This window comes from Pempheris klunzingeri, chromosome 23, assembly GCF_042242105.1.
Source record: "Pempheris klunzingeri isolate RE-2024b chromosome 23, fPemKlu1.hap1, whole genome shotgun sequence".
In the NCBI taxonomy this organism is placed as follows: Eukaryota; Metazoa; Chordata; class Actinopteri; order Acropomatiformes; family Pempheridae; genus Pempheris; species Pempheris klunzingeri.
In genome coordinates, this window is record NC_092034.1 from 1,365,399 (window position 1) to 1,432,231 (window position 66,833).

General features: G+C 43.0%; 6 protein-coding genes, 2 long non-coding RNA genes and 6 other non-coding genes across 15 annotated transcripts in view; 2 read left to right on the forward strand and 12 right to left on the reverse strand.

Moving 5' to 3' along the window:
• The window catches only part of fgb (fibrinogen beta chain), a 4,775-nt gene extending 3,744 nt beyond the window's left edge, over nt 1–1,031 (reverse strand). Inside the window, exons 1-2 of the mRNA XM_070855159.1 lie at nt 954–1,031; nt 293–393 (exon numbers count right to left, since the gene is read on the reverse strand). Of these exons, the coding sequence (XP_070711260.1) occupies nt 293–393; nt 954–1,031 (179 nt within the window). The remainder of the gene's footprint in view (nt 1–292; nt 394–953) is intronic.
• Nucleotides 1,032–10,138: 9,107 nt separating this feature from the next.
• Nucleotides 10,139–18,182, forward strand: tlr2 (toll-like receptor 2). The gene is made up of 12 exons (XM_070854336.1): nt 10,139–10,183; nt 11,518–11,786; nt 12,652–12,808; nt 12,899–13,048; nt 13,587–13,793; nt 14,223–14,345; nt 14,753–14,903; nt 15,253–15,417; nt 15,645–15,824; nt 15,898–16,038; nt 16,119–16,648; nt 17,241–18,182. The coding sequence occupies exons 2-12, from the start codon at nt 11,519–11,521 to the stop codon at nt 17,650–17,652; spliced, it is 2,484 nt and encodes an 827-aa protein (XP_070710437.1). The 5' UTR covers nt 10,139–10,183; nt 11,518; the 3' UTR covers nt 17,653–18,182.
• Nucleotides 18,183–18,477: 295 nt separating this feature from the next.
• On the reverse strand, nt 18,478–25,074 carry LOC139222572 (uncharacterized). The gene is made up of 3 exons (XR_011585932.1): nt 25,012–25,074; nt 24,879–24,979; nt 18,478–18,843 (listed from the first exon to the last, which is right to left on the reverse strand). It is a non-coding gene; the product is annotated as an uncharacterized lncRNA (long non-coding RNA).
• On the reverse strand, nt 19,327–23,209 carry LOC139223141 (serine protease FAM111A-like). Its single transcript, XM_070855107.1, has 4 exons — nt 23,171–23,209; nt 22,187–22,285; nt 21,648–21,722; nt 19,327–21,217 (listed from the first exon to the last, which is right to left on the reverse strand). Exons 1-4 carry the CDS (start codon nt 23,207–23,209, stop codon nt 19,478–19,480), a joined length of 1,953 nt encoding a protein of 650 aa, XP_070711208.1. The 3' UTR covers nt 19,327–19,477.
• Nucleotides 25,075–25,389: 315 nt separating the features above from the next.
• Nucleotides 25,390–29,652, reverse strand: LOC139222550 (serine protease FAM111A-like). Of its 2 annotated transcripts, none has more exons than XM_070854342.1 (5): nt 29,610–29,652; nt 29,087–29,128; nt 28,858–28,926; nt 27,899–27,973; nt 25,390–27,804 (listed from the first exon to the last, which is right to left on the reverse strand). In XM_070854342.1, the coding sequence occupies exons 3-5, from the start codon at nt 28,894–28,896 to the stop codon at nt 26,080–26,082; spliced, it is 1,839 nt and encodes a 612-aa protein (XP_070710443.1). In that variant the 5' UTR covers nt 28,897–28,926; nt 29,087–29,128; nt 29,610–29,652; the 3' UTR covers nt 25,390–26,079. The 2 variants fall into 2 exon arrangements, with proteins under 2 accessions (XP_070710443.1, XP_070710442.1); XM_070854341.1 differs by having other exon boundaries at nt 29,591–29,645.
• Nucleotides 29,653–30,007: 355 nt separating this feature from the next.
• On the reverse strand, nt 30,008–37,002 carry rnf175 (ring finger protein 175). The gene is made up of 9 exons (XM_070854353.1): nt 36,896–37,002; nt 36,525–36,562; nt 36,209–36,350; nt 35,300–35,454; nt 34,566–34,673; nt 33,596–33,716; nt 32,278–32,411; nt 31,579–31,680; nt 30,008–30,924 (listed from the first exon to the last, which is right to left on the reverse strand). Exons 1-9 carry the CDS (start codon nt 36,914–36,916, stop codon nt 30,804–30,806), a joined length of 942 nt encoding a protein of 313 aa, XP_070710454.1. The 5' UTR covers nt 36,917–37,002; the 3' UTR covers nt 30,008–30,803.
• Nucleotides 37,003–37,678: 676 nt separating this feature from the next.
• On the reverse strand, nt 37,679–42,026 carry LOC139222570 (uncharacterized). Its single transcript, XR_011585930.1, has 8 exons — nt 41,951–42,026; nt 41,232–41,295; nt 40,891–40,948; nt 40,113–40,167; nt 39,582–39,634; nt 38,550–38,607; nt 38,257–38,311; nt 37,679–37,773 (listed from the first exon to the last, which is right to left on the reverse strand). It is a non-coding gene; the product is annotated as an uncharacterized lncRNA (long non-coding RNA).
• Nucleotides 37,849–37,941, reverse strand: LOC139223338 (small nucleolar RNA SNORD14). Its single transcript, XR_011585978.1, has one exon. It is a non-coding gene; the product is annotated as a small nucleolar RNA SNORD14 (small nucleolar RNA).
• On the reverse strand, nt 38,388–38,480 carry LOC139223344 (small nucleolar RNA SNORD14). Its single transcript, XR_011585984.1, has one exon. It is a non-coding gene; the product is annotated as a small nucleolar RNA SNORD14 (small nucleolar RNA).
• On the reverse strand, nt 38,680–38,772 carry LOC139223345 (small nucleolar RNA SNORD14). The gene has a single exon (XR_011585985.1). It is a non-coding gene; the product is annotated as a small nucleolar RNA SNORD14 (small nucleolar RNA).
• Nucleotides 39,705–39,797, reverse strand: LOC139223347 (small nucleolar RNA SNORD14). The gene has a single exon (XR_011585986.1). It is a non-coding gene; the product is annotated as a small nucleolar RNA SNORD14 (small nucleolar RNA).
• LOC139223328 (small nucleolar RNA SNORD14) lies at nt 40,244–40,336 on the reverse strand. The gene has a single exon (XR_011585968.1). It is a non-coding gene; the product is annotated as a small nucleolar RNA SNORD14 (small nucleolar RNA).
• On the reverse strand, nt 41,083–41,175 carry LOC139223329 (small nucleolar RNA SNORD14). Its single transcript, XR_011585969.1, has one exon. It is a non-coding gene; the product is annotated as a small nucleolar RNA SNORD14 (small nucleolar RNA).
• Nucleotides 42,027–49,368: 7,342 nt separating the features above from the next.
• On the forward strand, nt 49,369–53,970 carry LOC139222557 (tripartite motif-containing protein 2-like). The gene is made up of 13 exons (XM_070854350.1): nt 49,369–49,503; nt 49,967–50,115; nt 50,521–50,701; nt 50,809–51,068; nt 51,151–51,289; nt 51,375–51,560; nt 51,726–51,921; nt 52,117–52,220; nt 52,330–52,497; nt 52,646–52,814; nt 53,299–53,369; nt 53,587–53,727; nt 53,818–53,970. The coding sequence occupies exons 1-13, from the start codon at nt 49,405–49,407 to the stop codon at nt 53,968–53,970; spliced, it is 2,016 nt and encodes a 671-aa protein (XP_070710451.1). The 5' UTR covers nt 49,369–49,404.
• The last annotated feature ends 12,863 nt before the right edge of the window (nt 53,971–66,833 follow it).

The window sequence follows — 66,833 nt, forward strand, 5'->3', positions numbered from 1 at the left end:
CCCGCTAACACTCTAAACCAACTCTAAATGGTGAGCATGGTAAAGATTATGCCTGCTAAACATCAGCATGGCGGTTTTGTCATCGGGGGCCTTTTGTCTTGCTGACATTAGCATTTAGCTTTAGCTTGAGGCACAGCAGCACAGATCTGCTAGTCTGGAGTCGGTCACACAGTTAGTTTGCAGTGCGGATAGAAACTGAGTGCATTTACTGCACTAGTATTCTTACAATGTAAAAGTCTGTCAGTCATCCTTTCTTTTCATGTCTTTCTCATGCATGTGTCTGTGGATGTACCTGCTGCCGCCACTGATCGGGGGCGGGACATGGCGGTGGCGGGTGTACGTCTCCCTGCCCCTCGTTACTGGACGGTGACCACGAGCATCTACAGCCTGGGCCTGTCGGGGAAACCAGACGTGATGACGGGAATAAACCATGAAATATCAGAATACAATACAATTCACGACGTGAATCAAATATTTTACATACTGTCCCATTTTTTCCTGAAGTGCTCTTCCCGTCCTGTGGAAGGTCAGAGAACACTCATGTAAATATAAGGAACTGTGAAAAGGAACTTTTAAATTACAAAATGAGTGATAATTATAGACTGAAACTAAAATCACTATATGTTCTTGGATGTATATCCAGACCTTTCAAACATGTAATATAATTCCAACAACATAGTTTAGTAAAACAAACAATTCCAGTTAAAGTCAACCATCACTGTGTTGTTTCTGACAGTTATAAGCACCCTTACAAGCTGCTTTCTGATTCTGGGGAGCAAAACAGGTGAATTTTTGATAAATAAAATAGATATTTTGCGTCATTGATCCCTTTAACTCTTGATTTAACTCTTAATAGAAGTTTTTATATATAAAACTGTATCTGACAATTCACTGAAACTATGTAATGTTTCATCTGGATGTTATTTAGAGTGACATGTCCTTCTTCGTCTCACCGTGTCGTAGTCGTCATACTCCATATCATCAGCCCAGGCTGCGTACGCACACAGATACAGCAACAACAGCGTCCTCATTGTCCACCGGCGATAAAGATACTCTCTGCAAATCCTCGTCAGTCTCCCCTCTGTCTCTGTCAGCGTGCCTCCACTGCTTTGTCTGCCTCTGAAATCTGATTTCTAACCAGGTATTTATCCTCTCCTGGTCCGTCCTCCCACACTTTTATCGATCCCCTGAAATTGGTCAACAGCAGCTTGGATGCTCAGTGTGGAGTTTGTCAAGGGACAAAAGGGCAAAGGGGCACATGAGTTTACTGATGAGTCAGGATTTGTTGAACATTTCCAGTTTGTCATCAAGAGAGAAGACAAAGAGTCCAATACTTCTATTAACTAATCACAAAGACACTGAGAAATAAAGTCACGGTTTGAGTTCATGTAGTTTGTATTCACGTTGTTTCACAGGACTTAACGCAGTAGAGCTCATCCTGGCTGCAGGAAGTGACTTCCTAGGAGCATATTCTGAATTTCATATTACTTCTTAGCAGAGATATAACTACAAGTGACGACACTGAGAGGAGAGGGAATGTAGTTTGTTACTAGTAGTCAAGTTTTATATATTTATGTATATATAAAACTGATGATGATTCAGTCGTCGTGCATCAGGCTGAACTTCCTGGTGCTGTGGAGAGAGCTCTGTGTTTCCAACTCGTGGTATTTCTAAAACTATTTATTAGTATTTCTAATATTATTAGTATTTCTAAACTCCTGGAAAAGCAGTTTGGATTCCACCAGGGATCCAGTGATCTACTGGGTCATGTGTTGAGGGGAGGTTTTGAAATCTTAGGTCAATAATGTTATTTACACATTATTATTCACAGGATGATTTTACCTTTGACGGCATCTTCTGGAGCTGTTGAACACTGGGTTTTACTTGATTTATTACGTAAAGGACAGCTGAAGCTTGTTTTGCTTGTTTTGTGAGTCCATCAGTGCCGGGAAACCAGGACAGTTGAGCAACTGATGTTTAAGTCCACAAGTGTGTGTGGTGTTGCCTTTACTCATAAACACAATATTGTACTAATTCCCACACTTTGTGTACATAGCTTAATATTTTTGTGGTTTATCTTAACGTAAAGTGTCAGAACTCTTACCCCAGCCTCTCACAAGGTAAAGGGCTTCAGACACATATATATGAGATAGATGTTGGTGTTCCCACAATCTGAGGGTGAAAAACAAACTGTTATCCCCAAAATGTAGGTGATGCGTGTCCTCACAATGTGAGTATGTCGGTAAATAAACACAATGCCAAGTGTCAATATGAATAAAATAAAGGAAAGGAAATAAGTCCTGTATACTAAACACACAAATTAGTTAAAATAAATGACACATTTAATTAAAATTATTTGAGGGTTATTTTCTACACACGTGTAGAAATTAATAATTTACTTTTGAACATCTTAATGTGTGTTTGGTAGTTTTACTGATAAAAACACGCGTGGTGGATTTTATTAGCTTCCTACAAAAAGACTACACTGACGGGTAGATCTGAACCAAATCACCAGAATCAAACCATATCGAGATAAACTCGTCTTTGCAAACACAGTTGAGCTACAACTAAACTGTCGTATGAAACAAAGTCAAAGATCCAGCACACGTGGCCTCGGAGCTCGTCAGTCACGTCTGAGTCCAGACTTTATTTTGCACAAACAAAAGGAAGAATGTCAGCGCACAGGCCGTAGTTCCACTTCAAGGTATCTGCAAGGCAAAGGACAAACATAAACACTTACAGCAACCGTACTTCCTTTACAGGTCACTGCGCTGAAGCTTTAGCATGGCACGGTACGGCTCTTCTGTTAACGTGGAGGTCAGGTGTGGTACGGACTACATGTTAGTGACGTAGCAATGGATCAGCAATGAAGCCAGTCTGACATAGTGGTCACACATGGCTGTAGATGGGTGGACTGGTGGACGCTCACATAACGTCTCGTTTCACAACCACAGTTTGATGCATTCGGTCTGATAACGTTTAGAAAGTCTGGAAGAACCTCACGATTAAGATGAACTTTATTCAGTTCAAGTTAGCGGAGGGCTAACTGGCGAGCTAATCCAGCCTGAGACGCACATAAGCATGGTTTTATTTTATACCTCCTTGTCATCTTTTTGTATCTAACTGCGTATCTGCTTTTTAAAATACGTCCATGGAACATGAAGCTGCTGGATGGCAGCACATCCTGGGTTAGTTGCCCTTTAATCAGATATTTACACAGAAAGATTTTTTTAATTTTCAATTAAATAAATGCTTTTTTTCCAAACACGGCTGGTTAAAAAAATAAAAAACACCGTAGCCTATCACTGACCGCTACCTTCATCTTCCTCCTGCGCACTAAAACCACTGACGTCGTCTTCTTCAGTGTGTTTTCCATGATGAGGGTGTGTGCATGAAGCAAAAAATAACTGTTCAAAACACAACCAAACTAGCGTCTTCCTTGGCGCATTATCTCTTCCATCTGTCTGTCTCGCTCTGGTGCTTCCTGCTAGAGCGCCCCCTGGAGGCCGTTAGCCCGTAAAAAAGTAGCGGCTTATAGTCCGGAAATTACAGTAATCCCCCAAAACAAAGCCAACAAAGAAGGTGTTTATTAGACTACTAGCTTGTGTTGAAGTACTGAAATAGGTTGAATGTTAAAAGTTGGTACGCATGTGTGTGTGTGTGTGTGTGTGTGTGTGTGTGTGTGTGTGTGTGTGTGTGTAGTTTATTACATCCAAAGTTCATCTTCAGACAGTGCTCAGGTCTGTCCCAGCTCCCAGCGTTGTATTCATTGTGCCAGTCGTCATATTCAAACTTGGAGCCGTCACACCACATCCAGAAGTCTTTCTGTGGACAGAAGGTCACAAACATTCAGGTGTAAAGTTTGGACACCTGTTTTTTATTATTCTCTGTCTGATTTCATTCGCCTCATTCCTGAGATGTTTTTTATAACAACAACAACGACAGACGGTGGCGCTAATGGCTGTGATTTACTCTCAGCAGTCCACCGCTGTGCTGCTTCGGCTTTTCCTGATAACTGTGAGCTGTCGTTTGTCAGCACCTGACCAAACCTCGTCGGGTCACCTGTTTTAGTCGGGGATCAGTTTTCTCTTGTGTTCATAAAACTTAACACTGTGTTTTGTATAAAGTTTATTACCATTGTTACTGTTATTATTAATATCAAAAAATAAGCTCATTCACTCACATTTATACTTTAAAGGTGCACTTCCCAAATAAATGATCCTAAAACTTTTAGTTATAACAATGTAATGATAGAAGAGTTTATTGGTCAGCTGTAAAATATCCTTATTCAATCCACAGTTTGGGCAAAATGTTTTAAAAATGTTTCTGTAATAATACAGATGTCAGGCTCTTGTTTACATTTGAGTTCAGAGGAGATTTGGTGATTTCACTATATTAAAGAGATCCAGTAACAGAACCTAGGAGTGTGGAGTGTTCAGTAAAACAGCAGGTTTCCTTACGTGTATTGCATCGTGCCCCCCGATCCAGGTTTCGGGGAAGTTGTGGGTGCTTCCTCTGGTCAAAGACTGGATGTAGTGACTCTCCTCGTAGCTGTGGATCGACGCCAGGTTGGAGCCTTCAAACAAGCAGTAACGCTGACAAGAGAAGAAGAAGAAGAAGAGTTTGCACACATCATCATCATCACAACATGACTGGAAGTATGAGCTTGCCCTTTGCCCTGTCTTGTGTTCCCCTCCCCGTTCTCTCCTCACCTCGGCTTCCACCCACGTCTTCGGGCTGTCGATGAAGACGAGGCACCGTCTGCCGAAGCGGGACCAGCCGTAGGGGCAGTAGAACTCCATGTCTGCAAAAGATATCATCTGTCACTTCAACGGTCTGTCAGTGTGTTGTGTTCTTCTTCATGGGATCACAGCAGCTCCTGAGATATTTGTAGGAAGATGGCAGGATCCCTGTGGAGCTTCCCCCTGAGGGCGTCAAACTCCAGTTAAAGCTCAGATGTACATATTTTTCTGGTAATTATCCTGGAGTCAACAGAAAGTGTTGGCCAGCACTGTGCAGCCCTGCCACGGGTGTGAAAACTGTATTATTAGAAGAATACATGAAACAAACACACGCTTAGCAGCAACTTACTTTTCGTATCAAAAGTAAAATCATTTACATTCAATCACAAAAGGACGTCAGCATTATATTCATACACTGTTTCCCTTAAAGTTGGAATAATTGTTCAATCCCCCCGATGTTGTTAAAGCCTGAATACAAAGGTTCAGGTTTAAGTTTCACTGTGATCTGTTTGGAAGAGTTTGATCAATCAAGTTGAGAAGATATAAACTTTATTTATCAAGAATAAATCACATTGTCACAATCATTTCATGAGAAGAGGTGAAACACATTTTAGTCCAGCTTTATGGTTTTACAGTGTAGATACATGATTATATGACTGGATCATTGTTTAGTTGTAACTGGAGGAAACTATAAATGCTGTTATGTATCAGATTTTACAAGTTAGAAATGATTTGCCTCTGAAATTAGTAGAAAAGTATCAAAAACTTAAACTTCAAGTTCAGAAGCAGTAACAGCCGACAGTGTGTGAGTGTGTAGGAAGAAGGTGTGAGCCACATCACACCACCACGCTTCACGTTTGCTCCTATGAAGACCAAAACGTGGGCCCTCACCACAGTTAACCGGCACGGCCCCCGGCATCGTCCTCGTGTCCGGTATCTCCACTCCGGTGATGACGTTGACGCACCAGCAGTACCCGGTGGAGCCTGAGCACTGCTGCGGGAGGAAGTTGCCGTAGTCGTCGCACTGTGGGATGAACCCTCCGGTGACGTGGGGGCTTTGCTGCCTGACGTAGTCGCAGAGGCCCGTGTGCCGGGCCACGGTGGAGTTGAGCGGGACGGCCGAGTTCAGGGTCAGGAGGCGGCAGAGCGTGAGGCACACACACAGGGACTTCATGCTGCTGCTGCTGGTCCACACACAGCAGCAAAGACTGTTTCTGAAGAGTTTTACATTAGTAAAAGATCTTAGCATTTCCTCTACAACATCAACAGTGTCAGAGGAAGGATGAAAGTGCCTCAGTGTTTGTGGTCCAGGCATGAACAGGGTCGTTTTTGTTCTATTTCCTGCAAGCGTGCAATTTATAAAACAGCTTAAACTATTTATTACCTCTTTGTTAAGCTTTTCTAGAATGCAAATAGGATTTTTGGTCATCAAGCATAACCCTTTAATATTTTTGGGTTTTAGATCAGTGGAGTCCAGTAGATCACCTCAGCTGCAAAACGGGCTGCAATATCATTCTTGAGGGCAACTTCACCTGCACCTGATCACAGTAGGTCCACTAAAAGAGCTTGTTTGATCCACTGACAGGCTCAGAGTGTTATTCTAAGTGTGTGACAGCATCATGGAAAGGATCCCTACAGAGAGAGACCTGGAAGATCCTTTTGGTTTAACCACAAACAGCACACACACCAGACTACATTCACTAAAACAGGGATTTTAGAGAACAGGACTCAGGAGCTGCTGCTGTGTCAATTAGTTAATTAGTTCAAAGTGTTTTAAAGAGTTAGAGACACACATTCATGAGTTATCCTTAAGAAAGCATCAAGTCTAATTTGTCGAGAAGGTTGAGAGGAGTGAGAGAAGTAACGACGGTGCTGAACTGGACTAGCATGCAAATAAATGTACTCAGTGCTGTTTACTCAACGTAAACATTCTAGAAAACCGTCTATGTGTCTGCAGAGAAAACCTCCATCTGAATAAAGTGATATTTCTTGTAAGAAATGTGAAGTAGACTCACTTGTTCCAGGATCAGCTGGTGTGCTGCCTCTGCTGCCTCCCTGCCTTTTATCCTGCAGATCTCCTGCTTTGTTGTTTCAATTGCCACGACTGCACAGATCAAGTGTTGCTCTAACAATGACCCTTTTCAGCAGACTGTAACACAGCAGACCTGCACACATATTTCCATCTGTACCTTGTTTATTTACTGTATATGAGCTGATGGTCCTCATGTGGCCCCAGTGTCTCCAGACTATTGTGATTACGCTCAGCTTTGGGTTACATCATTTCTTTCATCTGCCTTCCACTTCATTGTTCAGAGCATCTTGTTGTCTCAGCTTCCCAGACTATCTTGTCCACCTTGTAAAGCTGCTGCTATTTAATGACTTGTATTGTGTAAATTTGGGTCGCAGACCATATTTGACCACTTGAGACCGGCTGGATTATCACATACCATATTAGATCATGTGGCACATTCAACATAAGACGTCAAATCCAAAGACTCGCTTTGCTTTTGTGTCTCGTTGTCCAAGAAACTAAAGTGTCGTTACCAGAGAGTAAATGATGCCGCCTCATGTCGAGAAATAGAACTTTAAGGAAGAATTATTATCATTATTATCATTATCAGTACTAGTAGTTTTTATGTTCTTGTGTTTCAGGTCAAAAATAAAACCGAACCTGTGCCCTTGTTGAAACCCAGTCTCCCCTGTGACTTTGTGCTTTGAAAGAAGATTGATAAGAGTTCATGTGTTTGTGAGGAAGGAAGTGTCCGGTGTGAAGCTGTTTGGATGTGGGAGTGTCGGATCACACACCAGTGACCAGCGATGCCACAGCCAACGAGGACGCCCCCCCCCCCCCCCCCCCCCCCGTTCTTGAACATGGTGGAAGAGTGATTATATGTTTAAGTGTCGACATGTAAAACCTGTTGCCGGCTCATGATGACGTAAACAGAAGAGATGTGACGGGTCAAGAGGGTGTGTGGACAAAAGACGACATCAGAGAAAAAGCTGTATTTAAAAAAAAAATGGACGTCAGCATGTGATTCCACACACAGCTCTAGTCTGTGTGTGTGTGTGTGTGTGTGTGTGTGTGTGTGTGTGTGTGTGTTCTCCCAGGAGAAAACCAGTAGGCCCACTACAAACGGGCGCACGCTGCCAGCGGCCACATCCCACGGGGGCCCTGCACCGATCGCATCAGACTTATGACTGGTAACGTGATCGGCTGATCCCAGAGCTGTGAACTAATTATCTGTTTTAATGCTTTTAATTTGCTTTTATGTGTCATTTCAGGTCTGTTTCATATGAAGGGACGCTTGTGACTGACAAATAAAGTTTATTATTCTTACATTGTTCTTCTCATTATTATTATTATATAGATTTAAATGTGTCATCAGTCATTTTCCTGCTATTGAGACCTGAGTACCAGCACCAGTGGGCTGTATGGGAAAGGCTCAATGGCTTTTACAGTTGTCAGGAATGCTAGATAAGATAAGATAAGATAAGATGCACCTTTATTTATCCTCCAAGGGGGAAATTCTCATTACACAACAGCTACATCAGAATCGAAGAAAAAGGAGATAAAAAATTGAGAAGAACTAAAAAAACAAATATACAAAACACAATGCATATGAACACATACATATAGAGGACATAACACAGATTTATTTTTTTATTTTTTTGCACAATACAAGTGTGTAAAATCCCGTTGCATTGTGGTTGAAGTGTTTCTATTGAACCCACAGTTGCAGGTAGGCTGAACACCAGACAGCACAGCCTGAGATACTCTGAGGAGGCCGAAACACAACGAGACCGTGAACAATGAAGTGAAAGTGCCCATTTCAAAATGCTGTAACCCAAAACTCACCACCATCACAATAGTGAGAAGGAATGACCGTATACACACGGGATCATCTGCTGATATACTATACATAACCGAGGGAAAGGTGAAGAAATATCCGTCTCTGCAGCACACAGTGGTGCAGGAAGTGCTCAGACACACTGCTGCACTGTGACTGCTTCACTGATAAACAAGGGCTCAGCTCCACCTGAGCAACGTCTGAGTGGAGTTCAGAGCCACCTGGTGGCACAGCGACACACTGGGAGAGAGCAATTCCACTATTTCAGTATCCCACAAATACTTCAGATCTTCAGATGATCAGAATACTTTTAATGGTGCAAGTTGGCCAAGATGTAAACACATAAGGTCATTATGTCGCCTACTAGTCTACTGTTGCCTCCATGAAAATATTGTGTTGGATCTTAAGTAAAACTAAGTCACATAATTAGACAAACACACTGACTGATGGAGGCAGCAGCAGAGCAGCAGCTCCTGTGTCCTGTTCTCTAAAATCCCTGTTTTAGTGAATGTAGTCTGGTGTGTGTGCTGTTTGTGGTTAAACCAAAAGGATCTTCCAGGTCTCTCTCTGTAGGGATCCTTTCCATGATGCTGGTGCACAAAACAGTTGGGAATGGAGCAGTGGAGCAGCTAATAGCAGCAGCTAATGGGAGCAGGCACCAGACTCCATTGACAAAAACAGTAATTTTACTGTGGATGTCACAGAGAGTTGCTGGTCTACTGCTGCCTCTAACAGTTAGTTTGTTTGTTTTATTGTGAAACTTTGGTGTTTTAAGGAGTTGGTTGATATCAGAATCTACTCTTTAAAACACCAAAGTCACATTAACTACACCAGCAGCTCCTGTGTCCTGTTCTCTAAAATCCCTGTTTTAGTGAATGTAGTCTGGTGTGTGTGCTGTTTGTGGTTAAACCAAAAGGATCTTCCAGGTCTCTCTCTGTAGGGATCCTTTCCATGATGCTGTCACACACTTATATAACGATGTTCTTTGACTGGAACAAAGAATTACATTACAGCCACTGTAGCTTGTAGGCGATCTACTGGACTGTTTCTAGTAACACCTGGTGTATTATTTGCAGAAGATTTGTTTCTGTCTTGTCTTTTTCTCTTCCTCCCAAAGCACAATTTAAAATATGTTTGCAATCTTCATTTGCCTGACGAGTGCTTCTGGTGGGAGCAAAGGGGAAGTGCCGGAGCCAGACAGGCACATGGTCTCCGTCCTGCACATAACAGCTATTACAGTGTTTAATGTAACCGAAACCACATTCAGGATGACACAGCACCTCATGTCTAGTTATACTCAGGACAGGTTTTTGCATTAAAGTAATTTATATTTGCTCAACTGCACAACTTATTACAACCTTTTCTTCAAAAAACACTTCATCCCTTAGTTTACAGTTTGTAGGCACACACTCACACTGGTTTCCTCCCAAATGTAAATTTTCATGCTCACTACCTCTTTTCACACTTGGCTGGAGCTTTCACCCTCAGAGTTTTTACTTCCTCTCCACACAATCATAAAGACACTTATCATCTCATCCTCTTGTCATACGGAGTTTCCCCTTAATATCAGGAATCGGCTCGGCAACAAATCAGGTGAGGCAACACAGATAATAGACAAATAACAGGATTTGAGTTAATTTTAGAAATGCAGTCGTGCCTGAAGTGTGACCGTTATCAGATATCATTTTTCCTTTTTATGACGGCAGCTACGATGCATAGAAAAACAGATAGATAACAGAATAAGGGAAGCTATTACTATTACATAGGGTTATAACAGGGAATTAAAGCAGCTTGGCTTCCCAAAATAAGAATCAGTTAATGTTGCATGACGGAGTTTCCAGCAAAAGGTGAATACGTTTAATCAAATTTACTTAAAGCAGCAGTCAGTTAATGATTCTTGCAGGTTGCTTACTGCTGAAACTGTTTGTTTTTAATTCAATTTCTGTTGTATTTTCTGTCTGTGTCACGACTTAAATTACATCAATATAAATATTTTTTATTGATGGTTGCATGGAATAATTCAGCATTTCATATGTACAGATGACTATAACTTATAATAGTAATTATGTCCTTGTTAAGGTTTGGGAAAATATAAGTTAGCATATCTTGATATTGTCAAAATAAGTGAAATATCTTCTATCTGTCCTCCTGCATGCAACAATATATTGAAGCGTTTGGGAGGTTTTAATCATGAGAAGGTGTGACGCCACCATGACACGTCAACTCTGGAGGCCTTGTAGTCGTCACTTTTACAACATTTGTAAATGTGTAACTGCAGTCAGCAAAGAATCAGGTAACTTAAGAGGATCTAAACCTCATCCGACACCTTTTTCATCCACTGGAGCATCAAATGTGGGCCAGAGTTTATTATCTAGACCAGACCTCACTAAAGGACCAGTCCACCAACGTTTATAAGAAAGTCCCTCCAAATGTTTTTGAGTTGAGTTCGACTTCCTCCCTGCGTCTTCATTTACACTGCTGCCCATAACGTTGGAATAATTGTTCAATACCTCCAATGTTGTTAAAGCCTGAATCCACAGTTTGCAAAGGTTCATTGTGGTTTAAGTTTCACTGTGATGTGTTTGGTAGAGTTTGATCAATAAAGTTGAGAAGATATAAACTTTATTTATCAAGAATAAATCACATTGTCACAATCATTTCATGAGAAGAGGTGAAACACATTTTAGTCCAGCTTTAAGGGCAGCAGTGTATTTACTCACTTTGATAGAGTTGTGTTGTGGGAAAGTTGCCATAAAATTTAGAAGACTTCCTCTTTTATCCACTTCCTCCCTGGGTGTCTTCACTTCCTGTGTCTCTCTGTGGTTCAGACTCCGTCTCTGTCTTTCTCCTTCATTTACTCTCATGAAGAAAGATTCGTACCCTTGATAACCCTTTCCCCCCCCTCCCTGTGTCTTTCCCCCCTGCAGTATGGGACATCTGACCAACCTCGACCTCCCCGTCCTCTTCATCCTCTTTTCCCTGTGCTGGGGTCAGAGCTCAAACCCAGACAGCGAGAGGCCATCCTGCCATCGCTGTGACCAACGGCTCACCTGTAACTGCTCCAATGGCAAATTTAACCGAGTTCCCATAGTAACAGATCGCGCCCTGACTCTTGATCTGTCCTTCAATAACATCTCCGTGGTAACCGAAGATGATCTGACAGGCCACATGCAACTGAGGGCTCTGAGTCTCCAAGGTAATGCTGATGTGACTTCACTGGGTTTGATCATATACTGCATGTGCACAGTGCTACTTCTTCTTCTTCTTCTTCTTCTTCTTCTTCTTCTTCTTCAAGGAGTCACAACTGCAAAACGGGAGGTAGTTCAGACATTAATATTCAGTTTCTCTCTTCAGTCCCTCTGAAAACCTGAAACACATCTACTAATGTGTTGACAGAGAGTCTTCAACACCTAACAAAGTCAGAAAGCTCTCGTGATATTATGGCAATGGCAGATGGAATATGTTATTGAACAATGCCATAAAAATACCATTAGATATAGAAACACAGTATGATGAACATATACTATAAATACGACTAATATAATGAGTAAGGGATATTGATAACTATACGTAATTAACCAGTTAAGTTGTCAATTCATTTTGAAATGTATGTAAAATTGACAAAACAATCCTAAACTTCCATTTAGAAGCCGTTCTGGAGCTTTTTCATTATATTGCCTGATCTTCATTAACAGATTGAGTTTGTCCAGTTGTCTTGGAGTTATAGGTATGATATGTTGCTGTGCCTAAAAAGTCAAGAACTTTGAACTTAAATTTTTTTTTTTTGGCTCTGAAAAAGTTGTTGTGGAGAACTGAGTAATTAAATTACTAAGTAATTAAAAGCACAGAACCAAATCTGGATCTTGTTGTAGGTGCATCACCACCTGATGACCTCAGAGATGGACTAACAGCAGTGATAATGCAAAACCAACAATAAAGACAACAATGAAAATAATGATTAATAATAATCAGTGGTCCGAGGGTTGACCCCTGTGGAACCCCTGATAATTTTTTTGTTGAAATGCAGAATGTTTTTATAAGTAGATATCACTGTCCTCCAGGTAACAGACTAGCTGTAATCCATCCATCAGCGTTTGACTCTCTGTGGAGCCTGGAGGAGCTGGATCTGTCCGACAATCTGCTGACTGCCCTCAGTCACAAATGGTTCAGCAAACTAGGAGCTCTGCAGAACCTCAACCTGCTCAACAACCCGTACAGGTAACGCACTTGGATTATTGTACAAGGACAAGCAGAACCCTCTGCATCGCATGTGATGTTCACGTATCCACATACTCTCGTCTCCTCCAGCTGCCTGGGTTCTCCTCCACTGTTTCAGAGCCTGGTCAGGCTGAGGAGGCTACAGTTTGGAGGTCCTGCTCTGGAGGAGATAAAAAGAGGAGATCTGGCTGGAGTCATGCAGCTGGAGGAGCTCACCGTGCACGCCAACAACCTGACAAGGTTCAAGACAGATGTGTGATGTTTTAGAGTGTGTGTCATTGCAGAACATGAAAGAACATTTGTCGACAATTGCGACACCTAGTGGTAGTAAATCAAACATCGCTGTGGCCGACACGTCAATGCAGCCTAGTCTCACACCAAAGCCTGCCTTACCACCACCGGTCCACTAGAGGATGTCTTTTTCTATACATTTAAAGTACAGGTCGGTATGACAGTCCCAGCAGGGGGCAGGACTGACCACAGCAAAACTCTAATGCAGGGTTGGTTTTTAAAGACAGAGTTTAGAATATAAGCAAGTCATCTTCATTCTGGAGATATACATCGTGTCACAATATACATACAACATGTAGTTGCATTTAAAAAATAAAAAAAGCTCTCTAAAACAGCTGAGAGCGGTGGACTAAACTACATTTGGGAATATTTCAGACAGCAGGTAAGTGGAATTTAGTGAAGATATTGAGTGAAACATTACAACGTGATTGTATTGTATTATTAAAGGTCTCCTTAAACCTGAGCTCCTGTCCTTCTCTCTCTGCAGGTACGAGTCCGGCGCTCTGGCAGACGTCTGGCCATTGGGTCGTGTCACTTTAAGCCTCCACAGGCCATTTTTAAAAGACATAACCTTAGCCTCGGCTGTGCTCGGTGACGTGACATACCCTGAGACGCCGATCGTTGTAGAGGACCTCCATGTGACGGGGAGACGGACTATTCAGCCCTTCACAGCAACAGCCAAGAGGAGAGTCAGGTCTGGATATAACTTCCTTTTCTTTACACGATCGTGTACTTTTAGTGCCATAAACATTTAAAACAAACATCCCAGCTGTAATACTGACTGTTACACAGTGGAACAATATATTTAACACTTACACAACCAACTCTCTCATCACACAGTCCGGTTGGTAATCTTTTCAATCCCTATCATCCAAGAACACTGCAATTTGTTCCTGACTACACACTCACCTTTTAATTACCAGCACTTCTAGTTCTGCAGTCCACGTTGTACGCAAAGCTACTTTCTCTGCTTCAGTGACTAAACTGAAGACTGGACTTAAGAATGAAAGGCATTGCTGGATGTATTTTTACCCAAGGCTGTAAAAGTGTGGGAAAATGTAAGATGCCACATGGTAGAAAAGTCGGTCAACCGGGGGGATTCCTCTGTGACGCCGCTCTTCAGGTACTTGACCTTCCGCAACCTTTCGGTGTCTGATGAGGCCATTGTTGACTTCCTGGTGGTGATGGACGGAGTGCCGCTCATTTCTTTGTCCTTCGACGGCATCACGTTGACAGGAGAAGGCAGGTAGGAAACTAACACACCAGCTCGATCCATGAAACCCCTGAAACATTCTTGCAAGTTTTGCAGACTTTTAAGACCCTTTTAGCAGCTTTATCCCACAAAATGTGCTGAGTGACTTTGTGACTTTCTTGGCAGACCTTGTTATCTATTAATCTATTTATTTATGACACTTCGGCTACACAGTATATAAAACCGTTTTTGAATTGATCATAGATTCATATTGATGTGTCAATAGCAGCATCTTGCTTTTATTAAAAAAAAACAAAAAAAACTTTTGATTGAAAATAGTTGATCAGTTATTGGTATATTTGAAAATGATCGACGAGAGCTGTCTTTGTAAGCCTATAATCAACAGAACCGCTGTTGCTGCATGAATAGTTTGTTGTTTCTCGGTCGGTTTTGGTTGTTAGGTGGGAGCCAGCCAACTGGACTGATCACAAAAGCATCGACAACTTATTCATACAAAACGCTGTGGTGCTGGATGTCTTTAAGTTCACCTCCTTGCTGCAGTTGGGGTTTCTGCTGCAGTACCCCCGGAAGGTGTCCGTCATAAACTCCCAGGTAAAGAAAAGGGTGGTATGTGGCACGTGCGTGTAACATGTGATAACCACTACATCTGCCGACTGCATGTCAAATGTCGTGTCAGATTTCTGGCATCAAATTTAGGGAGATTAAAGTTCAGAATTCAGCAAAATAAGTCAAACATTTAGGCCAAAGAACGCTCTGCAATCTCAAATTATTTTTTTCCCAAAGTCTTGACTTCAGAGTGAAAGTCTGAGTTAAATCTCAGAACTCAATATTTATTTGGAAAGTTAAAGACAAAAGACAAACAAGATTGATTCACAGAAGCATGCTACATTATTTCCCAACTCTCTGAGCTTTATTAGTGAAAGGTGACTTTTGCTCTCAGGCGTACGTCATGCCGTGTCGCACATCCGGCCTGCTGGCGAGCCTGCAGTACCTGGACCTGTCCGACAACCTGCTCACTGACCTGACTCTGGGGGAGACGCTGTGCGACGGAAAAGGCACTCTGAAGGACTTGCGAGTTTTAAACATCAGCGGAAACGCTCTGAAGGTGCCTTCATGAAAGTTGGAACTGGAGCTTTCATGGTTTTTCCATTAATTCATATGAGTTACAGGATTTTTCAGGGAGCAGGAACCCAAGTGATCACATTGTTAGCACACTTAAATTTCCTGGGTAAACCCATCACCACATGTAAAATCAGTGTACTGTCCCTTTAGGTATGAATCCAAGCATACATTTTGACGATGAAATGACCAGTTTGTGTCTCTGCTGTCCAGTCTTTGTCCACATTGAGCCACCTGGTCCTGAAGCTTTCCAAACTGACCCACCTTGACGTCAGCAGGAGTGGATATAGCTCCATGCCCCAAAGCTGCTCCTGGCCGTCAACCCTGCAATACTTTAACATCTCCAGGGCTAAACTTACAACCATCACCCCGTGTCTACCCACAACTCTGGAGGTACTGAGTGTGCACACTGTAGCAGTACTCTTCACTGGCCTGACACGTGATAAACCACTATTCCCTTTTGCAGGTGTTGGATCTGAGCCACAATGATCTCAACAGCTTCTCCCTGGTCCTGCCTGCCCTGAGAGAGCTCCACCTCTCTGGGAACAAGCTTCTGAGGCTGCCTCCTGGATGGTTGTTTCCCAGCCTGCAAACACTGAGAATACAGGTAAGGACCAATTACAATTCCTATTTCCTCCTCCAGTCCTCTTTGGGTTCCCCATGGTGACCCCTCCTTTTCTTCCACAGTCAAACACCTTGAACATGTTCGCCCCTTCTGACCTCAAGTTATACAAACGACTTCAGAGCCTCCAGGCGGGTCAGAACAAATTTGTCTGCTCCTGTGACTTCGTTGCTTTCCTCCAGTCGGGCATTAAAGGAGGCGGAGAAGTGCGTTTAACAGATGGAGACGTGAATCTAACAGATGGAGAGGACAGCTACACCTGCGACTCTCCCTTCTACCACAATGGGAAACCAGTGGGGACAGTCCGCCTCTCCGTTGTCGAGTGCCACCGGGTTTTATTTGTGTCGGTGAGCTGTGGGGTCGTGTTGCTTGTTGCGGTCCTGGTGTGCGTCCTGCTGTGGCGCCTCCATGTGTTCTGGTACCTGAAGATGACATGGGCATGGCTGAAGGCCAAGCGTAGCTCCCGCCGACGGCGGCGAAACAGAGATAATGGGGATTCAGAGGGATTGCTATCCTTTGACGCCTTCGTGTCCTACAGTGAGAGAGATGCTAGCTGGGTGGAAAACTACCTGGTACCTGAGCTGGAGGAGCCAAGGTAACATCCAAATTTTCTACTAACATTAGTACAATTTTAGTGCAGTTGGTCGATTTCAGTGAGATTTGGTAGAAAACTGGGTCACAGGCCAAGGAACAAGAGATTTGTGCCAACATGTGGCACTGCGATTATTTTCATATGTTTCTGTGTCATGAATCATACCTTCTGAACGAGGTATATCAGGTCAAATCCTCAAAAAAAAAAGAAATAAAGTCTGGTACAAGGTTATCAGGATACCCCACACCACTTTTCTAGTATAAGGATTTTTGGAAATTCCAAATGTTTGGCAGGACTTTTTTGTGCCATGTCTTCAACAAATGTCAGCCAGTCGTTCTTATTAGTTATTCACTCTTCTTTTGATATTTTTCATCATCATTTTCTTTATAACTTGAAAAACGTGGCATCACTTCACTGCACTTCAGCAAAATGGTGAATTGGTGACAAGTGAGAATAGTTGAGTATTTTGTGAAATCGCATTCAGCTCAGTTGTACTACTTGGAGAAAAATGACTAAATTAGAAGAATGCTAGGCCATAAATAAAGTTTAAACCTGTGAGGAAACATAACCTGCTCTCTGGTTTGTTCTCCCACAGGGAGAATGATGAAGACTCTGTGAATCCTAGAAGAAACCGGTCTCTGACCCTGTGCCTCCACAAGCGGGACTTCCTTCCCGGACATTGGATTGTGGACAATATCATGAGCGCCATGGAGCGCAGCCGACGCACCGTCTTTGTCCTCTCTGAAAATTTTGTGCAGTCTGACTGGTGCCGCTACGAGCTGGACTTCTCCCACTTCTGGCTTTTCGACGGGAATTCTGGCAGAGATGCGGCGATCTTGATCCTGCTGGAACCGCTGTCCAAGGACGACATTCCCAAACGTTTCTGCAAACTGCGCAAGCTCATGAGCTCCACAACCTACCTGGAGTGGCCTCAGGAAGAGGAGAAGAGCGCTGAGTTCTGGAGGAGCCTCCGCAACGCTTTGAGAGGAGATGAGGAGGATGACTGAGAGGGGAACGACAAAAGGTGATCAAAGGTCAAGAGTAACAGCAGAATTAGAAGAGAAGGAATGGATAAAGATGAGTACGAGGAAGGAGGTAACAAGAGGAAATGAATGAGTTGGAGGACTTCCTCATAAAAGGAGGAGTTGAAGAAGACCGAGGCCAATGAGTAAAAGCTGTACAGATGAGCAGAATATTGTGACTTCACTACTGCGGCTTTGGAAATGATCAGTTCATTGTTTTTGTCAAAATGAATCTGAAGAAGCTGTAAAGGTCTCAGTGTGCTGCGTCTGAACCCCCCCACCCCTCGACACCTTCCTCACACTGCAGTTAGGAGAGGGGTACTTTCTGAAACCATCAACATGACACTTCAGGCAGTGCTGCTTTAGAAATAGAGACTAGTTTATCATCTCCAATTTGTTCATCATAAGTATATATTTGCGTCTTGATGATGCGCATTCATCAGATTATTCTGGTTTCTTCCAACCTTTCAAGGCTTTGATCGACTCAAACAATGTGTTTGAATGATGAATAAACAGCTTTGTATAACGTGCATTCGACTCTTTATTAAAAATCCTAAAAAAGAAAACAGTTATTTGTATTTAAATGAATGCATTTATATACACTACTCACAAAAACTTAGGGATATTCAGCTTTCAGGTGAAATTTCAGGATGAACCACCACCAATACATTTCCTGCTTCAGTTAGAATTGGTATTTAAACAGTCCTCCTCATCCTGCTGTTCACATTCTGACATCATGAGACCAAGACGACACCTAACAGTTGATCAGCAGCACCTCAACACTGGAGGCTTCAAACAGGAAGTCCTCAGACGGAGGTGTTCACTGAGCTTAGAGGGTCACAGAGTGTCATCAGGAGGTTGGAACAGTGATACAGAGACTGGAAGAGTCACAGAAAGGAGAGGAGTGGACGTCCTTTGACCACGTCCCAATTTTACGTTTACCCTCGTTTACCCTCCACTGTTGGTAGATTTTCTTTCAATAAATTGTTTAAGATGAAGAAACTACCAGTGCATGCTGATACTTAAATGTCCTACTTTCATGATATAATATCACTGTAGCATTCACTTTTTACATTTTCCATAAATTTCACCTGAAAGTCGAATATCCCTAACTTTTTGTGAACCCTGTATGTTACCTTAAACCAGGGGGCACCAAAGCCCAAAGCAACATGACACCTGCACTTCAGCGGCTCATCAATCAGTTACACACTTTGTAATAATTATATCAATAACAGATGTTTTCTTACATCGATAATAAGGAATATCACTTGATTCTGGCAACAGTAAACAGACTCAGCACTTACGAAGAGTGACATGTTTCCTGACATGACAAACCAAAATCAGTTCTTAACATTCGTTCGTGACATAAAAGAAGAGTTCAAAAATAAGGATAGGTAAAATTTGAGAGAACAAAACAGAACAAAACAGAATAGAGACTGAAAGTCTAAAATATTAATAAAATAAAATCCACCTCTACCTCCCCGTTCCCCAACAAAACTTAACTACACTAAGACATTACAATTCTCTCCTCATCATCTATTTTATGTCGCTCTTTAACTGTTTTTTCAAATGAAACATTAAATGTAGAAAATGAAATTCACTGGAAAATCACTCAAACTTAACTTAACTAACTTAACAAACTTAACCTGTAATGACGAACAAAGCTCAGTTTGGCGAGTCGGAGGCTCAGTTTCAGTGAATTTTTAAAATCACTTTGGTCATGCAGCCACTGGGAGTATGATGATTTTAGAGAACAACAACTAGTGCAGCCAGATGTGTTTGGACACTTGTCTGAGGAGCTTCTGGATACTTAGTCAGTGTTCATTAACTCAACAGTGTCAGTTACATTTTTGAACACCTTTTTTAGGTCTGAGTTTCCATTTATTTCCTCCTCAACTCTCTTCAACAACTCATCTTCTCCCCACTCCTTCAGCTTAGTCACAAAGTTTTCAAATATATGAAGCAAAGGAATGGCGAACTCTATCACACTCTCGCCAGGCTTTGAAGACCCAAAGAAAAAGCCACCAGTGTGCAAACCAAAAACTTGGCCACGAGCATCAAACACCGGGGAGCCAGAGGAGCCGTGATACATGAACGTGTTGTAGGTCATGATAACATCTGCACAGGGATCATTTTTGATGCTGTGATTGATTGCGCAGAGAGTGAACAGGTGATCCTTGAAGTCACCTAAATTACTGGTGACAGCTTGCTCTCTCTTCTCTTTCTCAATTATACATATAGGATCCATTTTTTTCAAGTTTCCTCCTGGGTGACCAATAATACAGCCTTCACCATTCTGAGGTATTGGTCCAAAGTTCTTCAACAGCCCTTGTGGCACCTTAACATCCTCTGCTTCTATGCTGCCTCTATATCCCTGAGGGTTGAGCTCAAATATGGCATAATCCAGGAAATCCTGACTGCACCAGATGTCACGGTGGTGAGCTAGTTGGAAGTAGTAAGACTTTGTTTGTGGCTCAGGATCTTCATAGTTAAAGATAGCAAACACCTTTATGCCTTCCTTCAGCTTTTCTCCTTCAACACAATCTTTGAACAAGTGAGCGTTAGTCAAGATGAAGTTGTCAAACAACACAAAGCCTGAACCAGAAATCCAGACTCCTGAATCCTGAATAACCACTTTGCAAACAGACTCCCCCAGTCCTAGCAGTTTCTTGACTCTGTGAATTTCACTGAATGAATGTTGGATCTTTCCAAAGTTTTCCTTCCTCAGACTCAGTGCTTTCTGATAAGAATCACCGGGGAATCTACTCTCCATCAACTTTTTCAGATCTGGAAACTGCTGACGCAGTCTTTCATAGATCTCCTGAGTGTTGACAGTGCCGCCATTCTTTTCAGCTTCTGCCCTGACACTGACTCCTCTCTGACGTACTACACCTTCACCTACCGCCGACCTTGTGTCATACTGCCGCCGCGGCTGTTTCAGCTGTTTTTTATCATTCTTCTTGCGTGGAAGACATATCTTGAACGATTTTTGATCTAGATTGTCAACTATCTCTGAACATATCATGATGCTGTTTGGATTGCCATTGTCAGTCAGAGTGAAGTTGGTGAGATCATCTCTGAAACGGCCGTCTCTCTTCAGAGCCTCTTCTACAGTCATCCCTCTCCCCTTTTCCCCATAGACACACAGATACTTGAAGTCCTTGACAGCATTGTTTCTAAAAAGCTTCTTCTGTTTGGTGTCTTTTCCTCCTACTGTATCAATGAAGAAGACAGAATATTTCTCCTTCGAATGGATTATTTCGTTCTGTTGGTCTTTGGCCTCTTCAACCTTTTTTGGATTACTTGATATGATCAAAACCTCCTCCTCCACAATACAAGAACAAGGGAAATGTGTTGCAACAATAGTTTTCCCATCCTCTTTACCCAGCTGAATCACAACATTTTCATCTGGACATTTTATCTTTTCATGATAGGTTTTAGTCGATTTTAGTGCCTCCAGCACTGTGCGAGGTCGATCACAGTAACAAGGGTATTCACTAGCATCAGTCTGACTGTATTTCACTATGAAGCAATGTAACTGATGTTCACCCTGCAAGAAATCAGAGAGAGGGAATAAGTTACACGTCCTTCCTGTAATAGCAATGTCGACCTTTTGTGCATGTAGTGCATCACTGTTTACTCACAGTGTATCGTTGTGGACTGTTAGTGTCTCGCTGTGGACTCACAAGGCTTCGCTGTTGACTCAAAGGGCTTCGCAGTGGACTCAAAGGGCTTCGCAGTGGACTCAAAGGGCTTCGCTGTCGACTCAAAGGGCTGCACCGTCGACTGTCAGTGTATCGCTGTGGACTCACAGTGTATCGCTGTGGACTGTTAGTGTCTCGCTGTGGACTCACAAGGCTTCGCTGTTGACTCAAAGGGCTTCGCAGTGGACTCAAAGGGCTTCGCAGTGGACTCAAAGGGCTTCGCTGTCGACTCAAAGGGCTGCACCGTCGACTGTCAGTGTATCGCTGTGGACTCACAGTGTATCGCTGTGGACTCACAGTAGATCCACCATCGTCCTCCTCCTTCACTCTCACTTGTTCACGTGTAACAGTCTGCAGAGTGAGAAAAGGTTGAAATGACTTTAAACATTAACCTGCAGCCTGCGGAGTTGTTAAACTCACACGTCTTGTGCTGATGCCACTGGAATCCACACGTTTAATTTTCTTCTTAACACTGATTCGCTCACACACACTTGTTGGGCCTCACCACATGGTGAAGACCACGTTTCTGTCTGTGGAACTATGGACTCCTCCCCCGAACTCCATTCCCCAGGGTTTCACAGATAGGTGTGAAATCACCCCCAGACCCAGCTCCACAGCCACCATTGGCCACATGATTTTACAACCTCAGGCCGACAAAACCAAGTGACCCCCACTGAACCAGCTCTTTCCCACCTCTCTCCTGAAGAGGAAAGGTGCTCTTTCTGATTGTCTCTCCTGAGGAGGAGAGACCAGTTCTTTTTCCAGCCCTAGACCCGGAGGATCAACTGAGCTAAGCTCAGTGCTCTTTTTCTGACCTCTCTACCAGAGCAGACCACCTCCTTCATGGCAGCGACACAAAGTCCTGTCTGAACCAAGCAGATCAGCGCCAGCAGGCACGACCCAGAGTCTGCCAGCTGATCACCAGAGCAACAGGAGCACACTGGCAAGTTAGCAACGAGCCGCTAACTAACAGGAACAAAGGAGCGACCGGATCCTCCAGCCTGCAACCACACAGCAAAGGACACAGAACCACACCTGTCCTCCAGCAGCACCCTCAAGGACTCTTCTTCTCCCCTTTAAGGACTGGTAACAAACTCTAACTGGGCATAATTAGCATAGCATTACTGCATACATGGTTTACCCCTGTTAATGTATTTGATTTGCTTAAATGTTCATTGAGTTTGGTTATTGTGAAGTGTTGTAGTTACTGTGCAGCCATTAAGTTTAGTTGATGTTAGTTTGTTCACACAGACACAAAGTCTACAGACGAACCATCCTCTCCTCTAACTGGTACCTTCATCTACACACTCACACACACAGTTTACAACAGGCCTAGACTGAGAGACAAAGCTCTACATCTAAGAGTAGACTAAAAACCTTCCTCTTTGACAAGGCATATAGTTTAGGGCTGGATCAGGCCTTAGACCAGCCCCTAGTTATGCTGCTATAGACTCAGACTGCCGGGGGACTCCCATGATGCACTGGGCTCCTCTCTATTCTCTCTCCTCCTCTTCCTCTCCATCATTATGTCTCATGTCAGCCAAATGTCTGCCTCTAACTTGGTATCTTCCCCGGAGCCTTTCTGTGCTTTCTCATCTCGCTGGTTCCTGTGGATCCTGGTCCTGGTCCTCCTGCTGTGGTTCTCTGGTTCATGAATCACTGCTGCGGATCGTCGGCCACTCGTCACATAGTCACTGTTAGCATGTTGGTTGCTGTTTGTGTTGTCTCTCTCTTTCAAACATTAACTTCTCCTCTCAAAATGTCTTATTTCTAAATCAACTTGTGATGAAAGAGCTCACCTGAGGGGCTGCGGCTCCACCTGGCTGTGGACGCTCCATGGGGGTGGAGCTTCTGTGGTCAGGATTGTCCTGATAAAGTAATGCAAACAAACTAATCAGTCAGGCTGTGGCTCATTGTGCATCGAAAAGAAACCAACATTAGAGCACTGGCTGGATTTTACTGAACACCGAGGCGACACAAGAAAAGCTCTGACTACAGAACATCGTTAATGGCTGAGCTGTTACTTACAGGCTGGTTGTCCTTCTTCTTTTTGGGAGGCTTTTTTTTTTACCTAAGGTTACAATAATAAAGTTAATTGATGTTAAAATGACAACAATCAGCTGATTTCAGCCAAAATCTCACACCAGAAATGTAAAAAGAACCGAGTGGCACTCATTACATTACATGAGAGCTGACTCATCTTGCCGCGAAAAGACCAACAGGTTTCGTTTCATAACATATCAAAATGAAACTAAAAATGCCAACAGTGACTGAGACAAATACATACTGACACCATGAACTTCAGTAAGTTCAAATACAATGAATGACATTTAAACATCAACCAGGAGTCATAAAATCTTTTCTCACCATTTCCTCATCGACTACTGAACTGCGTCATCAAAGTTTTACAGTTTAGATCAAAGACCTTTTTCGTCATATAAGCAAGTCTGTCAGGTCACACATGTCAAGTATTAATGTTTGTAGATACAACATCCATATATGGCACTAATATTTACAGAAAAAACAGGACCGTACCTTCTAGAAAACATCCAGATGGTGAGAGCTCGCTCTGCAAAATGGCGCGCTGGGTTTGAAGATACAGGAAGAGGGATGTTCTCTCCAGCTTTTCCTGCTGGGCGTGGTTGTTCCTGTGACTCATGTTCATCATTAACCCTTCAGCCTCATGTTGTTACACCATGTTACAAGTACATCTTCAGACAGACAGAGCATGAGGAAAGGGCGCCAGTCGGGGATGCAAATGATTAGTTATTTATTTTATTTTATTCATTGTTTTAATCGTTTGTTTTTTTTGTGAGAGCCTGCAGCAGCACCCCTCCAGCAGGTGGTGCTAGGCGACCGCCTATATGGCCGGCTCTGGTGTCGCACCTATGACCTTGGGAATGTGCATATAAATCCAGTTTCTGACACACTGGTGAGGTTTTATAAATATTTAATAAATACAAAGTTATAACAGCAGCAGTCTTGAGAACAAAGCAATGTCAAGTTGATTTGGCAAAAGAAAACTTTCCTCCTCCACACAAACCCAAACTCCAGTTACTGAATGGAGGAAGAACAAAGGCAACAGTAAACTCTTCTTCTTACCTCCAGTCTCCATCAATCTGGTGACATACTGACTCCAGCTGCTACAATGAGCTGACTATTTACCATCAAGTGCAGCATAATTCATCGTAGAACAGAACAGACATCCAAAATAAAACTGGAATAAACAGTTAAATGAAATGTAAACAGATTATGTGACACCACTATGTGGACAGAACTGTCTTTCTGTTAGTGATTCCAACAGAACCAGCAGTGAGGAGTGTGCAAATAAACTATCAAACTGTTTAAAAAGGCATTTGTATGATACAGTACAAACTAAAGCGGTGCTTTATCACAATAAAATCAACATGCATGACAGCAACGTCTCCAGAAGTTCAGAACTAGACATATCTTTCTGGTGTCGCACGTTTTGAGTGATCAAATACTGGATCTTGCAATACTGGACACCTGCACTTCAGCGGCTCATCAATCAGTTATACACTTAATAATAATGATTAAATCAATAACAGATGTTTTCTTACGTCAATAATAAGGAATATCACTTGATTCTGGCAACAGTAAACAGACTCAGCACTTACACAGAGTCAGGAAAAGTGACAGCAGTGAGGAGCTACATGTTTCCTGACATGACAAACTAATAATTTCAAGGTGTAACAAGCTTACCATCGTTTTATTTATCACGTACAGACTGAAAGTCTAAAATATTAATAAAATGAAATCTGCCTCCCCGTTCCCCAATAAAACTTAATTACACTAAGAAATTATTATTATTATTATTCTTGGGGGCACCCTGGTGGCTCATCTTTGATGGATGTCCTCCCCATCTATTTTCTGTCACTCTTTAGCTGTTTTTTCAAATAAAGCATTAAATGTAAAAAATGAAATAACAATAATAAAACAAAACTGCGCTGGAAAATCTAGAATGAATAAAGAAACTGACAAGAAAGAATTAGCCTCTGAGTGTTTTAATGCAACTTTAGACTTCGTACAAAAAGGTGGAAACCATACAGTCAACTGAATCAGCCAAGAATGCATGTCCACCAGGATGTTATACACCGGACACAGGAAGTCATGAAGTCAATTTGATATACTGCATTAGATCATTACAATCAAGACAAAACAGACAAGGCTTTATCATATATAAAGTTAAAGCAGAGTATCATCAGCATAAAGTTAAAGCAGAGTATCATATATCAGCATAAAGTTAAAGCAGAGTATCATATATATCAGTATAAAGTTACACTCTTGTCTTACATTGGTTCAACATAAGTGGCTTATTCATTAGACAGATTATGGACAGTAATGAAAGGGAAAATCAAGTCAAATGTGATAGTGTTCAAGTCAAGTTATATTTAGAACAAATGTTTCCCCCATAAAAACCAATGACAACTCTTATATAACAGTAAGTAATAACTAAACACTCCCTGAGCCCCAAAAATACATTAAACAGAAACCAACAAACTGAAATGAAGCATTGAAAATTGCTGTAATGACGAACAAAGCTCAGTTTGGCGAGTCGGAGGCTCAGTTTCAGTGAATTTTTAAAATCACTTTGGTCATGCAGCCACTGGGAGTATGATGATTTTAGAGAACAACAACTAGTGCAGCCAGATGTGTTTGGACACTTGTCTGAGGAGCTTCTGGATACTTAGTCAGTGTTCATTAACTCAACAGTGTCAGTTACATTTTTGAACACCTTTTTTAGGTCTGAGTTTCCATTTATTTCCTTCTTGATTTTACTCAACAACCCCTCTTTTCCCCTTTCCTTCAGCTTAGTCACAAAGTGTTCAAATATACGAATCAAAGGATTGGCGAACTCTATCACACTCTCGCCAGGCTTTGGAGACCCAAAGAAAAAGCCACCAGTGTGCAAACCAAAAACTTGGCCACGAGCATCAAACACCGGGGAGCCAGAGGAGCCGTGATACATGAACGTGTTGTAGGTCATGATAACATCTGCACAGGGATCATTTTTGATGCTGTGATTGATTGCACAGAGAGTGAACAGGTGATCCTTGAAGTCACCTAAATTACTGGTGACAGCTTGCTCTCTCTTCTCTTTCTCAATTATACATATAGGATCCATTTTTTTCAAGTTTCCTCCTGGGTGACCAATAATACAGCCTTCACCATTCTGAGGTATTGGTCCAAAGTTCTTCAACAGCCCTGGTGGCACCTCAACATCCTCTGCTTCTATGCTGCCTCTATATCCCTGAGGGTTGAGCTCAAATATGGCATAATCCAGGAAATCCTGACCGCAGGTGTCACGGTGGTGAGCTAGTTGGAAGTAGTAAGACTTTGTTTGTGGCTCAGGATCTTCATAGTTAAAGATAGCAAACACCTTTATGCCTTCCTTCAGCTTTTCTCCTTCAACACAATCTTTGAACAAGTGAGCGTTAGTCAAGATGAAGTTGTCAAACAACACAAAGCCTGAACCACAAATCACATCCTGAATAACCACTTTGCAAACAGACTCCCCCAGTCCTAGCAGTTTCTTGACTCTGTGAATTTCACTGAATGAATGTTGGATCTTTCCAAAGTTTTCCTTCCTCAGACTCAGTGCTTTCTGATAAGAATCACCGGGGAATCTACTCTCCATCAACTTTTTCAGATCTGGAAACTGCTGACGCAGTCTTTCATAGATCTCCTGAGTGTTGACAGTGCCGCCATTCTTTTCAGCTTCTGCCCTGACACTGACTCCTTTCTGATGTACTACACCTACCGCTGACCTTGTGTCATACTGCCGCGGCGGCTCTTCCTGCTGTTCTTTATCATTCTTCTTGCGGTTCCGTGGAAGACGTATCTTGAACGATTTTTGATCTAGATTGTCAACTATCTCTGAACATATCATGATGCTGTTTGGATTGTCATTGTCAGTCAGAGTGAAGTTGGTGAGATCATCTATGAAGCGGCCGTCTCTCTTCAGAGCCTCTTCTACAGTCATCCCTCTCCCCTTTTCCCCATAGACACACAGATACTTGAAGCTCTTGACAGCATTGTTTCTAAAAAGCTTCTTCTGTTTGGTGTCTTTTCCTCCTACTGTATCAATGAAGAAGACAGAATATTTCTCCTTCGAATGGATTATTTCGTTCTGTTGGTCTTTGGCCTCTTCAATCTTTGTTGGATTACTTGATATGATCAAAACCTCCCCCTCCACAATACAAGAACAAGGGAAATGTGTTGCAACAATAGTTTTCCCATCCTCTTTACCCAGCTGAATCACAACATTTTCATCATATTTCATCTTTTCATGATAGGTTTTAGTCGATCTTAGTGCCTCCAGCACTGTGCGAGGTCGATCACAGTAAAAAGGGTATTCACTAGCATCAGTCTGACTGTATTTCACTATGAAGCGATGTAACTGCTGTTCACCCTGCAAGAAATCAGAGAGAGGGAATAAGTTACACGTCCTTCCTGTAATAGAAATGTCGACCTTTTGTGCATGCAGTCCATCGCTGTCTACTCACAGTGTATCGCTGTGGACTCACAGTGGATCCACCATCGTCCTCCTCCTTCACTCTCACTTGTTCACGTGTAACAGTCTGCAGAGTGAGAAAAGGTTGAAATGACTTTAAACCTTAACCTGCAGCCTGTGGAGTTGTTAAACTCACACTTTGAGTATTTATTTCTCATCAAAGGTGGCAGATGGTTGCTATATTCATGTGTTCCCTAAGTATTTATTGGATGGGGGTCCTCTCCACTATCTCGAAATGTTGGGCACAACACAAGGACTCCTTCAGTGAATTCAAAATGTTTTTCTGTCTGTAGTCACACTCTTTCTCTCTCCCTAATGCTCTTTAGAACGGCCAACATCTTCCCACTAGCTATTCATATGGTAACTTTGGTGGTAGTAATTACATTAATTGTTAATCATACTTGCAAATTTATGGCACAGTAGATTAAAATGAGACTGAATCAGTTAAATTCTGTGTTTTTGTTCTAAATGTCCCAGAAATGGTGCTGACAGACACTGCAATGCATAAAGACATCCTCCTGTTTAAATAAACAATGTGTGGTTGTTACTGAAGATGGTTCTGAATTTATCATCATTTAGCCGACCACCTCCTCTAGATGAAATAACAAAATGTACTCATTTTTCCCTTTTTCCTCGTCAAACGAGGAAACAGAACCTACTGTAGGATGACTGAATGAGAACAGTTGCATTATTTCTTGATCATCTAAATTTGATCATGTCTGGTCAGAGACACTCAGGAGTAGATGGAGCAAACCAAAGCTAGAGGGAGAGTGAATATTGTCTAAGCTGCCTGTTTTGCTGTTTCTAGTATCTGCTAGAATATTAATCATATCAAATACCACAAAATGGTATATTCATGGTAGACCTAAGAAAGGGCTCAAACATTAGCTTCTCCTCTCAAAAACGTCCAAATGTCTTATTTCTAAATCAACTTGTGATGAAAGAGCTCACCTGAGGGGCTGCGGCTCCACCTGGCTGTGGACGCTCCATGGGGGTGGAGCTTCTGTGGTCAGGATTGTCCTGATAAAGTAATGCAAACAAACTAATCAGTCAGGCTGTGGCTCATTGTGCATAGAAAAGAAACCCACGTTAGAGCACTGGCTGGATTTTACTGAACACCGAGGCGACACAAGAAAAGCTCTGACTACAGAACATTGTTAATGGCTGAGCTGTTACTTACAGTCTGGTTGTCCTTCTTCTTTTTGGGAGGCTTTTTTTTTACCTAAGGTTACAATAATAAAGTTAATTGATGTTAAAATGACATCAATCAGCTGATTTCAGCCAAAATCTCACACCAGAAATGTAAAAAGAACCGAGTGGCACTCATTACATTACATGAGAGCTGACTCATCTTGGCGCGAAAAGACCAACAGGTTTCGTTTCATAACATATCAAAATGAAACTAAAAATGCCAACAGTGACTGAGACAAATACATACTGACACCATGAACTTCAGTAAGTTCAAATACAATGAATGACATTTCAACATCAACCAGGAGTTCAAATATTAAATCTGTCATTAAATCTTTTCTCACCATTTCCTCATCGACTACTGAACTGTGTCATCAAAGTTTTACAGTTTAGATCAAAGACCTTTTTCGTCATATAAGCAAGTCTGTCAGGTCACACATGTCAAGTATTAATGTTTATAGATACAACATCCATATATGGCACTAATACTTACAGAAAAAACAGGACCGTACCTTCTAGAAAACATCCAGATGGTGAGAGCTCGCTCTGCAAAATGGAGTGCTGGGTTTGAAGATACAGGAAGAGGGAAGTTCTTTTAAACTTTTCCTGCTGGGCGTGGTTGTTCCTGTGGTTCATGTTCATCATTAACCCTTCAGCCTCATGTTGTTACACCATGTTACAAGTACATCTTCAGACAGACAGAGCATGAGGAAAGGGCGCCAGTCGGGGATGCAAATTATAAGTTATTTATTTTATTTTATTCATTGTTTTAATCGTTTGTTTTTTTTGTGAGAGCCTGCAGCAGCACCCCTCCAGCAGGTGGTGCTAGGTGACCGCCTATATGGCCGGCTCTGGTGTCGCACCTATGACCTTGGGAATGTGCATATAAATCCAGTTTCTGACACACTGGTGAGGTTTTATAAATATTTAATAAATACAAAGTTATAACAGCAGCAGTCTTGAGAACAAAGCAATGTCAAGTTGATTTGGCAAAAGAAAACTTTCCTCCTCCACACAAACCCAAACTCCAGTTACTGAATGGAGGAAGAACAAAGGCAACAGTAAACTCTTCTTCTTACCTCCAGTCTCCATCAATCTGGTGACATACTGACTCCAGCTGCTACAATGAGCTGACTATTTACCATCAAGTGCAGCATAATTCATCGTAGAACAGAACAGACTTCCAAAATATAACTGGAATAAACAGTTAAATGAAATGTAAACAGATTATGTGACACCACTATGTGGACAGAACTGTCTTTCTGTTAGTGATTCCAACAGAACCAGCAGTGAGGAGTGTGCAAATAAACTATCAAACTGTTTAAAAAGGCATTTGTATGATACAGTACAAACTAAAGCGGTGCTTTATCACAATAAAATCAACATGCATGACAGCAACGTCTCCAGAAGTTCGGAACTAGACATATCTTTCTGGTGTCGCACGTTTTGAGTGATCAAATACTGGATCTGTGCTTCAATCCTTTTGTTCGAGTTTGCAGCGGTTTTGGCGTCAGTGTCCTCCGCAGGCAGAGACCCCGACCACCCCGGATCCACTCTGCTGGAAACGATGCAAGCTTTCAGCCAAACAACATGTACTGAGGACGCAAAAGACTTCGAACGCAGCCCCGCTCAGCTCCTTGAAGCCGCCGACTTGCTGCCAAGCGTTTCTTGCACTTTGCGGACCTACACGGGCGTTCCTCATGGCGCTATTCGAGGCCCAGGGTGAAGTTAATCCCGTGGACGATACCGATGATGATGGGCTGCCAGGCAACCAGGTATCTGAGCCAGTCGAGCAGCTGTCCATACAGAACATGCGTCTTCTCCCAGCTGGCAGAAGAGGAATTAAGGAGAGTGGAGGTTGATGTGAGGAGACCAAACTGGGCGTTTGCTGGGTAAAGTAACGTCACTGTGCAAGATGGCGGCCATCTGAGCTAAGTCATTCCACAGCCGGTCCAAGACAAAAGGTACAAAACCTCATCAGACTTTATGGTTGCCTTCTTTAATTATGTTCAATACCTTTTGAAGTCGGCTGTGGTGAACAGATTTAACCAATTTTGTTTGCAATATTAAGCTCCAACGATGCGAATTAGGACGCACTTGTTTCAGGACTTTGGTAAGGAAACGTCTGTCTGTGGTACAAATTTGTCTACATTGATTTTTATTTTTCATCCTCATGTGATACGTTTCCAGGGAACATTTCACTAGGGTTTGACAGATTGAGGTGCTGATGGATCCTGGTGTGGGATGACTAAGTGATGGAGATTATATTCCACCTGAGATATGATGTTATTCAGTAAAATAAACCCATTATTTCCCATCTTTTTTCAAAAAACTGCTTCCTGTTCATAGACGACGCTCGGTTTTTATACTCACCAGGTCCTACTAATCCCTAATAATCTTGGGTCTCATATTATTTCATACTTCAGGAAGAAGTTACCAGTAGTCAATATTTCAGCCACACAGGGACCATAGAAAGGATACGGGTTGTTCATCATTCTCTTTAAGTCAACTTTCTCGTTGCAGTACGGACAGGTCTGCTTCTTACCCACAATGCACCAGCCTCGGATGCAGAACTCGTGGAATCTGAAGAGGTGGGAACAGGTTAAGGCTGAAATACTGAAAAAACTTTTTTTATTTCCCCCCCATAGCAAAAAAATAACACAGAGAGAGTTTACTAGTGGGGAATCAGGCTGCTGCCATGTACTGTAGAGCTCATTAGAATAAACAAATATCAGTGCTCTTACAGTAGAGTCCACATTGAGTATCTTAACTGCTCAATTTACAGGCAGGTACCATTACTACTACATACTCTGCTTTTCTCTGCCTGACATCACAGTAAAGTGAATATCACTGTTTACTGTCCAAAACAAGCAATATGAATATGTTACTTGTGGCTCGTGGAAGATCATCACTGATGATTAATCAAAAAAACTGCAGGTTAACCTTTAATGAAACACATGAACACATCACAGTAACTGACCAAATCACTAGAAACAGTATTATCGGCTCAGCTGGGATGGTATTTTATTATCATATTATGCTAAAGCTTACTGCCAGATAAAAGTAATATAATATAATGTAGTTGTTCTTGTACAGCAGGAGTGATGAAGCTCAGAAGTTGGGGCTAAACTCATAACTATGCTCTTTTCTTGAGCAGAGATCAGCTGGGCTTTAGGATACATGTGTCCACAGGAGAGCTGGTAGGTGTCTTCTATGAATCCTTCCTCCTCCACGTCCACCAGGATCCTCTGACCGCACACGGCACAGATGTCGTCGGTCAGGCTCCTGCTGGGCATGCCTCCCCTGTTGTAGTACTGGAAACACACGGGCACAAGGTGTAGAGGCAAATCCACAGGTTTTCAACACAACACACTGTATTTAGGTGATAACTGTGCTCTAAGTCTCACATGAGATGGCATGAAACTGAGCGCTTATGAGCCAAAGAGCACAAATAACCTAGAAACTACAAACAAGAGCATCGTGCTGGAAAAACTGTTTAAACTGAGTCGCCCAAAGTGTCTTTGTGGGTTTTACTCTTTGTGAAGATGAGCAAACAGCGACAGAGAGATCACAGTCTGTCCGAGAGGCTCAGAGCAGGCGAACGGGCGTTGTCCTGGGTTTCAAACCGGCCTGGCCACATTGTGTGGCACGCACGGCACAGGAGCACCACTCCTTGGTATGTTATACACATTATGTTATAATTTACACACCACACGTCCATGGAGCTGATACACAAACAGTAATCTTCCATGACAGCGTTAGAAAATAAACTAGAGCTCTACAGAAAATAGGAACACGATAAAAACAAGCATTTGACAGTGATAAATAAGGTTAGTGAGGTGAATCTATGTAGAGTGAAGTGTGTAAAGTAGCTGCAGGTATCAGGTATCGGGGGGGGCGGGGCTATAGAGCACAACCAGTTCAACAGTCTAACTCAGACATGTCAAACTCAATCATTTCATGTGACTAGTAACAAACAGCACTCCCACCTCTCATACTACAAATCCCACAATGCACTGAACAGCTGCCGCGCTAGTTGCAAATTCATGTTTCTGAATCAAACCAAGTCACTTTTAGGCTGTTCAGTAACTGTTGAGCCCGTTTGGCCCCAGACTTGGACTGTGTTTTAAACTTTGGGCCCCTCTTTGATTGAGTTTGACACCCCCGGTCTAGCCTGGTCCCTCTTCCTCTCTCTTGCCAAATGATCACTTGTAAAGTGTGCCGAATTAGCTTTTAGCGCCTCCCGATGGCCACGTACCCATGAACATACAGCCAACGGTTTCTCAGGCAAGTTCTGCATCTTTGTTTCATGGTTTCAAACTGTGTTTCTGGATGTTTGTTCGCCATGTGCGACAGCTGCAACGAAAAACGTGCTTCTCGTGTCTGTGTGTGAGATTTGAGCTCAGAGCCTCGTTAAAGTTAACACATTCACCGAAGGGTGGTCGAAACGTCGAGCAGTTTTTCATGAGGAATCTTTTATCTTTAAAAACAGTCCTACCCCAATTGTAGAAGCCATGTAGTCAGAGCAGATTTCAGCAAAGTCTCTGCCCATGACGCCGTAGTACAGCCCGTAAAACAGCATGATCACACCCACGTCCATAGAGTCCTCTGCCTTGATCCTGCACAAACAAGACACATCAACGGCCTGCTGTGTGTGCTGGTGTGTACTGGTGAGCCGCACTGAACTGAGAGACACATTTAACCCTTCACGGCCTGACTTAATTTACAATCAGAGAAAAAAAATAGATTATCTGTGTTATTGCATTCAAGCAGGTGCTAAATCAGGTGGAGATTGTTAATTTGAATACAGCTCATACAACAGATATAAACAGCCCACAAGGGGTTAAAAGTCAGAGCCAGCCACAGATGTGTGAAGGAGGCTGCTGGAGGTCAAACCATTGATTGATTAACTGATGTATCAGCGCGTCTCTTTGCCATCTGGGCTTTGTGGACGAGCCGATGGAAAACTCTCAGAGCGATAATAGCTAAACACTTCCGTGGCTGCAAACTGGTTCATTTCACTTCGTTTGTGTTTTGATCGTTTGGAAAACGGAGCAAAAGAAGAGAAGCTAGGAGAAGCGGGCGGACGGACGACGAGGTCCAGGCTCTTCTCAGCGTGTTCGCCGAGGAAGAAACTCAGAGGAAGAACAGCCGACACGCTGGTGGAGCTGAATGTAGGACACACGGCGAAGCAGAGTCAGGAAGAGTTGAAGAAACTTAAGCAGGATTATAAGAAGCTGCAGGAGCACAACAGTCGCTCCCCCACATGTCATCAGCCTCATTTGAATAAATGTTCCTGGACTTTGAGGTGCGGTGGAAAGTCTTTTATAATAAGAGTTCCTGGAAGTGTATACTCAAAGGACTCCCAGATACGAGTGTGAGCGTGGGAATGAGCAGAGTGAGCGTCCTGCTGGACTGTGACACCTGAAATAAGATCATGAGATAATAAGATGAGAGTTCAGACTTGCCTGAAGAAGACGTTGAAGCCAAACATGGTGAACATGATGGCCAGGTAGCCCAGGACGCCCACTGCATAGCTCAGCTTGTAGATCAGCAGGAACCACTTGTACACCATCCTGAAAGGAAACCAAGACAATATTAATAACCGCTAATCCCAGATTAAGATGTTCATTTCACTCTGAAGAGAGGCAACGTTGATCTTTGTTTTGCTACAGAAGTTTGAAACCCTGACTCATTTCATTTTTCTTCTATTTTTATCATATTTTTGTCCATTTTATTTATGCCAGATGCTTTTTACACCCTGGTGGATGCTGGAAAGAGCATATTTTGTGTTTAATGTACACCACCTTTCATATTTGACCCATTATTTCAACCTAAACCATGAAACCAAGTAGTTTTGGTGCTTAAACCTAATCAAACTGTGACTGAGAGCTGATAATAATAACTGAAATATACTGATTAAGTCTTGTGCGTTGATCTCCCAGGTGAGAGAAGAACCATCCAACCACCACAGCTGAGTCTTCACACTGGGTGTGAAAAGCCAAACAGCATCCACCTGGCGATTGGCACCCAGATGCAAATACACTTCAGTGATCTAATCTGGTTTCCCGTCAACTTCATTGTGAAAAATAGAAAAAAAAACCCAGATTTTTTTACCCAGAATCCTTCAGCTCCAAACACGACCAGACTCTAGTCTAGTGTTTGTCAGTTTTACGTGCAGTGTCTGGATGTCACGTCTCACCTGGGCGTCCTGCAGGACAGCGGCTTGCGGGTGGCTCTGAAGATGACGTAGCTGGTGACGACGGAGAACATGCCCCACATGGACAGAAACCTCCACCAGTACAGCTTTATGGTGAAGTACAGAGGAACCACCCACATCTGGACCAGAGTCACCAGCTGAGGAGGAGACACTTCATGTTACACCACTAGAACACCCATTAACCCATTGGTTTGTGGTTTGGCATTTTGGTCGTCACAATCTTGGTTTTGACCCTCCTCTGATTGGTTAGGTTTAGTCAGGACCCTCCTCTGATTGGTTAGGTTCAGACAGGACCCTCCTCTGATTGGTCAGGTTCAGTCAGGACCTTCCTCTGATTGGTCAGGTTCAGTCAGGACCCTCCTCTGATTGGTCAGGTTCAGTCAGGACCCTCCTCTGATTGGTCAGGTTCAGTCAGGACCCTCCTCTGATTGGTCAGGTTCAGTCAGGACCAGAAAAGTCAAGACAAGTGTGACCTCATACGGGGGTCAGTAAGAGCGACAGCGATGGATTAGAGGAGCAGGCGACGGCTGACTGCTGCTCTACAGGACAGTTTTTAAGAGATATCATCAAATTACATTATTAATACGCTAATTATCAGTGTTTTACGACCCTACCTGCCAGATCTCGTGGCTACAACTGCATTTCACACCTTTTCTTTTTTGTTCTTTTGTGCTTCAACACATCAACATGGAGTTACAGAAGAAAACTACTGTTTTTTATACATCAGCTGACCAATTTGTCCAATTTCCAGGCTGAAGGAACCTTGTAGTTCCTAAAAATGCTGCTTTAAACTGTCCATGTTTGGGTACATTTTAAGTTTCAGGATGTTTGTGTTCAGTGACACCAGATGTGGTCAGAGGAAACGGCTCCATCTCCTCCATCCCCACTCACATTGTAGGAGCGGTGGTGCCGCTGCTTCCACTGCACCAGGACTATCTGAGCCACCACCAGCGTGGCGATGAGGATCAGCACCATCTCTGCGTGCATGGCTTCGTGGCCCCTGTGCTTCACATGCAGCCGCTCGTGCTGCACCCTGCAGAGGAGAAGACACCCATGGGTGGAGACAGGAGACAGGTGACAGGTGCAGCAAACACAGGGGCAGAGCATAGATGCATGGAGATGCTGGAGGCAGCATTGCATTGCATGTTGTTCCTGCTGTAAATGAGCAGATGAGCAGGGAGTGTGTAACGGGAGAGAAGCTACTCACTTCCAGTTTTCCCTGTGTGTCATCTTCAGCAGGTCGTCCTGTAACAGAGAGGCAGGGACAGAAATAGCAGCTGGCAGCTTTCTGGGTCTCACTGGACACTTTTATGTAGGTTAATGCGACTAACAAAGCCTAAACGACCAGCAGCACTGTGTCCCTGTGAAATAACAAGTGCTGTATAATGGGAAAAAAGGCTTTTCCTGCGTGTGATAACAACACAGCACTGTGTTGCCACGTATGAACAGCTCGTAGCCAGGTAGCTTTAGCTAGAGGTGCGTTAGCCACCATTTTGTTACTTGTACAAACGTTAAAAATGTCGGTCGTCGGCTTCTACAGCGTGAGAGCATCTTGAGTGTTAATTCGGCTTTACTCACCTGTGGGTGAACACCCGCCATTGTGCGTTTTTTGTTCCAACTACGGCTAAGCTAGGCTAGGCTAGGCTAGGCTAAGCTAGTAGTTAGCTTTGACAGCAGCTTCTCCATTGACAGCTGCTCTGAGTACGGAAGGCCAAGAGGGTCAAAACTCTCCCTGCGAGTAGGTACAATGCACACTAAACACAGAGGCCCACCCCCTTCCAGCGGCCCCCATAGGAGCTTATTTAGGAAATATATAGTTTTAATCTTGTTTCAGGTGTGCTATTTATTAATATATAAATTATGTATTGTAACCAAGCAAGACAGAAGTTACAGCACACATAAGCTAACTGATGGTTTGATCGATTGATCATTGGTAATGTTGAGACGCTTCATCATGCTTGTAGTGTTGAAAAGTTGTGACCATAGAGTGACTTTAGATAAATAATTTCCCATTTATTTGCACCTGGGTTAACTAAACTAACTTCACTTAACTAAAATCTAATAATTAATCCAATAATAATAATGTCCAATACCCCTGTAAAAAATAAAATCAGAATTTAATTTGTCATTAAAGGTTTTGTTATACAGTTGGTTTAAATGTTCATGTGCACACCCACATTTACAGACTCACTAATGGTTTAAACACCTTTTAATACAGTTTTCTCCACTTATTTTAGATATTCAAAGCGGTGTGCTAACCCTACTTTATGCTGGATGTCTTATCATCTGAAGGTCAATTTAACACTAAATTGCAGATCAAACTAGGCAGATAACACTTGAAGCCAAACAACAAAACTCAACTGAAGCTTAAAAAAGTTGGATCTTTATTGTAAAAGCAAAACAAAAAACTCTTAGGATCGTGGGAACGTCCTCTCGGAGCACAGCTCACCGTCGACCTGCAGGAGCAGAGAGAAAATAAAATCAGCCCACAGAAAAAACGTTGAGGTTTTTGGTCACAACTAGAAGTGAATTCGCTCAGACATCCAAGGAAGGTTTGGGCCGTCTTTGGTCGTCAGACCTCTGGTGGAAACTACGAATGGCAGGAAGTAATGTCATCACAGCGAGCACACATTACAGCTGGGTTACATTCAGTGAGAAGTCAGTCACCAGACTTCATTAACAAAAACAGGGATTTAAGCTCAGAACACAGGAGCTGTTGCCTCGATTGGTTGGACTGTTTGTGTTAGTGTGCGCTCCCAAAATAATGAGTTTAATCTGAATTCACCCTTGAAAAACACCAAAGTTACTCAGTAACACAAACAAATGAACCAATCAGGGCAGCTGGAGGACAAGCACCTCATGTGTTCTGTGAGCTAAAATTCCTGTTTTTGTGAATGGAGTCTGGTTTAAACCGAGTAGGAACCAGAGAGGATACACACCAGCTGTGGCGCTGACTCAAGTCGACACGACAGCACGGCCGCTGAGGCCTTCAGCCTGAAAGAGAGACGAAGATGAAGTTAGTTCTGAGAGCAGAAAGAGATGCTGTGAGACAGTTACAGCCTTTGATTGTTCGCTCAGACATCCAAGGAAGGTTTGGGCCGTCTTTGGTCGTCAGACCTCTGGTGGAAACTACGAATGGCAGGAAGTAATGTCATCACAGCGAGCTGCAGGCGTTCGATCTGAACTGGATTTCTAAACTCTAACATGTTGCTCAGAAAAGACAAATACAGACCTGCTGTCACCGCCGCCGCCTCCTGTGACCACGCAGGCGTCTGGAGAGGTAGTCCACCCTGAACGTGACAAGACGACGTGTTAGTTCTGAAGCCAAAAGACAAACCGATCATATTCACTGCTTTTAAAATTCGCTCAGACATCCAAGGAAGGTTTGGGCCGTCTTTGGTCGTCAGACCTCTGGTGGAAACTACGAATGGCAGGAAGTAATGTCATCACAGCGAATTGTGGCAAACAGGTAGACAGAAGCCAAATGACACTTTATATCCACAGTCAAAGCCCCTGATGGGCTCCTGTTCAGCTCATTTCTGGGTCTCAAAGGCAAATTCTGATTCTTATGGGACCGTTTCTGCTGAATTTAAGACCAGGAAGAAAAACAAACAGGCTAAAACGACCAGTATTTCAGAAAGTGCTCAAATGTGTTTGATTTCTAAATCAGTAATCTGGCCAGAGATGTTTTACCATTAGGTCTGCAAGTAACAATCATTCATTATTACCATTAACTTCATCATCTTTTACATGTAAGTTAGTGTTTCTGTGTCTTGTGTCCCTGTAAAGCACTTTGAAGAGCCTCGTGTCTGAAAGGTGCCGTACTAAATAAACGTGCTCATTGTTCAATAGTTCCCCACAGCCCAGGGAGACATAATCAGCTTGTTTTATCCTACCAACACACCAAAAACCTCAACTGGTGTCATTTAACAAAGGACTTCAACACCTTTTCTAGAGTCAAATTCAGGCGTTTTCCAGCATTTCATGGCTGCAACAAACCAAATATACCCCAGTCAGTTCATTCATCCAAAGAGAAACATTTTCAGCCAGGTTGTAAATCAATGCAGTGGATTTTCAAGCACTTTTTAAACCAAAATTATAAGAAATTTCAAGGATTTCCAGCACCCATATAAACCCTGAGTCCTCCCTCACGTGTGACAAAGAGTGAACTTCCTGACTGTTACAATAAGTTCGAACACTAAGGTTTAAATCTATTGGTCTCCTATTAACCTTTAATAAAATTAAAATAGGCCTTTGAACACACCTGGGGGGCTTCACAGCCTTCAGAAGACTCCAGACATCCCCTTCACATCGAACCTGTGAAAGGAAAATGTGAGGAAGTTATTTTCACAACATCAGAGACAGAGACTATCACTTTTCCCTTCGCTCGCTCAGACATCCAAGGAAGGTTTGGGCCGTCTTTGGTCGTCAGACCTCTGGTGGAAACTACGAATGGCAGGAAGTAATGTCATCACAGCGAGCACACTTTACAGCTGGGTTACATTCAGTGAAAAATCAGTCACCAGACTTCATTAACAAAAACAGGGATTTAAGCTCAGAACACAGGAGCTGCTGCCTTGATTGGGTGGACCGTTTCTGTTATTGTATGCTCCCAAAATAATGAGTTTAATCTGAATTCACCCTTGAAAAACACCAAAGTTACTCAGTAACACAAACAAATGAACCAATCAGGGCAGCTGGAGGACAAGCACCTCATGTGTTCTGTGAGCTAAAATTCCTGTTTTTGTGAATGGAGTCTGGTTTAAACCGAGTAGGAACCAGAGAGGATACACACCAGCTGTGGCGCTGACTCAAGTCAACACGGCAGCACGGCCGCCGAGGCCTTCAGCCTGAAAGAGAGACGAAGATGAAGTTAGTTCTGAGAGCAGAAAGAGACGCTGCGAGACAGTTACAGCCTTTGATTGTTCGCTCAGACATCCAAGGAAGGTTTGGGCCGTCTTTGGTCGTCAGACCTCTGGTGGAAACTACGAATGGCAGGAAGTAATGTCATCACAGCGAGCACACATTACAGCTGGGTTACATTCAGCGATAAATCAAAGTCAAACTCAACTAACCTTTTTTTTTTAAATTTCTGAGTCACCAGACTTCATTAACAAAAACAGGGATTTTAACTCAGAACACAGGAGCTGCTGCCTCGATTGGTTGGACTGTTTGTGTTATTGTGCGCTCCCAAAATAATGAGTTTAATCTGAATTCACCCTTGAAAAACACCAAAGTTACTCATTAACACAAAGAAAAGAACCAATCAATGCAGCAGTAGGATAAAGCACATCATGCGTTTGGTGAGCTAAAATTCCTGTTTTTGTGAATGGAGTCTGGCGTGTTTGCTGAGAGCGATATAAGGGCTGGTGACACCATCTTATAAAAGGCTCTCAGACCTGTGGATGGGCATCTTTCACTTCAGACTTATTGATTATTCAATTAAACAAAAAGCCCTATCCTGGTGATATTTGGTCTTAGTCAGCCTTCTGTTGGCACACAGTAGAATAATATAAGTTATAAGTACTTTTAAGCTTAAAAAAGTACCGTTAATGGGACTGAAACACACTCACCTGTCCAGTCATCATGTGCTCAGGTCGTTCTGACCGACGTCTCTCTGCCGAGACATTCCTGCAGTTAAAAAGGCCAGAAAACAAGAAGTCAGTGAAGTGAAAGTCATCTTTGTCTTGCTTCTCCCCTGTAGCTACTGGGACCATGAACACTAACACCATCAGTAGGAGTGACACATGCTGCTTTAGAGAAAAGCGCTCAGACATCCAAGGAAGGTTTGGGCCGTCTTTGGTCGTCAGACCTCTGGTGGAAACTACGAATGGCAGGAAGTAATGTCATCACAGCGCTGAAGGAAATAAATCATTTAAATTAAATAAAGAAATTTAAATAAATGTCCTCTGACCTCGTCTGGCCTCCCCACAGGTGATGCCGGCATCCTCAGCAGACCGAAGCCACAGGTGTGAGGTCTGGAAAGGAGAAAATCAGTAATTCAGTTCATCTTTTCACATAACGTAATTTAAAGTGCTGTATTTCCCCACTAAATGGAAAGTAAGGAGCAAAAGCCCTAATGGGATGTTAGACAAATCCATGCTGAACTCCACTGTATTTTCTATCAATTTTACGGATCTGTACTGAGCATGTGATCCCCACGTGTGCTGCTGCTGGAAACTTCAGGAGCAAACACACTGAAGGTTTTAGCCACTTCGTCTCTTCCTGGTTGCAAACTTTTTAAAAAACAGCGCGTGGAAGCATCAGATTGATCCCAAACACAGGCTCAGTTCGGCCTGTCCGGGGGCGGTACACACGTTTTAAACCGGTTCATTACCCACATTGTAACACGGGGATCTGCTTTAAACAGCAGCCGATAACTGTGGCTGTACAGTTCAGATTAATCTCCGCATTAAAAACTGAATAACATCAAATAAAATCGTCGCCATTAATGTTTTAGACTAAAATGTGGAGAAACTTTCAGTGAGGTTCGGTGCTGCGACAATCTGCGCCCATCCGTGAAATAAGCTCCCCGTTTCTGGAAAACGTCGCCATCTTGGACTTCTACACAGTCAGATTAACATGTTTAATTTAACATTTGAGCACTTAAATTAGGATTAAAGTCACATTTACCGTCAGATGTTTGCAGAGAGCTGCTGCTCGGACCCCTGCGTCGGTTCAAGTGACCGCGGTGGAGGGTTCCGCTGCTTTTAGCTCCAGCATGGCGGCTGTGCAGCGGCCTCGTGGTGCCTCAGCGCCCCCTGCTGGCCCGGAGGAGCCACTGCACAGCGGCCAGTGGTGAATCTGCAGGTAGACAAGACAAGAGAGACTTTATCACAGCAACAGAGGACACAGAGTTTAGGATGTCTGTTGTTTCTCTTTATGATCTCATTTATGGTTTTATAATATTCACTGTTTTTGATTCTCTTTTGCCCCCGTAAAGCACTTTGTGACGCTGTTCTGTGAAAAGTGCTGCACTAAATAAACTTCCTTTCTATTTTTTTTTTTACATATATTGGGTCTGAAATGACGTAATAATGGAAGTGTGAACGGTCGGCTGTTGGCCTAATCATTGCATCCTTTGGAGCAACTGTGGAAACATTTAGGAGAAGATCCCCAAACACACCAGACTCCATTGGCAAAAGCAGTAAAACAGGAGAAGCTGGTCTCCTGCTGACGGTCACTTAGTTTGGCGTTATCATATTTTACACAAACATTGTGTTGGATCTGAGCCGATCACCTGAAACACCAAAGTCACATAATGACAAACAGACTAACCGATCGATACGTGTGGTGTCGCAGTGGTAAACCAGTAACTGACTGTAACTGAATACAAAGATGTAAAAAATAGTTCCCAGTTAACCTGAGGTGGCTTTTAGACCATTTACCATGAAATTGGGAAAACGAGAAAATGAGGAAAGGGAGGAGGTAAAAATAAAGAAATGATTTATTCGTTTAAAAAATAAGAAATGTTCAGTTGGCAGAAGTGAGTTCAGAGTTCAGGGGGGTGAGAGACATCAGGATAAACAGAGAGAGAGAGAATTATACGCTCACTCCGTCAGCTGACAGCTGGACGGGCCAATCACCTCCCTCCTTGCCTCCCTCCTCTTGCTCCCCATTGGTGGATGCTGCAGAGAGGCCCGATGGATGCAAGCCTCCCTCCTCCTCCTCCTCCTCCTCCTCCTCCTCCTCCTCCTCCTCCTCCCCACACCCCCACCCTTCCTCAGTCTGGTGCTGCTGCTGCTGCAAGCTGCTGGTGTTGCCGTGACGATGATATCCTCCTCCCCCCCCCCTCCCACACACTCACACACACACACACAGCAGAGAGGAGAGGGAGCGAACAGGACGGTATCATGACGCGATGGCTTCAGGCTGGAAAACTCACACTAATGGCCTGCGTCTTAGGAAAACATGGTGAGTGCTGGCTTTCTGTTTTATGGGGTGAGAGGATGGATAGGGAGATGGATGGATGACGGACAGGCGGACGGAGGGACGGATGGATGGATGGAGGGAGGGATGGATGGATGGAGGAATGTTTGGGCATGACAACAGCATCTGCAGCATGCTGTGCCTTCCTGAGAAGGAGGGATGAGGGAGACGGGGAGAGACCGAGGGGGAGATGAGGATGGACAGATTGCAGGATGAACAAGGGTGGAGGACGACAAGATGAACGCACACACAGACTGATCCACCTCAGCTTAGAGTGTGTGTGTGTGTGTGTGTGTGTGTGTGTGTGCTGTCAGGCCTGTATGTGCTGCATGTTAGCATCCTGAGTGCTAACAGTAACAGGAGGTACGTCACTCCTGGAACTGAACACAGGGCTGATGGATCACCTGCTGGGCCCTCAGACCTGAGCCTCGGTATGAAGGTACAATAATATTTCAATCAAACGGCTCCGAAGAGACACGAAACGACAATAAAGACACGAGAAACAACCACAAAGAGGCCAAAACAACCAAAAAGAGACGAGCACAAACAACCACGGAGAGTCACAACAGCTCTGCAGAGACACAAAGATTCTCAACCAAGCTGCAGATCTTTGGGAAACTGTCTCCATCTACCAGCATCACAGTTCCCTGTCATGTAAACATGATGGAAAGCTCCTGTGTGGTGGACTGTGTGATATCTGTGGCTCCTCTTGAGGGGAACTCTTCAAATTTGGCACAAACGTCCACTTGGGCTGGTGGGAAAAGGTCACTGTGACCTCACACAACAAGAGTCCAACCGGATGAAATGATGGATATTTCACGTTTGATATGACGCACACACACACATGGGAGGTAGGAATTCTAGTTTTAGTTTAGTTTAGATTGTTTCCTAAACAGTAAGGTGAACAGCTACAGGAGGCGACAGGAAGTCAGACAGACAAATGGCAAAGAGAATCCGCTCAGTTTTCAAAATAAAAGCCCCCCTGCAGACTGTCAGTGGTATATTCCAGCAGCACATCAGTATTATTCTCTAATGGGGGGGCACCAGGCCAGACGTCAGCCGCTCAGAGGGTTTTTAACACCATGACGACCAGAGGTTCATCTGGGATGGAGAAACACTCTGACTGTGACTTTAGCTGCTGTCTGTAGCTGCAGCACAACAAAGCAGGAAGTACATCCAAGAAACACATTTAAAGCAGCAGAAGAAGAAACGCTGCCTGTTTGATCCTGTTAGAGACACATTTAAAGCAGCAGAAGAAGAAACAAGGCCTGTTTGATCCTGTTAGAAACACATTTAAAGCAGCAGAAGAAGAAACGAGGCCTGTTTGATCCTGTTAGAAACACATTTAAAGCAGCAGAAGAAGAAACATGGCCTGTTTGATCCTGTTAGAAACGCGTTTAAAGCAGCAGAAGAAGAAACGCGGCCTGTTTGATCCCGTTAGAAACGCGTTTAAAGCAGCAGAAGAAGAAACGCGGCCTGTTTGATCCCGTTAGAGACGCGTTTAAAGCAGCAGAAGAAGAAACGAGGCCTGTTTGATCCCGTTAGAAACACGTTTAAAGCAGCAGAAGAAGAAGAAACGCGGCCTGTTTGATCCCGTTAGAAACACGTTTAAAGCAGCAGAAGAAGAAGAAACGCGACAATGCAACTAACTCAGAGTAATTTCCATTGTGGGCAAACAACAATATATAGTATATAATAACGTTAAAAAACACAATTTAAGACAAAACCAATTTAAAAAAGGTTTTGTTATAGAGTAGTCGTTCAAAACTGGATTTTATTTGTATTTGTATGTTATTTTGACCACCAGGGGGCAGCAGAACAAGGTGTGAACACAACATCGACATATTCTTCCACCCCATGAAGTGCTAATTAGCGTGCTAACAAAGAGCAGCGGTATCATTGGTTAGAAGTCCAATATTCTCTCTCTTTTAGCTCTGTTTTTGTTCTCCACCACCTCCTCGGTGGCTCTTCGGCAGCTAAATGCTCCACTGTCACAAATGTGAAACCCAAACTGCACATTTTCAACACACATCTTGATATCTTTCCGCAAAGGTTCTCCATCTGGACAATCCTAAAATCCTCCTGGGAGTGTAAAACCCTCTTTTAAACATCATTTGTTGCATCACCAAAAGAAAAGCAGATGAGTGAATACACGGGAAAGCCGGCTACAAAGGACAGACGGAGGAGAGAGAGTGTGAGAGCCCTGCAGAAAGACAAAGCAGAAATAGACTGGCCATGAACTTTCCCATGGGAATATATATCGTATGAGCAGAGAGAGATCAGATTACCAGCGTATGTGTGACCACAGCATACGTCAGCTGGATTTTCTCCTGCCGGTAGATTCACTGATAAGTCCTTCACAAACTGGTTTGTCTCTCGTAGTGGATGCTGCTCACCTGAGATGAATTCTTATTGAGTTTCTGCCTTCTTAAAAAAAAAAAAAAATCCCATAACGTGGTAATGGCGTCTGGTTTGTTGAGCCACGATGACGTAAGTAGGATTTTTTTTTTTTCTGAAATCACAAAATCAAGGAATTCAGTGGAAATGATTTGTTGCCGTTATGCGAATAGTTAAACGGATGTAAAACAGCTCGTTAGATCAGATTAGATTTGGGAAAACTTTGGTCTGCTGTTGGCGCTAAAGTTTGTAGGGTTCATCCTGCAAGGACCACGACTTACCAAACCTAATGGACAATCCATGTAATAGCTGTTGATGTATTAGAGTCTGGACTGAAGTGGTACAAAGACCAAAGAAGACTATTAAAGGGGCAGTTTGGATCATCTTCTCCACAGTCAGCGTGTTTCCTCCTTCCTACGTCGGCACAGACGCTGGAGCAGGAAATGGGATTTTAGCCTCGTATAAAAAGGCTCCACCCCCCAAAAGAATCTTGATTTTTGATTTGTGAAACCATCACGTGAACCTCCATCTTGCCCGAACCCCGGCGGTTAGCTTCAGGCGACAGTGACATTCAAGAGCAGCAATGGCGGCTCCTAAAGAGGTTAGCACAGGATTACTTCAGTGAAAGAATGTTTCCTGAATGGCGGTTTCTAAAACAGTTCCCTGTGAATGACTTCCCAGATGGTTCTGCGTAACAAGCCAGTTGGGTCATCAGGTTTGTTGCCGTCAGACGGCCCTTTTCTGATGAGGAACTTAGCGCTCGCTTCAAAACCACCAGACTCCATTGAGAAAAGCAGTGATTTTACCTGACACATTAGTTCGGATTGTGTCCTTACAGTCACACAGTAAAGCAGAGGGAGAGCAGTCCAGCAGCTAACTTTTCCTGCTCATTAAAATCATGGGTTTTGTCAATGGAGTTTGGTGGCTTAAGGTTAACAAATGACATTTTCAGCAGCAGAGTAGAGCCTGATCGATCTGTAGGTTTTCTACGTGGAGATACAAGTGAGGAGCATTTGTCTGTTTTAGAGAAAGAAAGAAAGAGCTCGCTTGTCTCTCTTTAAGAGACGGTTACAGACAGACACCACAGTGTCACAAGGTCCAGACACACAGCAGATACATCCTCACTGGCACCCCATAATCCTTTGCAGCATTGTACTGCAGCGAATCCTTGAATGGAAGTGTGGGGGTGCAGCAGCAGCACAGTAAGGCTGTCGCACATGTCGGCAAGGTTGTGGATTCTGCAGAGAATATTTTGGGGGAAGGAGGCGATGAAACAGGATTACGTTCAAAAATCACAAGGCAGCTCATATCCATAATCCCTCCCCTTTATAAATGATTCATGTTCAGATTTTACACACACACACACACACGTAGTAAAACACAGCCAGGCAGGGAAACAGGAACCAGGACACGCCAGACACAACACTTTAAAATTAAAGCCAAAAAAAATGTTGTGTTTTTGATTTTAAACATCTTTAAACATTTTCCTCCCAACATGAGAACATGTACAATACTGTAGTCTATTTCATGACCACACATTTACATATATGCAGGTTTTCTTTCTTGTATTTAAGCATTTTTTAACCACCTTTAACAATTAAGCAATGAAAACTTTGATGGATGCTCGTCAGAGTGGAGGGCAGATCATTAGAAACACTGTTCAACATAAATAAAAAAGAAATAACAGAGAATATTCAGTAACATTTCGTACATTTGGACAATACTAAACATGTTTTTATCTTATTTAGATCATTTTTTTATCTCTAGATACTTGATTAAACCAAAGTTTGATCAAACTGAAAGTTTTTAACTATGAATTTGTCAATAAAATGACAGTTTGATCTACTTTTATTTAAAGGAGTGCCCTTGAATCCCCCCCCCCCCCCCCCCGTGGACTATAGCCCCACATCTGTAAAGGGCACTTCTGCAGAAATCTGTACATATTGTTTGTTGCTTGAATCCACTTGGTATTTTGGACCCCCCCTCAGGAGCAGACTGATGCTGCATCGTCACATCTGTGCCACTCGTGAACTGGGACACTTTAAACCATCGATGTGATCCTGTCACTTTTCTCGCACGAGCTGTTAAATTTAGTATTTTGGGATTAAAGGGGCCGCGGCTGCTGCACCGTTTCGTCGCCTCTCCTCTTCACCCCATCCCCATACACCGTTACCGTGGAAACCGCAGACTCTCTCCTTCCACCACTTTGAAGATGTTTCCGTGACCTACATTGGGAGCTCTTTATTAGCATCTTACTAGTCATTCGCTTCCCCTCGTGTCGGTCCTACGTGCAGCGCAGCCCTCCTCCCCCTGTCTGTGGATCATACCATCTGCTTCTGCACATGTTACTCACTACAGACTGTACCATCTGGGAGATAATTAGGGGTGTGCAGTGACTAATGCGCCACCTGGAAGGAACATACGGGTATTCCTATAGAGGGGAAGACAGAATGAGGATGCTTGTGTGTCTGAACATGTGTATTTAGGTCATTCTAATGTTAACTGATGTAATTCAACCATGGGAGGCGATGACCAACCGTTAAATTAGTTTCTCAGTCAGTTAACGGAAATTTCAGGAAGCCCAAAGAGGCCAGTGAGTTTCATCTGACTTATATTCTCTCTGTTCTGATCTGAGAACAGGTGCCAACTGTGAAACAAGTGGGAAAAAGAAGTTTTACAAATTCAAAGAAAGATTTTCTAACCAAAACTCTCTCTTCATCTCTTCTAAACACATAAATACAGTCCTAGAAAATGAGTTTTTCCTCTTGGGGCTTCCGTAGAGCAGCACAGTTTGGGGGTTTCCCTTCTTGGAGAGCCATCTAGTGGTGCCTAAAAAAGTAGTTTTCCAGTGAAGCCACATTTGAAGATGAGCCTCATCTACCTGGGAGTGTGTTTCATTCAACCTTTACTAGTAACATTAACAGACAACACCCTAAACTGGAGCAAATCCTTTAACACAAACAGCAAATACTCACATAAATCAGGAAGCTGACCTCATGTGACCTGGTAGGAAAGGACACGTCAATGTTTATCTGCTTTTCCACCTAATCCTCATTTCTCTCTTTTCTCCCCAGGGTGTCCTCAGTTTGAACCCTCTGTGAATTAAAACACAGAGGTCTCCTGGTTTCCCCCCAAATCAGACTTAAAGGGGATTTCAAGAGACATATTGCTCTGGCAATAGACACCAGATGGAGGCAGAAAGACGAATTAAAGGGAACATTTGTGGACTATTGGATGCCCGGACCCCTTTTCGCCCAACAGGAGTCAAATGGAATGACGTGCACTGACTACAGGCTCAAATAAAGGGCATGTCTGGAGTTTTAGCACCAGAAAGATAAATCAAATTCAGGCTTGTGCAGAAGTGAATGATTGTACACTCACAAAAGACCCACATCTGATTTGGTGACAGTCTTTTCTGGGTGCTATGTGGAAACGTCCCGCAGGAAGACGGTACGCGGAGGTTTAATCTCGTGGATTTGGCAGCAGGCTCCAGACGGGGGTGCGTCTGAACATTCAGCATCTCATCCTCGGCAGCGAGAGACATGCTGCTGCTCAGCTCCAACATGTGCTAAGAGTTATCACCGAATGTTTGGGCCCTCCTCTCTTTAAGGCACAATGGACTAACGTGTGAGACGCAGAGATTAAAAAAGCAAACGATACATACATACATTAGGAAACCTTGCATCAGCCCCTTCCCCTGGCTGCAGTGTGGAGTAAGGGGTGTGTTCGGAGGTTCACCCCCACCAGGCTGCCGCTCGCAGATGGAGGCCCACCAACACTCCCCAGATAGCAGCAGTGAGGAGTGCACCGTCCTGGAGGCTCCGCCCGGCAAAAACGCCTGCCCGCAACATGCAGGGAAGGTGGGGCTGTCACACGTTTTCATTTGTCGCACCAAAAACACCTGTTTGTGCAAAGTGATGTCATGAACGAAGGCTAAATAGATTCTGGGGTTTCTGACTTCACTGCTTTTAAATGATGAAACTCCAACATTCAAAACATTTCAAACCTGAAGTTTGTCCACAACACTGGACTCTGCACAAGTCCTTACCCCAGACTAGACCTTTATAAGGCACATTTGCTTTACTTCATTTCCTCCAGTACTGACTGGAAGCCACACATGCTGCCTTCACTGTGTTTCAGTTGACAGCTTATAATCATGCAACACATCACATGCAGGAGTGCGGACATTTCAAATGACCCCAACTTTAATAGACAGATGTTCTCATCTAGCTGTCAGCAAGAAAGAAGATACACATGAATTAAACTGTGCTTGCACTACGTTTAACCCCTCTGTCCCCTTTCTGCCCACCTCTTGATGTGCAGGTGGCAGCCCTGTACTGTTCGGCCTGCGAGTGTGCGCTGTGTGAGGACTGTGTGTCGGACCACGAGGAGCATGCAAAGGTGCCCCTCAGCCAGGCCCTGGAGAAGCACCGCAGCAGCCTGCAGGAGAGCCTGGGGGCCGTCCAGAGCAGGTAGGGACTGTCCCGGTGGAAATGCTGAAGAGATCCTTAGTTTTAAGCTAACAGGAGACACTGACATCAGGTGGACAAGCTGGGAAATGCAGGACTGTGGAGCAGCAGGGAGACATGATGAATCCTCTCTCTCATCCATGTCAACCGTTCTGGATTTGCGTTAAAGGTTATACGATGCATTTGCTCGTGGAAATGTGAATGAGTGTAGCCCCAGATTAATGATTGAGAAGTAGGGACTGATCAGGATGCAGAGAAATTGAAATTTAAATACAGAAAAGTATTTTAAAAATTCATTACTTTCATATTGAAAATGGGAATCAGAGGAATAATTCTGTGGTTGACAACCATGGAAAGTTTTTGACCTCAGCTTTAAACCCCCCTTTCCCCGTGTATCTGTCTCTCCAGACTCCCTCAGATTTCAGACGCCCTGTCCTTCATTAAGGAGATCCTCCAACAGCTGACCAATCAGAGAGCTTCCATCGAAGAGGACATCCAGTCGAGCTTCGAGGATCTGCATAAGCAGCTGGATGTCCGGAAGAGTGTCCTCCTGATGGAACTGGAGGTCACATATGGACTCAAACAGAAGGTGCTCACATGGCTTCATGTTTGACGGATGCAAGTTTCCGAGAGTTCAGAGAGTTCTTCATCTAGTATGGCTGTGAAAGAAACAGAAAACATGATATTTGTCTGCAGGTCCTCCAGGCCCAGCTAGACAGCCTCATCCGGGGAGAGGGGGACATCTCAGCCACATGTACCCAGACAGAGGAGGCTCTGGCCGGGGAGGCATGTGTGGCGAGCCTGCCGATGGAGCAGCAGCTGCAGGAGAGGCTGGGGGAGCTGGCCGGCCTCGGCCTGCCATTTCCGCCGGAGGAGAACGACCAGCTGGATCTGGTGTTGGAGACAGATGGGCTGAGGAAGTCCATACACAACTTAGGGACCATTGTCACGACCAGGTAAGTCCGTGCTGGCACAATGTGTTTGGGCCAATGCTTGAAAAGTACTTTGGCATTTAACTGTCTTCCTCGTGGTCATCAGTGCGGTGGCGAGCCAGAGTGAAGCCATGGGAGCGGGCCTGGAGCAGTGCATCGTGGGACATCCTGCTTCAGTCACCATAGTGACAAGAGACAAGTCGGGAGGAGCCTGCAAGAGCGGCAACGCAATCCTGTCAGCCGAGGTTCATTTCACACCCACACTCAAACAGCTCTGTGGATGCATTCACACCACATGTCTCAACGTTACCTGTGTTTACGCCGATCCAGGTGTTCACCCCGGACGGCAGCATCGTGGACGGGGAAATCGTCGACCACAAGAACGGGACTTATGAGTTTGTGTACATTGTGCCGAAAGAGGGCGACTTCTCATTGGCTCTCCGTCTGTATGACCAGCACATCAAAGGAAGCCCCTTCAAACTGACTGTGACCAAGATCTTAGAGGCAGAAGTCGAGGTGGGTGGGCGGTAAAATGTTTGGTCATATCTGACAACCACTGGCCTACTTCATGTCAGCCCAAAATGAACCTTTTCACAATTAAAGAGGAAGGATGTTTTCAGGTTATGCCCATTAACTAATCACCTAAAATGATGTTTTGTCCCTCTGTCATCGTCTGTCCAGGTGTCGCCCTCCACCACCACAGCCACCAACTCGGCAGCCAATGCCACCCCGTCCACAGGCTCCTCTGAGGGGGCGAAGAGACGAGGGAAGTCCCCTGGCCAGAAGAAGAAGGGCTCCAAGAGGGCCAGCAGCGCCCTGGGCACCCCGCGACGCAAAACCCAGAACCCAATCGAGGACGACCTCATCTTCAGGATCGGTGAGACAGCTGTCTGAACAGAATAGTTCTTGTTCTTAATTCCTGATTTGCTTGTACAAACTTGGCCAATAAAGCAAAACAAATTCAAAAAGGTTGAATCTAAAAAAGTTTGGTGCCAAAATCACAGATGAAACTACGACAGTACAAAACCGATCAGACGCTTGAAATAGATTTGTTTTGTCCTGCTCTTTTCAGGGACGAAGGGGAGGAATAAAGGAGAGTTCACCAACCTCCAAGGAGTGGCTGCCTCCTCCAGTGGCAGGATACTGATTGCTGACAGCAACAATCAGTGTGTCCAGGTAACATTTAGCCGAATCCTCACTCTTTTAAGGAGTCACACTTGGTTTTAGTTTAGTTTCAGTGTGCAGTATGTCTACGAGGGTCCTCACCAGTGTCTCCCCACTCCAGATATTCTCCAACGAGGGGGAATTCAAGAGTCGCTTTGGGATGCGCGGACGGTCGCCCGGGCAACTGCAGCGTCCCACAGGCGTGGCAGTGCACCCCAGCGGTGACATTATCATTGCCGACTACGACAACAAATGGGTCAGCATCTTCTCCTGCGAGGGCAAGTTCAAGGTAGGCGCACTGATCTGAGCTTTAAGGGATCACTGGATATATAAATCATATTTTAATGCTGGTAGATTATCTGATGAATAAAACAAAATATTTAACGTACGTCTTATGTTTCTTTCCTGTCAATTTGTTTTTTTGTGGCACCCATCAGGCAAAGCTTGGCTCTGGTAGACTCATGGGGCCGAAGGGTGTGTCCGTGGACCAGAATGGTCATGTGATCGTGGTTGACAACAAGGCGTGCACTGTCTTCATCTTCCAGCTGACCGGCAAGCTCATCACCAAGTTCGGTAGTCGAGGCAATGGCGACAAGCAGTTTGCAGGTAGTGTTTGTTCAAAGGAATAGACGTGAGTAAAAAGCCTGAAGAATTGATGCCAGTCTTAAATGTTTTTAGAAAATTACTAAATCAATTGTCCAATGAATTTAAATCAGACTTACCATCAAAAATGCAACCACATGTGCAGTTACTGTATCATTTGACTAAGACTTTATGTCATGGGTTTATTCTAAGAACCACAACAGTCCTTAAGTAGTATAAAAAAGCAAAATAAACAAATGATGTGCTCGCTTGTAATGAAAACTTCATGTGCAGTTGAATTTTACGGCCCTTAAAGTCGTCGATGTGGAGGCTGTAGTGCTGAAGCAGTTGAAGAGTTAAATAAAGTGTAACCAGTCACAGCAGTTTACGTTGTAGTTAAAGCGAGAGCACGTACTGGTACTGAACTGTCAGCTGAGGTACAAGCAGTGAAAGCAGCTGAGTTGTTAATTGAAGCGCTGAAGGTTTTTTCTGTGCTGCTCTCCTGAAGGTCCACACTTTGCAGCAGTGAACAAGAACAACGAAATCATTGTGACTGACTTCCATAACCACTCTGTCAAGGTAAGGCCTAACTGAGTACTTTAGAATTAAATGTTGTCTCAGCGAGGAACAGGTGGATATTAAATGTAAAGCTTGAATACGAGGTAATGCACCCATAGTGACGGACTGTTACAGACTGTAGGGAGGGCATCCTTGGGGGCACTTTTGCCAGGGTACCACCAGGGTAGACAAGCCTCCAGTGGATCCTGATGTCTGTCTTTTTCTCTGTGCCGGTCAGGTTTTCACCCCTGAGGGAGAGCTGGTGTTGAAATTTGGCTCTAATGGTGAGGGAAATGGCCAGTTCAACGCTCCCACTGGTGTAGCTGTGGACATTAATGGAAACATCATTGTAGCTGACTGGGGCAACAGCAGAATCCAGGTACGACAGTGTCTGTGCAGTGTGTGTCAGTCTGTCGTGGCAGGAAATGGCATCAAAACACATTTTCTCTCTGTGTCCAAACACTTCCAGGTGTTTGATGGAAGCGGCTCCTTCCTCTCCTACATCAACACATCAGCGGACCCTCTGTATGGACCACAAGGTCTGGCGCTGACCTCAGATGGACACGTGGTCGTGGCTGACTCAGGCAACCACTGCTTCAAAGTCTACCGCTACCTACAATGATAGAAGCTTGAATGGAGAAATTACGTGGCGGCAGGAAGGAAGTGGATGGAAGGAGCTGCTCTTGGAGCTGGAGTGGACGGATACGGTGCACGATGTCAAACTCTAGGAATTCTTGCATGAAACTGTACAGGAAGGAAGAAGCAAAGATGGAGGAAGAAAAGAGGAAGAAGCAAAAATTAAGAATTAGCCATCAGTACATCACTACATCACAATGAATATCTGATCCAGCTTTTGCATCTTTTTGGTGATTTTCATGAAGTAAAATCACCAAAACGTGAAACAGAGGATGGTCGGACCAAGACTGCATCCTCTTAAAAGACAAATGAGGGACGAGGATGGCGGCAGATGAGGGATCATGGAGAGATGGTGGATTCAAGAGCCAGCTGCCCCTCGTGCAACTTTGAGAAATTCAACAGAATGAGATGCGAGAATGGAGTGGCAGTTATGCAGCGGCTGATTCATGATGTGAAAGTCCTCTGGGCGAGCGAAATGGCAAAGTGGATGAAAAAAGGCTTTATACAGGAAAAGAGCTTTAAATAAAACAAAAACAAGGTGATGACGGAAACATCTTGGAAACCACTGCTCCCTGAAAACACAGTGAAGTGAGTGATGGCGAAAGGAATCGAAAGAGTATCAAAGGCACGAATGAATGAATAAAGAATGCTGATTTGGAGAGAATGAATTGAAAAATTTAAAGTTTGTCAATGTTCTGCCTTTTATGTAATCAACTAATAATGGCCAGTGAGCTAAAAAAGGTCTACGTCTTGGTTTGACATAATCTTTCAGTCTGGTTGTTACCACAGATCCCCGCCCCCAACATCTGGAAGCAAACATTAGCTCCCAGTTATTAGAGCTGGTCAGGGTGCCCTTCATCAAAGGAAATGAGTCCATGAGTAGGACTGTGGTTGTACTGAAAAACATGTAAATGTGTAAATATGAAGCCAGGAATTGCCAAAAAAGGCGTCCTTTCCAAATTTCCATTGACTACAGCGACGACTATTCACTCTGATCGTCACGACAAAACATGATTAGACTAAGACATGGGCCACTTTTAGCCTGTTGTACATTAAGGATTGTCTGAATATAGAATGTTTATTTTATTTCTTGCCACGTGCTAGTATTCTTTACAAGTCTTAGGCAATAGATTCATCATTAGAAATGATTGCTTGACTCAGATTCTGATTGTCTGGATGAATGATTCATTTGATTAATTAACGAGCAGCATTCTCTATCTATGCTTGGTTTGAGTGTTCATATATTTTTCCTGAAAAAAAATCTGTTGCAAGGAGAAAAAAAGAGAAAAAGAAAACAACTCTATAAATCTATCATATATATTTGTGAGAATACCTTTAATAGTATCATGTAAAACGTTCAAATTAATTAACACACTTGGAATCCGTAACATTTCTACACGCCTGTTTTCTGCTCGCCATCTCGGTAACAAAGACGAAAAGCTCGGGGAGGGAATTCTAGAATGTAGTGAGCCAAGGATTCTAGAATGCAGCGAGTCGTTCCTCACCGTCGCCAGGGATTCTAGAACGCCTTGAGGATTCTGAGAAGTGCTGCCGCCGGCTTGTACAATTCCACACGTTCTGTTATTACCCATAAAGCATTGCCTCAGTGTTCTAGACGCATGCCTTTGTAATATATGTGATTGTCGACATCAACCTATGAGCTCCCATTTTACAAGCAGTTCACCCGCACCCGAGATGATTTACAGTAACGTTAAGTACACTAAGGAACATACGACACATGTTGAATTGCAAAGCATTTACAAATTCCCTTTGGAAAAGTGCTCTGTGATAGTTATCATAGGAATACAAAGCATTTATATCAGTTATCAAATAGGCAAGAGAAGCATTTAAGTTAATGTTCAGTTGGAAAATTTTAATGTTCATCATTAATATACCGAGAGCGTCTTTGTGCTGTCCTATCAATTACTATCAATTATTTAAACGCCTTTCAGTATATTTATTGAAGCAGAATAATCAATAACACAACATGTTGGCAACTGATCAAATGTTTTAAATACACTTCATTTATTTATCTATTTATTTATTTATTTATTTATCTATTTATTCATTTAGCCATTCCAATCGTTCTATCTTGCCATTTGATTGTGCTCCACCGTGTGCATTGAAATTCTTAAGTGCCCATTATATTTCTTCTTTTTATACATTTTGTCGGTTTTGTTGAATCAAAATATGATTGTCGACATTTGATACATTTTATATTGACTGTCGTGAGTGGACAAATCAGTGTTTACGGTTCTGTTCTGTTACTTTTCTGTCAAATGAAGGTCGTCATGTTGTGGTGGAAAAATAATCAGACAGCAAAACAAACTGTCAGCATTGTGTTTCTGTTCGAAATCAATGGACACTTCTAGTGCAAAGCTATTATGTTAGCTGTAGCTAAGTAGACGGATTAACTCAGCGACCAAGCTTATGAAGACCAGACTGTATATGGAGATGGATGAAAATACAAAGATGGATGACAATGATGTCACTGTTGGCTGTCAATCATGACCTTTTATCTCCTTTTCATAGCATCGAATATCTAATTAAAATCAAACAACACTTGATGATACACCAGAATGATAAGAACTCCCTAAATAGACAGAAACCATCTTTAAAAAATATATCTAACTACATATATACCCCACGAGGGGGCGATCCAGATGTTTGGGCTTCATTTTTAGGGAGGTGTCATGTCAGGAGGTTTATTTGAAAATGCTACTTCTGTAACAAAGAGTCCAACTAGTTATAATAAGCTAACTGAAGACTTTTCCATTATTTGTATCCATTGGTTTCAGTGCTGAATGCTAACAATGCTAGCCGTCTCTTCTACAGATAGTGCAGACAAAGTTGTTTTTTTTAAAACGTGTAATAAGTGTTGAGAGTAATAGATTCCAATGAAAGTTGTCAGTGTCCCAAAAAGGAGTTCATGTTGTCTGTTACCAGTCCGTTCTCTGACCAGTAGAGCTGCTACAGCTCCAGTTTGGCTCACTAACAGAGAACTGGAAGAGGACTTTTGGATTGATTGTTTCAGTCTTACAGTAGTCTGGGCCTTGTTTGCTGGAGATTCAGCCTTAATGTCAATTATACACATGAATGTTGTTTCACAGTTGATATGATGGAATTGCCTTCTCAGTAATCTTGATTTGAAAACCATTGCAAACAAAAGTAAGAGTTAGCTAACAACCACTCGTTCGTAGACCACACCTCCATTTGAGGGAGCTTTTGTTCTGAGATGAAAACCTTACAGTTGTAAAAGAACAGATTCTGTAACACAGCAGGAAAATCATCCTGAATATTTCCACATGTGGCTCGGGTCGGCGTCATTGTCAGTCTGCACGTTGAGATGAACAACGTTGTACATCACTTTTGCTTTTTTCCTCAAATGGATATGTAGTTTTTTGAAACATGGCTCTTAAAGTCACTTGCCTGCTCTTTCTCTCTCTGTATTTACTGTCATGTCTGTTCACTGGTATGGACTGTCTCTTTAATATCCACACACACTCAACACTGAAATAAAGCATTGATTCCTAAATGGCAGCCATTTGTTGTGGTTTGGTTTTGTGCACATCATCCCTGACCTCTGACCTCTGACCCCTGACCTCTGACCCCTGACCCCTGACCCACACTCTGCAGCTCAGGTAAATGTACTATGACTAGGCATGAGAAAACAGACCTAATTTAATCAGATGATCATTTGTGGTTTTGTGTCATGCAAATAACTCAAAGTTCTGTTTATCTTCCTCATACCTACACACAAGACACTCCTATATTAACACCATATATGTTGCAGCAAGATTTGGGGCACTGTTTATGATTTTGAGGGACTAAATAAATGATTTGGATCGATGTATCCTCCCAAAGAAGACTTTTAGCTGTAACCACATTACTGCACAAGCTGTTCACAGTTTATACATCTTTCAATTTCTAACTGCGCATTATATTAGACATGATTATAACATGTCTTAAAAGTAAGAATACACTCTGTAACATATTAAGAATCCGATAAACTAAACCACCTTGAAAGCCTTACCAACCACCTAACACACCTAACACACAATAAAACGACTATACAGTATAACTAAAAAGCAGGTGTGATGTTTGAACTGGCTTTGCTCAGACCCACTCCATGGCTTTACTCACTGTTGTACGAGCAGCACGGTAGCTTTCTTGCCCTGTGTAGGTACAACAGAGGTAACACCAAACTGCAGGGCAGATAAAGCCAGCCTGAAGCTGCTATCATCACACAGCTGACACGGTCGCTTAGCAGTGCTGAGTTTGCCAGAACAACGCAAGTAACGAGCCCCACTAACCACAACCACAGCACCCCCATTATGGCTGTGATGGTGTAAACAGCCCTCCGCTTGGATTGGTCAACTCGCTCCTTTTCCCTGCCCCCTTCTCTTGGCCGCGGGCGAATCAGAACACAGAGAGTAGAAAGGTTGCAAAACGATATGACGATGAAGGAGACGACTGTGAGGCAGATCAATGGCAAGCTGAAGAAGTCTGAAGACATTTGCAACGGTAAAAAACCCGTCAATCCACAGCTCAGCAGCCAAACACACCCAAGGCTGATATTTCTGATCCTGACCCCACGTGCATTTTTCAGCCCCCGGTAGGTGACGGGGTGAACAACAGCCAGGTATCGATCCACACAGGTCAGGATGTGAAAGAGTGTCTGTCCATAGTAAGAAATGAACTTGGCACAGGTTCCAACTATTATTGACAGCTGCAGGTCAGAGTATATGCCACAAAGGTAGAAGACGCACCCCAAGATCCACATCAGCTCCATGGCAGCCATGTGGTAGATGAAGACGTCAAAGTGGCTTGTTGCTGTAGAGGAGCGCCACTGTTGGTATCCCAGATAGAGGATGAGGATGGACAGAGGCAGGGTGAGGACGGTTTTCACGGCAATCATGGCGTTAGCGATATCAAGGCCAACTTTGACGTGGGCACAGCTGTAAAGTAGGACCTGGCTGGAAGAGGAGTTTTCTGACATATTTCCTGTATGTAGTTGGACTTAGGGGGACGAACTGGGAGACAGAAGGTGTAGAGAGAGGAAGAGACACAGTTAAGTTATAGTTCATCTTCATTTTGCGTCAAATATTAGTCTAATATTCAGAGAGAACATAAACATACCACAAACCAGGACGATTTGGTTAGTAACTGTAACAACCTAACTTCAGCTGGTATTTTTAGTTTGACAGGTGACTTTCAAATGCATCAGCATATGAATACTGTTGATTAATACAATACAACTCTTACCTGAAATGGATGTGAACATACATTGGAGAATAAATTACCTTTTAAAAACATTTGTAAAATTGACAGAAGTGGAAAAAACAAGGAGACCAACTTGAATATTGGTGGGAAAGGACGCGTTGGGTGGTCATTTCATTGATCTTAACATTTATAATCATGAAGTCATTAAAGAGCACCCACCTCATCAGTAGTTCTTGTTTCTGATTGTCCTCCTGCTCACTGGCTGCTGACAGTACATACATACGTGGTTATGCATCTGTGAGTGTGATGATCATGCTAATGTGTCATGTTTTGCATAATGCACCACAAATACAGGATTTACTGTGACTCCAACTACAGAACGTCCATTTTCTTCTCAAATTATTCTTCAGTTCGTGGGACAGAACATGTCCTCTTGCTTCAGAACACTTAAGCAAATCCTAATAACTGGAAAACTGGCGTCACAAAAAGGGCGTTTATCAGACATGAGTGTCCAAACCAACGGTACAAAGTAGAATAATCAGATAACTAGTTGAGGCCTTGAATGAGTGTTTTAGAAATATTTCATACATCATTTAAAGACACCAGACTGCAGTTTAGTGCCGTTAAGGAAGCATAAAAGTAAACATAAGTTTACTGCCTATTTCTGTATTTATGCATCTGTCCATCATGTTTGACAGAATTCAAATGACCTGCAAACAAGGCCAGGTGTATATTCAAATGAAGTAGTGTCACCAGCGTGCACTGCATGTCCATAGTGTTGATTGCAAATCTTCTTTACTTGCTTGCTAATGGTCATCAATGCAAACTATTTTAGTAAGTGTGACCGTAGTCATAATTAGAAAAAAGCAAGCAAATGCAACACATTAAATTCAATCCGAGTTCAAGTTCAATCCAAAAGTGATTTAATTCAATACAATACATTTTAAAATAGGACTAGCCTCAGGTTTTTGGGTATTTAAATGTTTATTATACTATGAACTGTAGTCCATTAATTCTGTGATGAAACAGGCTTCAGGTGTCCGCAAATAAAGTAGAATATCATCCATATACACAGGAATTATTTTACTTTTGTTAAAAATCAGCCATAATATCTTCTACTCCTTTGACTTAATGACAATAATAATGGGTGTGGATAATGGGCAAACCTTACAGGAGCCTCAGTCTAATTAAAAAACAGGTGAAAGAGAGCAGCGGTGCAGCCACGGCCATCTTATATATGACAACATCTCCGTAACATAGCTTGGAATGAGACTGTGGGTTGTGAATTAGTTCAGAAATATTCTTTTCCCCACAAACATGCATCTTAGTTTAAATGACGGCAGCATGTGCACTCAGCCACACCGTGGAAACACAGGTGTTCTAGTTTGAATAAACAGCAGTTGGTTTACAGGTCATTTGTTAAACATGGAGGCTAAATGAAGCATTAGCAGCACTACTCGCTTCACACCTGTACCTGTGCCTCTTATCTCGTTCTAAACTACATTCTCTGCATGAGGACACTGAAGGTGTCCGTCGTGTGAATCTCTTTCTGTGGCATAACCCTGGTTTTGCAGGATCGTGACCATTACAACATTGATTAGTTCTGATTTATCACTAAACAGTCCACTGCAGTTTAAATCATTGCCTTCTCAAAACAAGGCACTGGATCATTAGCAGTGGCGCTGCCCTGCGGTCTGGCCTCCCTGTGGAAGAGCAGTGAGCAGCAGTAATGATTAATGTGCTGCAAGAATCACAAAGTAAATGTGTGATGATGATTTTTTTTTCCAGATGGAAGGAGACATGTAGTCCTGCCTCTGGATTGTAAACACCCACACAGCAGTCTATGACTCTGATGACAAAGGAGAAGGAAGACCTGGAACCAAACCGTTGGGTGAGGTGGGAGTTTTTTAATTATCTTATCGTGGATTTAATCATTAATTCTTTTATTCATCAAAATGGAACTCATTGACGAAAAAGGCTAAAGACATTCATAGTGTTAAAGATACTCTTTTAGTGGTGTCTTTCATTAGTCTCTTTATATTTTCTATATTTGAATGGCACTTAATCATAAACAGAAATGCAATCAGTATGTAAATATAAGTCTATATTACTGGAATGGTCAACATAAAGACATGTCTCAATAACACAGCAACCAGTCTGAATTATCATTATTATTATTATTGATTAAAAAAAAACAATCAATCAATCATCTATCTGCTCCTCATCGACTGTTTATATGGAGACAAACACACCTGCTTTGCATTACGTTACACAACGTTCATTATAACGATGATACAGTTGTAGGAGTGAATTCAATCACAGATCATCCAGATGTGGTGTTATTACTAATTTGGCTGTGCTACATATTTGATAGATCTATCTTATTATTATTTAAAGTCAAACATGACGGACAGATGATCGGCACAGTATGGAGATGTGTTGACACCACAAGTTGTTACATGAATACATGAATTATAAGTGAAAGAGTTACTGTCTAACCACCAGGTCTGCATTAGGAAGGATTTTAATACAAAAACATACTAATCTAACAAAATACACAAAATCATTTGTTTAGCAGCATGCAAAGAAGAATGCAAAGAAAATGAGGTTTGGATTGGCAGCTCCAACAGTTTACAGTGTAGGGTTGTAAAAAGATCTATCTGTTGAATATATCAACTGTCTAGTACAGCTGAATCAATAACAACACCACATCTAGATGATCTATCATTCAATTCAATGTAATATATTACACATTAGAATGGTGTCACTACATTTCCCACTATAATAAATGGGTGGTGTGCAGCAGGTGTGACATCAGTGAGATCTGCTCTGCACATTTGAAAATAAGCTTGTCTACTTTTATCGTTTCATGCAAAGTGTGTGGGGCCACGGAAGTTAGTTAGTAATCGTTTGTTTTTTCATATTAAAGTGCTAATGTTGCTGGTGGGGTGGGGGGGTTGATCCAGGTCAGGTTAGAAATGTTTCGGTTGGTTATTTGACATATTAAATGTAATAATTAATGCGTGTTATTTCTCTTTCTCTCTCCTTTTCTGTATCCCTCCTCCTCCTGTCCAGGCCTCCACTGTTTTAAGATGTCAGCCAACTCCTCCGCTGATGGCTCCCTTTTTGCTCTCTTTCAATGCGGTCTCTCCAGCACTAGTGTTCACATGTACGCTGCCTTCACAATAACCAACGGCGTCCTCCTCTTCCCTCTCTGCATCTTCGTCCTCTCTCTGGGGTTTCAGCGATGGACACAGCGGCGTTCTGCTTCTTCAGCAGCAGCAATACGTTTCTGTGACTTCTGCACCTACAACATGGCTGTCATGGAGCTGATTGGAGTCTTCGGGTACACTTTAGGACTCTGCTGTCTCTACGCCGGTCTCTTGAAGATGTCGTGGGTGGGGCTATGCATTGGGGGTTTCCCTTGGTCTGGTCAGATGCTCTTTCCGATGCTGGCCTGTGTGGAGCGCTACCTGGCTGTTGTTCACCCCATCACCTACCTGAGGCTGAGAAAGGGGGGCGGCGTCCACATCAGGAATATCAGCGTTTTGTACATTTGGCTGCAGTGCTTTGGATTGCAGGCTTGCATCAATCTGTACGTAAACTACCCAAATTTTAACCTTATATTCAGCACTTGCCATATGGTCATCTCTTTAATCGCCATGACTTTCTGCAGCCTTTCTGTCATCCGCGTTCTGAGTCGCCCACGGCCGGGGGTGGCAAGCGGGGACAGGCTGCAGGTTGACCAATCAAAGCGGAGGGCTTTCAATACCATCCTAATCATAATGGGAGTGCTGCTGTTAAGGTTTGGGGGGAATCTGGTTTGCAATGTGGTGGCGTCCTCACCAAATGTAAGCGCCGGTGTTCATTGTTCTATGGTGGCAGCTATAGGGTGGTTCAACCTGCCCAGCAGTCTGGTGTTACCTCTGCTGTTTCTGCACAGAGCAGGAAAACTGCCCGGCTGGAAACACAACTCTGATTCTGGATGAGGACTGAATCACATGAGAGGGGGTCATTACAAGGGTGGAAAGCTCAAAGCTCAGAAGAACAATAGATAGATACAACTCTTTTATTAAGTGTACAAATGTTAGAGACTTCATCAAAATATATTAGATGGCATTTAATATAATATAGTTTACAATTTGATTTGATATAACAGGAATAGATCCAAAACCTTACTGATCATCATGATCTGCATGTTGAAGTTCTGGTCTAATGGGATGCCTTCATGGGTTGTCCTGGTGGAGGGTTTAACCTCTTATAGTGCTTTAAATATACAAGCTGGTCCATTTAATTAACACCTGAAAAAGCCATTTCCTGCCATAAAGAGCCTGAAAGCTGCTCTTTCAGTATAAAGCTCAACTTAAATGTTGTCTCAGTGACGTAATGCAGATTTTTCATAGTTTGTCAAAGCTACATAATCCATCTGGATATATTCCAAACTTTTGTTGTGTTTGTGACCTGATTCAACATTATACGCATTTCACAACAAACTTGGAAACTAACCATAAACCCTGAAGAACATTAGTCAGATCCTAACCCTTCATACACACAACCTAGTGTAGCGTGGGACTCTATCTCCGAGATTTAAGACCTTCTTCAGAACCAGGGTTTTAATTTTTCTTCTCAGACCCTCCTACTGTGCACAAAACAATAATACATTAAAAAGTCTTGAACACACTCAGACACTTTGAATGATGATGTTTGATTTGTTCTCATGTAAATCCTGAAGCACCTGATAGAACATATTCACTCTGCATGACAATATTCATTTGGATAAACACCAGTCTTTGTTTGCAAGTCATTTGAATCCTGTCAAACATGACGGACAGATGATCGGCACAGTATGGAAATGTGTTGACACCACAAGTTATTCTAACGCTTAATTTTGGAGCTTAATCTAAAAGAAAAATACATGAATTGTAAGTTAAAGAGTTACTGTCTAACCACCAGGTCTGCATTAGGAAGGATTGTAATACAAAAACATACTAATCTAACCAATTATACCGTTTCAAAATACAAAATCATTTGTTTAGCAGCATGCAAAGAAGCCCCCAGTCCTGCTGCTGGCACATGGGTGGCATTAATAAAATCAAACACATAAGCATTGGTATATGCTGTGACTGGCAGTCAGTGAGATTGAACGTGCAGAGAGCAATCAGGCACAAACACTGCTGGCAAGGTGGGTGTCCTTTAACTACATAATGGTTTTCAGTTCATGTTTTTAAAAAGCTTCCACGGACATTATCCTAAAAATGATCACTTACCATTACAGTTTTCTGCTGGTTGTTGAATCACGTGTGGAACAAATGAGGAAGCATCATGTTGTTGTTTCGACTAAATCTTCTTTTTGTTTAAATTAACTAAAAGACTAATTTCTTGTTCTTTCTTGTCAGAGTTGTTTCTTTTGTTCCCTCACCTGGTGGGAATGGTCTTCCATGAATTTTCTTGCATGATGCCTAAATAAACACTTTCCTATGGCAACATATTACTGCCACAAGTCTCTTTCATGTGATATTTTTCATGTTTTTATGTATATTTGTTGTTATTATATATACTAAACTTTATTTTTTATTCTAAAAAGTCATTGTTGTAAAAGCAAGACACTTATATATGAACTCCTAACTTTTAATTTGCTATTATACTTTGCACTGAAAAGGGAAAGCCACAAAATGAGGCACATTCAAGCAGCCTTCTTGTTGGACTCCTGTGGTCAGCGAGTAAAAGTTAGACAAGGACACACCTGCTCATCATCTTTTTCAGTATTGAGAATTTACTTTTCTTCTTTCCTCCATTTTCTCCATAAAAGCAACACCACGCTATCCAATATGTCAGTCAACTCTTCCTCCTCCTCCTCCATCATAAATCATTTCTTCCACTGCATCAACTCTGGAGCTCCGGAGATCTTCACCGCCTTCATCATCACCAAGACCTTCCTCCTCCTCCCTCTCTGCAGTCTCGTCTTCTATCTGGGCCACCAAAGATGGCGGCAGCAGCGCTCCTTTGCGACAACAAGCCACTCCGACATCTTCACCTACCACATGGCTGCTGTGGAGTTGATAAATGTTTCGGGCGGTGTAGTCTACATTTGTGGCTCATACACTGGACTGTTTGCGATGATGATATTGGGGTTGTTTTTATTTTCTACTGCTTGTCCTGCGCAGATGCTATTTCATCTCCTGACCTGTGTGGATCGATACCTGGCTGTTGTTCACCCCGTCACCTACCTGGGGCTGAAACAGTCAAGTGGGGTGAAGATCAGAAATATCAGCCTTGCATGTGTTTGGCTGCTGTGCTGTGGATGGACTGGAACTCTGCACATCCCTGATCTTTCCTTTATCATTATGTTAAGCACGTTGGTCTTCGCTTTAATTGTCATCTCCTTCTGCAGCCTTCGTGTTCTCTGTGTTCTGGCTCGTCCTGGGCCGGGGGACGTGGGTGGGGACAGCCAGCGGGTTGATCAGTCAAAGCAGAGGGCTTTCCACACTGTCACGGCTATAATGGGAGTGCTGTGGTTCTGGTTTGCAGGGTTCTTTGTCTGTCTTTCTCTGGACGTCTTGTCACTGCTGAGTCACAGTGACGGGTGTGTGGCGCTGATGTCTGCAGTTTGGTTTAGTGTGCCCAGCAGTTTGGTTTTACCTCTGCTGTTCCTACACCGAGCAGGAAGACTGGTCTGTTGCCATTGAAGCAATGAAAAAGACAACGACTGGATATGATTTAAAGAGATTCTATTAAAAACCTGACTTGTATCACAATGTTATTTGACTCCAGTTCTCGTTTGTCTGATTGGGAATTATGTTTTATTTGATTTGAAAATGATTCTCTATTTAATGCATAGTGTTGGGGTGGTTCCATTTGACAATTTGGCAATCAGGAATGATTAAATATAACAATTAGAGATAATTAATTTTGCAAAACTCCACCTCAGGGCACCACTCCTCGAAAAGAGGAGAGAAGATTTGGAAAAGATGTATTTTAACAGATTTAGTCTCATTGAATATATTAAGAATTTGAAATAACTATTGCCAAAATTACCATATTTGAGACACAAGGAAGACTACAAAGATGGTGTGTGTGGTGTGGCTGCACATTAACCTAAGGACCTGTCATGGGTCATGTGCCATACATTGACCAATAGTAGCTGAAAGCTGGGTTCAGGCATTGGAGTTGTGCATCCAGGTGCAAACACCTTGACACGTTGAGTGTGAGAGATTGAGCCATTTTGTTCTCAAAACAGAGAAGCATTTCAAAATGGTGTGGAATCCCAACATGAGAAAAGGGGGCACAGTTTTTAGTCTTTCTTTCAGTATACTGTGCGTCTTGAGGGTAACTTCCCCAGCACTGACTGCCGGTGATGCTCATCAGCAGCTGACTCTGGATGAACGATGTGCAAAGAAAATTTGCCTGCCACAATTTGCAGCATAGAGTGAGACTTCTCATTTGTTTAGCAGCATGCAAAAGCACCTACAGTCCTGCTGCTGAATGTCACTTTGACATATGGGTGGCAATAATTCATTCCAACACATAAGCGTTAATATATGTTGAAGATCAGATACTAGTGAGGGGCAGTCAGTGAGCTTGGACGTGCAGGAGAACAATAAGGAACAAACACTGCTGTCAAGGTGG

Bases quoted from the DNA above. Each gene is read 5' to 3' on its own strand.
- tlr2 (XM_070854336.1), top strand. From the start codon at position 11,519: ATGGGACATCTGACCAACCTCGACCTCCCCGTCCTCTTCATCCTCTTT. The intron at 12,809-12,898 runs GTAACGCACTTG...CGTCTCCTCCAG, and splicing joins CTGCTCAACAACCCGTACAG to CTGCCTGGGTTCTCCTCCAC. The intron at 13,049-13,586 runs GTTCAAGACAGA...CTCTCTCTGCAG, and splicing joins CACGCCAACAACCTGACAAG to GTACGAGTCCGGCGCTCTGG.
- rnf175 (XM_070854353.1), bottom strand. From the start codon at position 36,916: ATGGCGGGTGTTCACCCACAG. The intron at 36,563-36,895 runs GTGAGTAAAGCC...TCTCTGTTACAG, and splicing joins TGGCGGGTGTTCACCCACAG to GACGACCTGCTGAAGATGAC. The intron at 34,674-35,299 runs GTGAGACGTGAC...GTTTCCTTTCAG, and splicing joins CTGTCCTGCAGGACGCCCAG to GATGGTGTACAAGTGGTTCC.
- LOC139222550 (XM_070854341.1), bottom strand. From the start codon at position 29,623: ATGTTTTCTAGAAGGTACGGTCCTGTTTTTTCT. The intron at 28,927-29,086 runs GTAAGTAACAGC...TTACTTTATCAG, and splicing joins AGAAGAAGGACAACCAGACT to GACAATCCTGACCACAGAAG. The intron at 27,974-28,857 runs GTGAGCTCTTTC...CTCACTCTGCAG, and splicing joins GTGGAGCCGCAGCCCCTCAG to ACTGTTACACGTGAACAAGT.
- LOC139223141 (XM_070855107.1), bottom strand. From the start codon at position 23,209: ATGGAGCGTCCACAGCCAGGTGGAGCCGCAGCCCCTCAG. The intron at 21,723-22,186 runs GTCAGAAAAAGA...CTCACTCTGCAG, and splicing joins TGGTCTGCTCTGGTAGAGAG to ACTGTTACACGTGAACAAGT. The intron at 21,218-21,647 runs GTGAGTCCACAG...GATTTCTTGCAG, and splicing joins TGAGTCCACAGCGATACACT to GGTGAACATCAGTTACATTG.
- LOC139222557 (XM_070854350.1), top strand. From the start codon at position 49,405: ATGGAGGCCCACCAACACTCCCCAGATAGCAGCAGTGAGGAGTGCACC. The intron at 50,116-50,520 runs GTAGGGACTGTC...CTGTCTCTCCAG, and splicing joins CTGGGGGCCGTCCAGAGCAG to ACTCCCTCAGATTTCAGACG. The intron at 51,922-52,116 runs GTGAGACAGCTG...TGCTCTTTTCAG, and splicing joins CGACCTCATCTTCAGGATCG to GGACGAAGGGGAGGAATAAA.